Source organism: Pimephales promelas, chromosome 12, assembly GCF_988280905.1.
Source record: "Pimephales promelas chromosome 12, fPimPro1.hap1.1, whole genome shotgun sequence".
Taxonomy (NCBI): Eukaryota; Metazoa; Chordata; class Actinopteri; order Cypriniformes; family Leuciscidae; genus Pimephales; species Pimephales promelas.
In genome coordinates this window covers 2,079,593-2,151,681 of record NC_142780.1, presented here as the reverse complement: position 1 = coordinate 2,151,681, position 72,089 = coordinate 2,079,593, and the positions used below count along the sequence as shown (strand labels likewise).

General features: G+C 39.5%; 1 protein-coding gene and 1 long non-coding RNA gene across 3 annotated transcripts; one reads left to right on the top strand and one right to left on the bottom strand.

Annotated features, from left to right (window-relative positions):
* Positions 1–14,688: 14,688 nt before the first annotated feature.
* On the bottom strand, positions 14,689–15,840 carry LOC148976907 (uncharacterized). The gene is made up of 2 exons (XR_016145844.1): positions 15,383–15,840; positions 14,689–14,849 (listed from the first exon to the last, which is right to left on the bottom strand). It is a non-coding gene; the product is annotated as an uncharacterized LOC148976907 (long non-coding RNA).
* Positions 15,841–49,247: 33,407 nt separating this feature from the next.
* Positions 49,248–67,506, top strand: csf3r (colony stimulating factor 3 receptor). Of its 2 annotated transcripts, none has more exons than XM_089118223.1 (16): positions 49,248–49,436; positions 49,781–49,849; positions 51,454–51,750; positions 53,684–53,813; positions 54,851–55,017; positions 56,375–56,532; positions 56,626–56,779; positions 57,169–57,233; positions 57,942–58,140; positions 58,220–58,408; positions 62,398–62,496; positions 62,666–62,812; positions 62,899–63,033; positions 63,293–63,389; positions 63,624–63,705; positions 65,567–67,506. In XM_089118223.1, exons 2-16 carry the CDS (start codon positions 49,792–49,794, stop codon positions 66,044–66,046), a joined length of 2,457 nt encoding a protein of 818 aa, XP_088974349.1. In that variant the 5' UTR covers positions 49,248–49,436; positions 49,781–49,791; the 3' UTR covers positions 66,047–67,506. The 2 variants fall into 2 exon arrangements, with proteins under 2 accessions (XP_088974349.1, XP_088974348.1); XM_089118222.1 differs by having other exon boundaries at positions 49,761–49,849.
* Positions 67,507–72,089: the final 4,583 nt, after the last annotated feature.

The following is a 72,089-nucleotide window of genomic DNA, read 5'->3' as shown; positions in this document are numbered from 1 at the left end:
AGGGATCTGGGTGTCAGAGTAATCTGATTTCTCATTTTAGTGTGAGCCAGCATTCGTGTATTTGCATTTTGAACTTGTGCTCAATAGCCTGTTTACACTTGGTTTTAGGATGCATTCCGGTTGATTGGATCACAAGTACACGAGTGAGACACACACCCTTTAATCTCTTTATGAACTGGCTTTTAAATTGTATTATATTGTTGTCTGAGGTCAACTTATGCCGTTCGCTTGGTTTTTGCATTCAAAAACATCAAAATGAATAAGTAACAGGCTGTTTTGTACCCTAGTTTTGAGCCTAGCTAAAATACGCTCGGTTTTTTATGGGCGTCTCGCGCTGAAGACTTGAAAGTACACGCCCACTGCTGTGAGTGGATAACAGTTTTGCATATTATAATGAGTTTCGACTCACCCGTCGATGCACTTGGGGGAAATTGTTTTGAAAAAGTACAATGTTGAAAAATGGCAACTGGAATGATTCGCCCATACATGTTCGACCCAGAGTCCGTGTGTTGCACCATTTCTGTCAGATCCAATATAGACGGCACAGCACCGTTCTTTACTCTTATTCGCTCTGCAAATCCAGTCTTGTTCACAAAACAATCCTCAGTGAAATGAAGCGAACAGACGGACGATGTTTTACCTCATCAGCTGGAACGTCATTAAAAATAAAGTTTATCCATGCAGTCCTATTGGAATTAAGAGGAATATGCAGTGACTGTCTTCTTCCACAACCAGGCACTGCACAATATTTATTGCTCGGTAGCTCGATCCGGTTTGTCATCACGAGGTAGGCATCTATGTTATTTGGCTATGCGGGTAATGCACGAATCGGTGGGCGGGGCTAAACCGGCCGTGTTGAAGTAGGCGTCAATCTTCTTCTGCGGGGGTGGGGTTTTATCCTCTTTGACGTCATAATTCCCCACTTTTAAAAACGAGTCGTTTGCTGAGCCTGGTGTCAATAAAAGCTTTTATTAGACTAACAAGGACGTTTTCAGTTCTGAAACTTACAAGATATTCTTATAATATGATGACCTCTTAGATGTCAAAAGCTCAAGGAAAATTTGATTTCTCAGTTCATCACCCCTTTAAAATCTCCTTCGTCCACTTTCAACCACTTCTAATAAAAACAATAATTCATTACATGTATATAGCGATTTCCTCAGCACTCAAAACGTTTTACACAGAAGGGGGAATCTATGGGAAGGGTCTATGGGTCTATTTTTTCCAGATCGTTCGATCTAATGGTCAAAATAAGATTTACAATTAAACTACATTTTAACGTGACCATACATACTGAGATCAGGAGCTTTAGTCTTTGCTCTGACAGCCCAACCCGATCTCATAATATGTGTCTCTAGCAAGCATTGTATTTATACACGAAAATGAGTTTTTACGTGCATATGATACGCACTGTAAACCCCTTGGGTACTTAGTGGTCTGGAATGGTGTTACTTTGTACTTTGTGTCTTTTCTGCCGTGTGTGTGTGTGTTTGTGCTTCCCCTGCAGGAGCTGGGGGGTGATCAGGTGGATTGGATCCTGATTGGTGTCCTTAGTGAGAAAACACTTTCTATATGGGCCAGAAGGCGCATCCTAATGGTCTAACCCTAATCCTACCCCAGACTTAAACCTACCCATAACCAAAGCGTGTTACATTGATGCTAAAGGGTGCCATGTGCATTGGATATATACTGTGGCATCGTGAGAGGGTGGTTACAGCATGGGGACTACAAACCAAGATGGCCACCTCATCCTGGACTACAGTTACCAGGTTCCTCAGTGGTGGGGACACAGCTGCTGTGAGTGAAGGAGAAAAGCTGTTAATGAGCTGAGAACAGAGAGAGACTGTCTGGTTTTGTTTGAGAAGCATTAAGCGAAGCTGGAAGAGTTTTTGGTTATGGAAAAGAATGTTTTGGAGTTTTGAGTTGATCTATTAAAAGAAACCAGGGACTTGATCTCTGCCTGGACTCGATTTGTGAACCAACTCACACTTTGATGGTACCCTACCTCTCACGATGCCACAATACGCATTGTCAAAAGCGTCATATATGATGCCCTAGGATGAGAATGCATTGGGTTATTAGCCATTATGACCCGAACATAAGAATTTTCATCGGAAATTGATCGGATCCTCTGATTCTGTAAATCGCGCTGATTAAGTCTAACAATCGCTTATTAGTTATCATATCACGCAAAACCTTGTAAATTATACTTTGTTCTCAAATTGCTAATGTTAACAACGTGACTGTCCTTACGATATTATCCTTGTTTTCGCATGGGCCGGTTGCAGTCTCTTTTTTTCTGTAGTCGCTCTGAAGTCCGAACGAAGTCTTCTGCATTTTCCAGAGGGTGAATCTGTTGTCACTGGTGATTGTCGTTTGAACCTTTCTGGATCCGTCATCAAATTGATACGTTTAATTATATCAAGTGATGTGAGAAAAGGCTATAAATCTCTACCTCAAACATCCTCACACTCATTACCTACCAACCGAGACTAGTTCTTTATGTGTACCGATGTGTGTGTGCAGATGTGTGCGTACAGATGTGACGTAATGACGCAAAGACATGCTCGAATCTCCCACGGAAATCCACCAGAACCGCTGGAGTTAAAAACATTATGGTTATGTATGTGTATGTATAGCTGGTTATGTATTTTCTCAAATATGTATTTTCTTACCAAGACACATTATTGGGAGATATAGAGTGACAACAAATATTATAAGCATTTTTTCTGAGTAGTCTCATACTGTTATAAAGATCTCATTGCTTTCCATTGGAAGCTATCAGAATGTAATCTTAATTTTTGGCCGTATAAATATCAGCATCTTTTATTCAGTTTGGGCCTCTGAAGTATCAGCTCCATATTTCCTATGACGGTGACCCATGAAAAGACTGATCTATCAAAATAGCACACATGTCGTTTTACTAACATTACTAAACCTCACTCTCAAGCATGATTCCTAAAGTCTAGAGTTTCGTACTGCTGTTTAGTGAAAAAGAGTCAAGTATATGAAGCAATACTTGTTTTTGTGTCTTTACCAATAATGAGCACTTCTGTCTAATCTTTATTTAGCTTTAGAAAGCTCTGTGAATGTCCACACACCCAGTGTGTCACACCATGAGAAATGCATTTAACCCACTGTGCATGTCTGGCCAGAACTTTTAGCAACGCTTCTCAAACACCAATGATTTTTTTTGTTTGTTTGTTTTTTAAAGATTTGTCTGAAAACGGGACAACATTTTTGATTTTGTGGGACTCATGAGGAAGACAGCCTATAAATCATACTAAGTGATTTGTTTTGAAAATTCAAAAATGCAGAAAGTTTTCTGTGATTGGTAGGTTTAGGGCTTGGGGATAGAATATATACTTTATATAGCAATAAAATCCCGCTAAAACATGTAAACACAACATTTATACTCATCACACCATTCATTGAACCTTCGTTGTCCTATCAATGTCATCCTGGAAGAGACCGACCCCATCAGGATAGAAATGTTAAATCTTGGGATTTATAATGTTAGTATCACAGGTTTGTACCTCTTCAGGGATGTCTAGACAATTGGGCTTGACTTTTTCTCCTCGTCAGTGCTGCTGTCTAATCAAATCTCTAGCCTTATTGGACAGCAGCACAGAGAGAATGTTAACCAGCCATCACACAGGATTAGGCCTGTTATTTGTCACGTGGCATAGACAGCACTCTGATCAATACCTTTGATGACAAAACAAAAGTTGACAGGTAAGATCTTGGCTTCTTCTGGCGGAGGTGGTGTAGATTGGAAACTTGTAGGAGACCAGCTCAATGAAGTGTCAAGGGCTTTTCTGTGTGTCAGCACGCTGGCTGAGAAATAGATGAATAATAAACAGGGTGATGGGATGACTGGAGGTTATTTCTCACCTCTAGGTTTATTCGTAGACTCATTGGGTGCTACAGGCGGCAATTCTGCAGTGCATGAGCACCTTATTCCTGCAGGCTCCATCTGAGCAACAGAGACAGAAGGGGTTGATGGGAATGCTGCCCTTATAAACCTGTCAGAGCTCTGAACAGGGAGCATGTTTGCCCTAATAATCCGCCCTTACAATCACATCCAAAAACAGATTCAAATTCAGTGCATGTCACTGGAGTGCATGCTAATAAATGATGCATCTTAATGTCAACATGTCATCAATACACCTGAGATCACCACCAAATCATCATGGAAAAGATTTCATGAGCTCACAGATGCATTGCGTGCAACATTCTCTCTTCGTTGTGCTACAAATCCCTCCTGCACTGTGCAGGATATAGACAGACTGAGGTATCCTCATCATACCGGTGCTCATAAAAGGCTCTTTCAGATCAATTGGACGTCATCCAGATGTACAGCAAGTTGACGAGAAGCAGAAGGGTCAACTCTCATATCGAGCAGTAGATATCTATAATAAAGATTGTCTTTCTTTTAGATGGTTAACCTCCCGGTGGGCTTTCTTCAACTGCAGTTCAGTTTCATTTTGAAAGGCTCAAATATATTCTGGAGGAATATACTTTTGTCTTCTCCCATATCGTATAGTTACTAAGTCAGTCAAAACATTTGAACGTGTATCTTTAACAAACCCGAAAAGGATGTTTATTGTAAAAGATGGTGATTTTACCATTCTCTAGAAAAGCTTGACATTCTGTTAGCTAAGCTCTCAACCAGAGGTGTGTTGGCAGCTGAAACATTCTTGGGAATCATACGATGACAACGCACAGGTGGGCCCATCAATTTTAAGTCTGTTTACATGCTCGCCAGATGCTTAAGTCTATGGCCAAACTGAATGTGCTGAGGGCATACAGATGTTCTTACCTGACTTCTCAAAATCAAACCCTCAGTGATCACATCTGCTCAGTGACTGGTGCCCATGATTGTATGCATATTTTTAATGATTTCATTTTAATGACTCATTTCATTTGTAAACATAAACTGTCTTATAGAGAGATTTGTTTTATTTTAAGAGTTTTTGCCTTATTATTTGCTTGGTAAATTTCCATTTGATTCCAAGATTCCATTTGTTAACATTCATTTACGTGAGCCAATTTTTTCTTTTAAAAATAGTTTAATGTAGACATTATAATTTACTAGACTATTTTTAAATTTAAAAAATAGTATCCGTTAGCATTCGCAAGACTTACCGAAAGAGACAAGTAATTAGCTTCTACCTCTTTGTCCTCACCTGAGGGAAAGTAGTTAGCGTCTACAAGAGCACGTTCAACTCTTGAGGGAGTCGATAGCACTCGCAGTGATGTGTTTGTGACTGTTCTACGCATGATTCTTGACTGATTAGTGATAGAGTCTCTTGAAGGAGTTGAAATTGCTCTTTATGATGCGGCCAATGTGATAAGCTCCTTTATTGTTTGATTCTCTCTGAAACAGAGATAAGAATTGAGAGCCTGTGCCCCGCAGTTCGGATCCAGTGGACGCCATAGCGGCAGTCAGGCTCAATCAGGAGGTGGTTACTGTATATTCCTTTCCGTTCTGCTATTACTAATGTTTGAGGCCGGATTCTGTGATTTTAGATGCAGAGGGAGTGCAGGCAGGTGTTGTTTTTAGATCTTCCACCACAGGGTTGTGGTGATCTCTGGAACTCGTTTTGCGAACCCTTCCCGGTTGTAGGCACCTTCATGAGTGTTGGAGTCTAGAGAGCCCATTTTTCCTCAGGTTTGACCCGACCCGGTTCTGCTCTTCAGTCAAACCCAGTCAAAGCAGGGTCTCGAGTCTTGAGATCCTATGTAGACATTTGTTTCAGAGTGGTCGCAGCTAGCACTCAATTGGCTTCCCTTGATGGCAACGTCTTTATGGTTAAGTGTTAGTGGAACCCTTAATAGTAGGCTTCCCGACTCCCTTTGAGAGAGCTGGGTTTGTTCCTGGAGTCCCAGTTGAGCATTTAGAATTGTACGGCTAGGACTTTGCCTAGCCCCTTATACTATTTTGTGATCTCCTGACCAAGGAAGACTCAGAGCTCTTCTGGTCTCCAACAGGAAGTGGTTTGTTTGCTTTGAGCGAACCCCTCCTATTGTATGGCAACTCTGAGAGTGCTGGAGTCTACAGAACAAATGATATTATGATACAGGTTTTACAATGGTTGTAGTTAGCCTTACCTGTTAGCTCCCATTGAGGATGAGCATGGAATAGTACCTTCCCCATTATGGGCAAGGTCCTCCACTCCCTGAAATGAGCACGTTCTTTCTTCAGTATCATTCCACAATAGACAATGACATAGAATGGTTTGGATCTCTGTGAGCCTCCTTGGTGGAACTGTCTTTAAGGTGGAGTGTTGTCAGGCGTCCTCTCGCTTGAGAGTCGTTCTGCTGAGGTGTCCGCTCCCCAGAGCTCCCCCTGGATAGCAGTCTCGAGTAGTCAGGCTCTTGGTGACCCTCCTTAGTAGAGGGTCCGTTTTAGAGGGTCGTCTTGTTGAGGTCTCTGTTCTTAGAGCTCAGTCTGAATTGGTTGGTCTGTATGGCTCTCTGTGAGCCTACTTGGCAAAACTACCTTTAAGGAAGCATTTCTAGGTTTCCTCTCAATTTAGAGAGTCCTCATCCTGAGACCTCCATTCCCCAGAGCTCAGATTGCGATGCGTGACCAAGTTGTACTGTTCCCTGCGAGCCTTCTTGGCATTATGGTCTTTTAGCGTAGAGTGTAGTTAGCCTTCCTCTCGAACAGAAGGTGTGACGACCCCTGCTGTTGGTCTTGAGCATTGCCGTTGGTACCTGAGCCCACTAATTGCATCAAATTGCCTAATTGCCTCAATACTGGAAACACCTGTGACATTAGACGCTTAAAAGACCACCATCTGAACCAAGGGAGAGGGCTTTTGGTTTCGGACTTTGCATTGGTGTTTGCTTGCGTTGTATTTTGTTGCTTTTTGCATTCACATTTTAAACCTCAACATTGCATTACACTTTCAACCATGCACCGTGCTCAACACACTGATTTTGCTGATAACTACAGAAACACTTTTATTTTCTTGAACTGTTTTCATTTCATTATTTTGTTTTTGTCTTCTCATTCGTAGTTAAATAAACATCATTTTTGAGCCTAGAATTGGTTTTGCGTGTGTCCCTTGTTTTTGTTGCTTCCCTTGAGCCAAGGGTCGTAACAGAAGGTCATCATACTGAGCTCATACTGGTGTTGCTAGGCTTCCTCTCGTTCTAGAGAGTCATCCTTCTGTGGCCTCCACTGCCCAGAGCTCCACTTGGATAGCAGTATCGAGTTGTCAGGCCTCCTTGGTAATCAGAACATTGTTAGGCCTCCTCTCGCTTAGAGAGTCATCCTGCTGAGGCCTCCATTCTTAGAATTCCTCTTAGATTCTATATCAGGTTGTTGAGTCTCTGCGAGTCTTCTTGATGGTTGATAGTGGTTTTCTTGATACCTCCACTCGTCAGTGGTATATTTTCCCCTGAATCGACAGACGGGAAATTCCTTATCCATTGCCATATTCCCTTGAAGGTATTCAGATGAATGCCAGGTCCTGAGTTCTGCCCACGCGGTGTGTAGCCAGGGTTTCTGGTCTGAGTCAGAATAGAGTCACGATAACAGCTGGTGCGTACCCTCTAGGACAGGGAACTGTGACTCCGTCAAGTCATAGACTTTGTGTCAGCTGTTACGATATTCATTCTCTCAGCATGACGGAGTGTGTATTTGTTCCCCATAAGCATCCTAGTAGTTCCCAGCAAGTTCCCATTCAAAAGGGAACTTCTCGGGTTAGGAATGTAACCATGGTTCCCTGAGAAAGGGAACGAGACACTGCGTCTTGCTGCCATGATTTGGGTATACCTGCCTACATCTCCTTCAGACAAAAATAAGTTGTTGATGTGTTCTACGGTTGCCCTTGTATACTCTGTTCGCACCGGTAGTGACGTCATAGGCTGTTGCCGGCCAATGTTGCTGTATTGTTATTTTTGGACACTCCCAATCCCCCCCATCTCTATTTTAGATCCTGACACGAAAGGGGGAATTCGCTAAACAGTTTTGCGTGTGATATGACAGCACAAATACTTGCACTTTATTCACTAACCACCTGCAATCCAGTTTTGTGGACGAGACTTCATATTTAAGTTAAGTCACAAACATATTTTCATCCTTGGTCTACCTGCCATCAGTAATTTGAGAATTCCCTAAGTGCAGTGGTTCTCATATGCCTATGGGAGAGTTTGAAAGTGGGGCATGAACACATATTAAATTTATAGTCTGTCTCGTCATTTAAAACAGACTCTGTGAAATCCAATGCTGAAATCAGTTATATGTTCACTCATTGCTGTTTACTATTTCCAATATAGTAAATAGCACATAGTGCACAATATAGGATATAGTATACTCTCCATTGTGGCGAAGTGAGTGTTTGCAACAGCACAATTTATGGCTTGTGCGGATATCCCTTTGCGAATATAACTTTTTTTGTATAATGACCATTGTGAATGGAGGCTGGATTCATTAAAGTCCAAAGCATTGTTCAAGAAATGTAAATTTAATTTCACTTGTGCTTTTGTTTTGTTTAAAGCTTGTTTTTGTTAGTAAAGTCCCTTTTCACTTTAATTTTATGGTATAAATATGATAAACAGGTCAAATGAACGACTTGGTACGCGAGGGTGGTGATAGAAATGTAATTTTTGTGTGAAAATACTGTCATCACCCTTTAAATTCATTCAAACCTGTGAATCATTACTCATAAATAAATTAATGAACAAATGAAAACCTTGAAGCTGCTTCTCATACATCCAAGAGGAAAACTTTCTTAATCCAATATTTAGCAATGGTGTTACTGGATTTTCTCTCAAAGCATAAATCATGTTTCATGTTTTATGTGTGGACACCCAGTCACTAGGTAGCAGTTGTGAGTAGTTTAATTTAATTAGAGAGGACTTCGCCATGCCAAAACAGTGGTCACACGGTGTGGCACAGCATGCCAGACGGGCACATCCTCTCTGAGGTGTGAGGAATATTAAACACGACAGATGGCTCATGAATCATGTAGGTGCACAAGCAGAAACAATGGAGACCACTTTCCTGTGAAAGAAACAGAGAGAGAGAGAGAACAAGTGCAGCATGTTCTGTGATGTACTACATTAAAGCGAATTGTTATTCACTTTAAACAAAAGTTCCTAAGATATGTTAGTCATCCATTTTACTGTTGTTGTGAAAAGGAAGTGAGACATGATTGTGATACATGCATTTTATAGTAGCGGCCTCATAATAGTAACAACACAAATCATTATTTTCAGAGAATTGTAGCCCATCTTTGACCAATATTAATAAATGTGAGAGAAAAAAACTCACAAAATTACAAGAATGAACACAACGTTTCAAAGCTGAAATATGGTGTTATGTGGCACTGGCATTTTAATGTTATATCTGCATTGGTTTGTCTCCAGGTGTTCACAGCTTGGACACTCAGAGGATCCTGCTGTCTGTACGGTAGTGGTCATGAGGTGCTATTAGCTTCAGGTGTGCTTTATCACACTTCCAGGAGTGCTCCTGTTCCCGGGTGTCTTCCTCTGGGGTGATTATAGGAGGGATGAGCAGGACCTTCGCTTAAATTGTCCACAGTTATTTCCATATTTTAGTACACGCATTATATTTGCTGGTTTGATGTTCATGTCCTTATAACAATTGACAGTTTATAAATCTTATGAATACATAAACTGTCATTGTTTGATTTGCATTTGACTTATTTTTTATCAATTAGAGGAATAATAAAAAAATATAGAAGCCGCACACTCAAACACTGTGCAAGATCAATTTATTAGCAAGCTTCAGTTATCAATTAGAGAAAAAAAAAATTATACATCCTCCACATTCTGAAATCTACAGAGCCTTATGGGGATATACAAAAAAAATATGAGATAGGAGGAAAAATAATAAGTGCATTTGTTTGCATTAGCAGCATTGACAAATATATATATATTTTTCTCCACGGATATGGGCTCTGTAGAAACCTATGACCAAAAAACAGTAAGTTGTGTTTTTACACTGTATATATATATATATATATATATATACAGGGGTTGGACAATGAAACCGAAACACCTGGTTTTACAACACAATAATTTGTTAGTATGGTGAGGGCCTTATTTTGCATCCAAATACAGCACCAATTCATCTTGGGAATGACAGATAGAAGTCCTTCACAGTGACCAGAGGGATTATGAGCCGTTCCTCTTCCAGAACAGTGTCCAGGTCACTATATGATGCTGGTGGACTCGCTCCTCCAAAACACCTCAATAATATTTAGATCTGGTGACTGTGCATGTTCAACGTCACTTTCATCTTCATCAAACCCTTCTGTCACAAGTCTTGCTGTGTGTGTTGGTGCATGATCATGCTGATACACGGTTCATGATCCTCCAGAAGGGTTTGGTAGTCCTCGGCAGTGTCGTGTCCATCAAATACAATCAGGATTGTCATGATATTGGAGCTCAAACCATCACTGATCCACCCGTGCTTCACTCTGAAGATTGGCCGCCAGGCATATAGATGTGAAACCTCCAACATTGGCCAGTGTTTCATTGTCCAACCCCTATATATATAGTACATAGATATAAACTTGGATTTCCAGAAATAAAGTTATTAGTGCATGGTGGAATCAATCTTCCATAGAATACCCACCATCAGTAAGTAAACAATTATTTGTAATCTGGATTATATAATCAAATTCCAAAAATTAAATGCTTCTAATCAGTTTATATTGTGTTTTTAAAATACTTGACTTTTTTTAATCATCAAATTATCACTTAATATTTATTGATTATCATCATAGTTCTTATTTATCTTCTACATTTTCCTTCACAAATAAAGCTATTCTGTGTCTGATTTTATTATTATTATTACACAGGCAGCTATAATTATACTGTACACAGAAAATTGGGAAGCAGCACACCATAAACAAATAAAACATTTCGGTTCCACTATATTCCAATGGTCCACTTTAGACCTTCTACTAACTATAAGTAAATTTGCAACTACGTCAACTAACTCTCATACCTAACTCTCATTAGAGTATTAGTAGACTGTAGTAGACTGTTAGGTTATGGTTAGATGTTATGTTTTTTTTTTTAGTAAAATAATTTGACTTGTATTTGCCAAGTTACTTTTAGACTGCATTTACACTGCAGGTCTTGATGCTCAAATCCGATTTTCTGACTATATCCCTTTTTTTTTTTGACGACCCGCTTACATCATCTTTTAAAAGTGACTCGTATTCGATTTTTGCATGTACACTATACACTATGAACCTACCAAATGTAGACGTTCTGACCCGGAAAAGGAAGCTATAAATACAATGCAGATGCGTATAAAATGATTCAGTGTTTTGCTTTCCGCAATATTTTCAAAAGTCATCAAAACATTGGTCTCGTAAGACGGAAAAAAAGAGGAGAGCCCTTATTGGCACTGTGGCCACAAGTGTTTAAAACCGTGCCTCCCCATATCTCGTGAAATTATTTCTGTTACAACCCTGTCTCTTCGCCCCAAAAACTCAAAAGACATGAAACATGCTCCACTGTGTGTATCCTTCTTCCTCCATCCATCGCACATATAATAAGTCATGTGATCTCAGTTGGTGGTGTCCATCTGAGTTGAGGTCATTTTTTTAATGACGTACGACTCGCGTTTACTGGGGAATATCCGATTTCTCTGCTTAAATGGTACACGCAAATGCACGTATCCCATTCCGATTTATTCCCACATATGAGTGAGGCCTGAATCCGATCTGAGAAAATCGGAATCCATGCGTTTTTTTTTTTCCTGCTTACACCGGTTATATCCGATCTGTGCCACATGAGAGGAAAAAAACGGATTTGGGTCACTTGAACCATGCAGTGTAAATGGGGCAATAGTCAGTAGAATATCTCAAAAGATATTAAGAAGACAATCTACTAATTTTCTACTGACAGTTAGTTGACATGTAGTTGCAAAGTTACTTATAGTTAGTAGAATGTCTAAAGCGGACTACCAAAATAAAGTGTTACCAATATTTCATGTTATAAAGGGTTTTATTAGGGGCATATTATATACTGAATATTTGCATTCAGCAATGAACTATGCAAGTAATCTATCCAGCCCTGTCTCACATATTCTTCAGTTCAGCATGATCTTCAACACGTCCCTCTGCATTTGAATCAACGACTCGCATGTCGCACTTAGGGTTGGGTATCGAGAATCGAGTATCGATTGGAACCGGGACTAACTTTTCGTTTTTCCCGGAATCGTTCAAAAGTTAAACTTTCGATTCCTAGTTTCGATATTCACAGTCCGCCGAGCAGAAGAAGAAACCGCTGAACAACACCAACGAAGAAGCGTCTACCGGAAGTGTTGGCATAACCGCGCGAGTCGAACATTAGTAGCTTACGTCAGCGGTCCAAAGTATGGCTTCACTTTTCTAAAAATAACGAAATCTCGGCAAAATGCTAAATTTGTGACAAAAGGAGTATTTGTGACAGGAGTATTTCCTTCAGAAAGGATTATTTCCTTCAGAAAGACCGTTGGTTAGCAAGGTTAGCTAAACTTTTTTGACCCTGCCTCTTAAAAGAATCGGAATCGAGAATCGTTAGGAACCGGAATCGAAACAAGGAATCGGAATCGGAATCAGAATCGTTCAAATTCAAACGATACCCAACCCTAGTCGCACTGCAGTCAGTTGTTAGCAACACCTCCAGCATCATCTCTCCTAGTTCTAAAGTCACTCAGGTCTACTTACTCATCCCAAATTCATGAAGACACAGACTGATAAATATTGAAAGAAAGTTTGGTCCACTTTGTTGGTAGCATGGTATATCGCTGACAAGACTTTTCCAAGGCATACTGATGAAAACCTTTGCACCCCGAATTCTGGAAGTTGAGTAGAAGTCAAACAATCAAACTGGAACTGGTGATTTCAGTCGGCTAATGTCTGGGACTCACCAGACTATCCCTCTCGTCTGATTACTAAATCACCTCATCAGCAGCACACTCTCACACCCCTGTCTGGCCTATCTCACTGCTAAAAGAGAAAAGCACCGAAATCATCCCGTATATCATCACTGAACTGTCTGAACTGGATTTACTCAGTAATGTAGTAGTGTGTTTTGTTTTAAAATGTAGTTATTTAGGTCATGTTTATTGCATTATGTGTCTTGTCTCACCCTAATGGAGTTTGTGTCAGTCGCTCTGTGCACCATCTATATTTGTGTATTCTACATGTTTTAAGGACAGGCTTGCGATGAACTTTGATAATCATAAGTGGTCAAATATACAGGCACCATGCAGTATGCCATCCTGTAATAGTTGAAACAATGTATGACAACCACAGCTGCTGTTTTTACTGTAAATTTAACAGGACATTTTTAATAGAGCAGAGAAGCTCAATAATATTGATTGAATGGAAAAGAAATATACTCGGTTACCTAATGTTACCTCAGTTCTCTCTAGAAGAGGGAACGAGGATTGCTTAAGTTGCTTACGCTACAGTTAAAGTCATTGGCTGCGTTCCAAACCGCATACTCAATGAGTAGGTACTTAATTTCAATAAGTACTTACTCATCGAGCGCTAAAAGAGTAGGTACTTTATAGCCAAATCTCGTTGAGTATGAATGCGAACCGGACATCTGCCATGTTGACGTTATCATGTGACCTTCTACGCGTTATCAGAAGCGCAACACCTTCATGCAATAAAAAAAATATGAACGATACGTTTAATTAATCTACCTATAAATATCTTGATATTGATGAAACTTGCTCATTTTGTTGTGGTATTGTTGAAGAAACAGCTGCCTATTTATTTTGTGAATACATTTAGGGTTGATTTAAGTTGTTATATTTTAAACCCTACTAATGTGAACAACAGTGTTATTCTAACGATATTTTTTTTTATTAAGAAACCCCAAAATCATCATCTCTTGATTATGTTGTTAATTTCTTTATTTTATACCCAAAAAGTTTCTCCTCTTTTTCTTCATGAATTTACCTCGTTTCATCCCTCAGATATAACAACAACTTTTTTATGTATTATAAAGAACTATAGGCTAATGAAGATATTTAGCCTTTTTTATTGTTCTTATTTCCTGTGTATAAATATAATTTTATGTCATATTATGATGTACACAAACCAATGATCTTTATATTTTCTGTTTTGTCACTATGATTGTTACATAAACTATAGTATCTTTCCATGATCTTGCATATAATAAGTTTAAATTATATGAGCGACAGGTGCTCTAGCACTTCATAACATCAGTAACTTCACAGCACAACCTAGAACAGCGTTTGTAATGTGTGCAAAAAGGAGACGGGCAGCTGCTTGAAGATCTCTTTTGGAGAAAACTGTTGATTTTATACTCAAAAAATGTAAGTATCACTGCTTAAAAAATTAATATTACCTCAGAATGAATTTCATTGTTAGCCCACCCCAAAACTTAAACAAAATAATAATATTAAATGCTGACCAATACTTGTATAACTTTTTATATACTAAAAATATAATTTAATAAAACAAGCAAAATGTAATTTGTTTTGTAATATGACAGTAATGCATGAATTCATTTATATTGCTAAATGCAGTGAAACATCTCAATTGTCAGTCAATCGATGAATTAATGCATAAATTAATTACATTTTATATACTGACAACAATAAGAAACATGAATAAATGAGTAAAAGAACAAATAAAAGTAACCATCACAATAAACAAATGCATATACAAGTCAACACATGAAACAGCTTTATTCAAACTACAAGCATGTATTTACAGGCACTGAACCCCAAACCCTACTGCCGACTCAACACAGCGGTTCCTATTCTTTGATGACAGCATTCAGCATCATGAGCCTCTCTCCACCTGATAAACACGCGTGTTCTCCTGTCCCTGTAACATACAGACAAGATTCACATTACGAGCTCAACACTGCATTTACATGTTGAGGTTGATGTGTTAACTCACTTTTAATCCAACTTAAATGTTCCTCAATATATCAACACCAATAAGGGACAAATTAAATATATATCATGTTTAGTTACTTTATAGATGTTTTTATTGACAGCACATAATTTGTCTAATGTAAGCAGTGTTGACAACAGAATTATCCTACATAATAGCACACACATGTATTTTTCATGTTGGGATGTGCTCACCTGCAATACTTATACAATATTTTCCTTCCTGATCTAAATAGACATTTTAAATAAGCGTATTTAAGATGTATGGTTATGTAGCTAAATACACGTTGGAAACGTAACTTTACGGTTACTGGAGCTCCCCTGTTAGCTATACATAATAAAACATGTGTTCACAGCAAAATCACAACTATACTATACTGTCTAACTCCTTTAGACGTTCAACAGTTAAAACGTTTACTCTATAGTAGTTTAACACATACGATTTAAACCGTATTTACTCACATTTGAAAACCCCCGCGTCGCTTATCTCCGCGATGTTGATATTGACGTATCATCTCTTCTTCTTCTTCTTCTTCTGTGATTTTTATTGGCAGTTTGCAAGCTATGTGCATTGACGTATCCTCTCGCGTGGCCTCCTGGGATAGATGAGTATCATGAGTAGCCGTGGAAAAGCACTCAAAAATCTGGGCGGAAGCAGTAAGCCATCCGGGAACTTCTCGCCTACTCTTTTTATGAAAACTGATGTTTGGAACGTACTGCTTCCTTCACGTACTGTTTTCGCCTACTATATAGTAAGAAAGTAGGCATATTGGAACGCACTTAAGTCCGAATCTCGCGACAATTACTACGTCACCCAGGTAATTCTCGCCTACTCTTTTGGATTCATTCATACTTTTTTGCTCGCCTACTCTTTTTCCCATACTAAATAGTAGGGAAGTATGCGGTTTGGAACGCAGCCATTCTTTCCTTGAGATCTGAAGCCAAAAAATAATCCTTAATTTTGTATTTATAGACCCCTTTTCAGTTGGTAAACATGGTGACGTTTTCATGTGGGCGGAGCTTAGGTGGAGGCAGAGCGATCGCTCTGGCCACTTCACTAACGCTAGTTAGCAAGTATTGTTAGCTTGTTTTTAAACAATGACTGGAGAAAATCCGATTTTATCTTAATGTGTAAGGTCACTCAGTGTCCAGGACCATGATTGTCATTTCCAAAAGTTATTTTTCACAAGCTCACTCAATGCATGGACGACCTGACAGGATTAACGTTACCTCGGGTGAGTGGCCTGACTTCTACACCTACCTTATAGAGAAACCGATCGTAAAGAGAAACTGAGGGCAAATAAATCTTTAGATGAGTACAAGTAAGCGCTGAATGGTCCTGACTCCTGTACAAGAATTATTGGTCAAAGGTGACGCCTTGGGGTGAGAATGCGTTGGCGTTTCAGATCGTTAAAATAGGGCCCCAAGACTCAGACAGAAACACAACTGTGACATTGCATCAATCATTTCAAGTTATTTTCAACCAACAAACTACATGAAGGAACTTATTAATTTTACAGTTTTATAAGTGAATTAAGTTGATTCAACTAATTTGAACATATCTGAGTGGTTTACAAAGATTAATCTGATTAATCTCATATATTTCTGTTCAAATTAGCATGCTAAATGTAACTTTTTTGACATGTAAACTTGCTTTTAACTGAAGCTATTTTGTCACTGACATTAGTGCAGTCATTGAACATATTGGTACATGGGTAAAAACACAAAACTCTTTTACGTAAATTTAAAACATAACAGCATTAAACAGTTTTCTATTTACTAAAAAATACGTAAAATGTGCATTTATTTAAAGTGCCCCTATTAGGCTATTTCTGTATGTAGAGACTCCTACAATATATTTACATGCACCCAAGAAAAAAAAAATAACGTTAATTTACATAATATGCATTGCACATCACCAAATTTTTCAAAGTGTTTTGTTTCAATCAGCTTCTCAAAACCCGCAAGCCCACGCTACTCTGATTGGTCAGACGGCCCAGTCTGTTGTGATTGGTTGACCACTCACAGAGTGTGTCTGAAATGAAACGACTAACATCACATCTGAATTTCAGCTCCGGATCTACCTCAACACTTGTATATACACAGGGATACCAATAGCGTCATTATTTTCCATATCAATTCTAGCCGAGTCCTCATCTTTTGGAAATGCAGCGAAGTGGATTTGCAGCGCTGAAAACAGCTTCTTCTCGACATGTCGACAACAGGAACCAAACTCTTCCGGTCTCAGTTTCTGGGCGGGGAAAAGTAGACGTTGTTTGCGGGAAGCCAAGGAAGATCAAGCTGGCATTATGCAAATGAATTACATTGTAACGTAGGCATGTGTGGAAATGTGTCAGATTTTGACAGTTCAGAATTGATTCTTTATTTTAGAAGACAAGACCTTTTATTTTTGTGCACTTTGATTTTAAAACTTAGCAGACCTTTTACAAACAACTCTACACACGACGTGAAAGTATTAAAAAACATAATAGGTGCACTTTTACATTTCTTTTTAGAGTGTGCAATGTATTTAACTTGCACTTGTCTTGTATTCAATTATACTGCCTAGTGCCCAGTTATATCAGCTGTTTGATTTTGTACCAAGGACAAATGCCATATCTCTCCCATGTAATGACAATAAAGCTTGACAAGAACGACTGAGCAAACAGCCAAAGCGACAGAACATTAGGGTGATGAAGGTCATTCACAGCGTGTCTATGAACATTTAAGAAGACAAGCAGCCAAGTTTAACAGCAAATAAGATGCATCTTTGATCATTATAAATGCGTCTGGCTCTCTGCATAAGACAAATAGAGGACAATGAGGAAAATGAGATGGCTTGTGAAGTATTCTCTAGTCCGTTTACTGACACCATGCCAAATCACGAACCCTCAGCCTGCTGATTGGCCATTGAAAGGGTCCAATTGCACTGGAACAAGGGAGAGTTTAGAGGAAGAGGATATGTCCAAGAAATCTGTCACAATTCAACGTATGCCTGGCTGTTTGATTATACAGAAGTTGGAATAAAAGCTTGGATTGTAGCCGTTTGAAGGTTTTGAAAGTACACTAAGGCCCTTGGCCTCTTTGCAAGCAATTATCGTACCACAATCAGTTATCTTTACAGGAAGGATGAGCACTTCAGCGACACGATGTTGTGAGGGAAGTGAGAGCGACTGAACAACACAGAAAAGGCTGATGTTGACATTTATTAGCTGTGGTCAGTGCTTTGTCATCTTCAAACTATCCAGATTCCAGACACAGGAGCATCATGCCCCATCTTAAAAATAAACTAACCATTACTGAAGGTACTTATTGAGAACTGTCCAGCTTAACTATCAAAAGGTACAAATCAATTTTTGGAAGCCATATTAAAATATCGACACACGATTAAGCGCTGTTTTTTCTTCTTTTTTTATGATGATGATGATTCATACTTAGGGTTGAACATGTCATCAATATAATAATAATAATAGATTTTATTTATAATGCACTTTTCATTCCAAAGAATCCCAAAGTGCTACATAAAAAGTACAATAATAATAGCTACAGGATACTAAAAACAATAAAACAATAAGACAATCAGCATATAAAAGCCTTTCTAAATAAAAAAGTCTTCAGTTCTGCCTTAAAGGCGTCCAGGCTCTGTACTTCTCTCAGATCACTCGGGAGGTGGTTCCAAAGCCGGGGTGCAGCTGAGCAGAAAGCTCGGTCCCCCATGGTACGGAGTCTGGTAGTCGGGGACTGAAGAAGCAGGTGACCTGATGATCTGAGAGTGCGGGAGGAGGATTTCAGGGTGGTGAGTTCTTGTAAGTATGGTGGTGCATGTCCAGTGATACATTTGTGTGTGTATAGCAGAATTTTGAAATCGATCCGGAATGCAACAGGGAGCCAGTGGAGTGAGTGTAGGATGGGAGTTATGTGGTCATATTTTCTGACTCTCATGAGGACTCTGGCAGCGCTATTTTGGATGTATTGTAGCTTCTGCATGTTTCTGGCAGAGATTCCAGTGAAGAGCCCGTTACACTAATCCAACCTGGTGGAAATAAAAGCATGGACAAGTTTCTCTGCATCCGAAAAGGTTAAAAGAGGACGTAGCTTGGAGATATTGCGAAGATGGTTGAAGGAGGTTTTGCAAATATATTTTATGTGTTCGTTGAAGGTCAGCTGGGGGTCAAACCTAACCCCAAGGTTTGTAACTGTGGAGGAGAAATTGATGGCTTGGTTGTCCAGAATGAGTTGAGATACGGGAGAGGAGTGAATCTGGTGTGGGGTTCCAACAAGTAATGCCTCTGTTTTACCGGAGTTTAGCTGGAGGAAGTTGCTTGCCAGCCATTCCTTTATCTCCAGTAGACAAGTGTTGAGTTGCGACAGAATTGCGGAGGAGCTTGGAGGAGTTTTAATATAAAGTTGCAAATCATCTGCATAACAATGAAAGGATAGACCATGTCTGCTGATGACAGAACCAAGGGGAAGCAGGTATAGGATAAAAAGGATAGGGCCAAGAACCGACCCTTGCGGAACACCACACGTAACAGGGAACGGTCTGGACTCACATTCTCCCAAAATGACTCGTTCAGTCCTGCCAGAGAGGTACGACTTAAACCACTGCAATGCTGTTCCTGATAGTCCAACTATATTATGGAGGCGGTCCTGAAGGATGGTATGATCGACCGTGTCGAATGCCGCTGTTAGGTCGAGTAAGATGAGCAGTGATGGTGATCCTGAGTCAGCTGCCATGAGAAGGTCATTTGTCACCCTTAGCAGAGCTGTTTCGGTGCTCTGGGCCGAACGAAAACCTGATTGAAAAACCTCATATAAGTTATTGTGTTCTAGATGGTTGTGAAGCTGAAAGGCAACTTCCTTCTCAAGAACCTTTGACAGGAAGGTGAGGTTGGAGATTGGTCTGTAGTTTCCCAGGACCTCTGGGTCAAGGGTTGGTTTCTTCAGTATCGGACGAATGACAGCAGCTTTAAGGGCAGGTGGAACAACGCCTGTTTTTAGTGAAAGGTTAATAAAGTCAGTGATGATTGGGCTGACAGTGGGAATGAGTGACTTGAGCAGGACAGTCGGGATGGGATCCAAGATGCAGGCGGACGGCTTCATTTTATTGATGATTTCCTCAACATGGCTCTGCTGGACCTCAGTGAAGTACGGAAGTGTCATCAATCCATCAGACAAGGGGTTGGAGGAGGATGGAAACAGTGATGAAGAGCCGGATAATGAAGTGCGGATGTTATTGACTTTGGATCTAAAGAAGTCCATGAAGCTGTTGCATCGCTCCACTGTGGCCTCAGTGGATATAGATGATTTCGGGTTCAGGAGATTTCTTACTGTAGAAAAGAGCTGTTTTGAATTTCCAGTGTTCTTATTGATGAGGTTGGAATAAAATTTTGCACGTGCACCCTTCAAGGACTTAAGATAAGCCTTTTGATGGTCACGGAATGCAAGATTGTGAACAGTTAGACCAGTCTGTTTACAGCGTCGTTCCAGGATTCGGCCCTTAGTTTTCATTTCCCGTAGTTCCTGAGTGAACCAGGGTGCGGAGCGTTCGAAGTTGACTTCCCGTGTCCTGACAGGGGCATGGCGGTCAAAAATACTGCTCAATGATGTATTGTAGTGATCCACTAGTCCGTCCACTGTCGTAGAGACTGGGCAGTTTATATTAGACTGAAGGTCTACAGTAAAGGAAGTAGGGTTTTCCCAGATCTTTCACCACCAGGTTGTTTATAGGGGCCGTGTCAGTAATGACAAGATCTAAGGTGTGGCCCTTGGTGTGAGTAGGAACCTTTACATGTTGATGGAGACCAAGACAATCGATCAGACTCATGAACTCTGTTGCAAGATGACAGGAGGGTTTGTCAATATGAATATTAAAATCACCAAGAATAACAATCCTGCTTGACATGGAACAAAATGATGTAAGTAGGTCATGTATTTCAGGGAGAAATGAGGAGTGTGGTTTGGGGGGACGGTATACAAGAAGCACTGTCATGGAATATGGAGGTTTGCATTTGAAGGCTAAACATTCCATTGAGGTCAGATCGGGGAGTGGCAAGGGAGGGAGTTTCAGTTCATCCCGATAGATTACGGCCAAACCACCCCCACGTCCAGAGCTGCGTGATTTTTCCATATAGACACAACCCTGAGGGCAAGCTTCATTGAGTACTGAGTGATCGCCTGTTTTATGCCAAGTTTCCACTAGGCATATGTCTGGCTCTCTCTGATATTTCACCAAAATGAGTAATTATCTCCTTGGGAATGTCTGACACCGGTGCATACACACTGTAATAGACGTGCCAAGCGTGAAAGCTTGACAGGCGTAGCAACAGTAACTTGGGAGGGCGGGGCTTAGCGAAGGGTCAGTTAGATTTGTTTGCATTTTTTGGGAAACTTGGGAAAGTCATTGTATATTGCACCAACAGTCTGACTCATCTGTTGCATTATGTGTTTGCTTTTGAGAACGTTTCAGAGTTAAAGGAAGGTTTATTAACTCTTTAATAAAGAGTTAACTTTATTAAAAATGTTCTTATTTACTCATCATAAAACCTTTCAGTCAGACTTTACTTTGATTGTCCACTCTAGACAATCTACTAAACAAGTCACTTTGGAACTACATGTCAACTAAGGAGTAGTTCACTTTTAAAAAAAGCTTTTGCTGATAATTTACTCATCCCCATGTCATTCAAGATGTCCATGTCTATTCTTCTTCAGTCGAAAAGGAAATTAAGGTTTTTGAGGAAAACATTCCAGGATTTTTGCGCGTTCGTGACTCTCCTATATTCGAACTCGTTCATCAAAATGAACGAATCTTTTCCCGAGTCAACTCGTTCATTTTATTCGTTGAATGAACCAAATGACACGGAAAAAATTTTTTCATTTTGATGAACGAGTTCGAACAAGAGAGTCACAAATGTGCATCACAGAACAGAGCAAGGTGAGCATTTGAGCTTATAAAACTTAAACTTATTTATTTATTTTTGGAATGAGTTTGCACTGAAACTGTCTTTTGGACCTTGAACCGTTTGGTTCATTGAAGTCCATTATATGGAGAAAATTCTGAAGAAAGAAAGACATTGATACCTTGGATGACATGGGGATGAGTAAATTATCAGCAAAAGTGTTTTTTTTTTAATGTGAACTACTTTAATTTGCAACTACATGTCTACTAACTCTCAGAGTATTAGTATACACTATAGGGTTAGTGTTAGAATAAGTTGACATGTAGTATCAAAGTAAAGGCAGTAGAATATCTGTTGGGTTAATCAGATATTAGACAGTCTACTAATACTCTAATGACTGCTAGTTGACATGTAGTTGCAAAGTTACGGTAACACTTTAGAATACGGTTCCTTCGTTAATGATTAACTACAAAAGAACTAATGAGTAACACAATATTAACAATCTAGTAACTATTATTAACTAACAAGAAACTCTGATTAATGAACTAGTAAGTAATAGCGCACAGATGAAAGTGGTAGTTCCAACCCGATCTCACGACCAAGTCGTACGAATTCGACGAATGATTAAAAAGTGGCTAATTCGTAACAATTCATACGACCTCACTCGTACAAATTAATATGATTTTGCTAAATCGTACATACTTTACGAATTGGCCAATTCGTATGAATTCGTACAAATGACCTACCCCTGACCTCGCCCCTAAACCTAACCATCACGTGGGTTTAGACAAATCGTACGAATTAGTACGAGTGAGGTCGTACGAATTAGTACGAATTAGACACTTTTTAATCATGCGTCGAATTTATACGAATTGGTCGTGAGATAGTGTTGGTAGTTCACTATTAACTAATCAATAACTACTATTTTTTTAATACTTCCCAGAGAACTACTGAAAAATTTTATTAATAATAACTACTTGTAACTATTAATTAAAAGAAATTCTTATTAACGAATTTGTAAGTAATAGCTCACAGATGAAAGTGCTACTAGGTTCTTTCTGTAATGACTCGAGTGTTACTAAAGACATTTTCTAAAAGTATACTAAAGTTCACCAAAAAACGGTTGCACAAATAATGACTAGATCATGTAGTAACACTTGAGTCATTACTAGTTCCAATGATCTTCACTTTATAATACGGATCCAAATAATTAGTAATTCCCACAGAAGTATCTAGTAACACGTTCATCTGTGAGCTATTACTTACTAATTCGTTAATGAGAGTTTCTTTTAGTTAATAGTAGTTACTAGATTGTTAATAAACTTTTTCACTAGTTCTCTGGGAAGTATTAAAAAAAATAGTAGTTATTGATTACTTAATAGTGAACTACCACTTTCGTCTGTGCGCTATTACTTACTAGTTCATTAATCAGAGTTTCTTGTTAGTTAATTATAGTTACTAGATTGTTAATATTGTGTTACTCATTGGTTCTTGTGTAGTTATTCATTAACGAAGGAACCGTATTCTAAAGTGTTACCAAAGTTACATATAGGATGTCTAAAGTGGACCATCGAAATAAAGTCATCAACTTTTGTGAAGCCATACGATTGCTTTGCATGCAAGAACCATTGGTGTCGGCTACAGTAACAATAACGGTAAACCTGACATTTTTATGGTGTTTGTGAAAGAAAGAAAGATGTTTTGTTGTGTGTCCACCTTTGTCCTTTCTTCTCTGTTTGTGGAGCCATTACGGCAAGAAATGTTCAATATAGGATGCTTTGCACTTTCATTCAGTTGTTGTAATCAGCAAGACTATATTCCTGAGCTTCTGAAATAATATGTTCTCTTAGAGGTTGGCATGACAGCTGTATAAGTGCTACAACTACAAGAAGAGCTGAATGCCAATTATTATCACACTGAATGAGATGTTATGTCAGCATAGTTTGACAATAATCTGGACAATTTTTATTTTGGAGAAAAAGCAGTTGTCAACAACCGTTTTTAATTGGATTTTTATTCCAAAACTGGTGAAATGCTATATCTTATTCTTAAGACATGTGTCAAATCAATGTAAAAATAAAGTGAAGTTTGTGTTATTTATAATTGACCCAAACTCCTGGAGCACCTGGAAAGTGTTTACTGTGAACTGAGATGGGTGAAGAACAGACAGATGATGTTCACTGCCCTTCATAATCACTCTTGTCCTGCCATCACAAAAAAAATAATGTTGTCATTGCTGCCATTGTGGGCATTAAACGACACACAAAGTCAGTCAAACAAGCTGTGAACCTGAGCATTCTCCAAAGCGTGATGCTAATTTTGCTCTCTCAATGAAAATTGTGCATACTTTATTGTTTCAGGTGAATCACAAGTCTTCATAAATTCCAGTCATTAGAAAGACAAAGAATCTAAAGATGTTAAGCCTTGTGCTTGTCTTTCATCAGCCATGCATTGTTTTTGCCCAGGATTCAGAAATGGGATGTAGAAAGTAGAGAAAATCACAGTGTTTATTCCCTCTGGAACATTTCCTTTTCAAAAAAGCTTTTGTTATTTCTCATTTCGTCGAACCAAACCACGGGTCCGAAAAGAACACAACCATTTGCAAAGCATTGCCTGAAGACAAAGGAAATCAAAACTCACACCCTCTCCACGGTGAGGTAATTATGGATATTTCATAATGGCAGGCTGCAATTGTGGCTCGCATGATTATGCACCACTTTCAAGCTTTTTATGTAAGGAGAACTTCGCAGCAATCAATGTCTGTTTGTGACTATTCACCCAAGCTGCAGTTAAACTCTTCTCTGGAAAGCATGTCGTGTAACTTTGGAATCAGAAAGGCTTTATTGGAACTGCTTTTGGTAAGGATGCGTCCAGTGCACACGTATATAAATACAACAACAAAAATGTATAAAGGTTAAATCAGACATGCAGCATTATGAATAAATAGAAGTAAATGAATAGTAGTAGCACCATTTTATGTCAAACCCAACATTTATTTAAACAAATGCATTAAACTGACTAGTAAAGTGATAAATGTATTGCACTTGTTGTACTTTTACACGTCTTTATGTAACAATTCAAATATTTGGCCAACAAATATTAAAAACAACTTTCATGAATCTTCAACCAGCGTGAGTTAACTCTTAGCATGCACATCGATCTGTCCTTGCGTTGCACATTGCACTGTAATGTAGATTCACCTTTAATTTAGCGGATCAGTGAGCATGCCTGGAATAGGTTTTGAAATCTTGTACGTAAAATGCAAGGCATGTCAGACATTTTGTAATTAAACACAAAATAATTGCATTGCTGCGGAAGAACAAAAAATGAGACAAACCAGGAAATTATTTAACATACAAATGTGACTCGAACAAACACATTAACACATTCTCATTATAAATAAATAAAAATGATGTTTTGAGCTGCACATGCTTGAAGTAGATAGAGTCAGTCAGCTTTGAGGAAACGTTGCATGAATTTTCACCAAGACAAATATTTCGAAATACTGTAATTCTGTCGGGATGAGTTTGAAAATCACATTTCATTAGTTAAGACTCTTGTCATTGAGAGTTTGCTGTGAATATTTTTAGTAGCAAGCAGAGAAAAACAGCAATTTTCAATTTGCTCCTCTCACAAAATGTATAAATAACTAGGGCTGGGTATCGATTCACATTTCAATTTCGATTCGATTTCGATTCACAAGCTCTCAGTTCGATTCGATTTCGATTCTCGATTCAATTTTCGATTTCGATTCTCGATTCCTGATTTGATTCTCGATTCGACTATAATGTTAAATATGTAATACAAATCCTATATTTATAAAAAAAGAACAGTGGACATAAGTTTACTAGTGGTTAATTAATACAAAGAAATTAAGAGCCATAAACCTGTATATAAAACTCTTTTTATTTTAGGTACACTAAATGCATACAGAGAATAAACAGGATTTTGATGCAATATGCAAAAAAAGTCAGAACAGTCGCACAGCTTGATCAAACAGTATCATGTTATTTTATGTTTAAGATAGATATAGATAAATAAATATATAAATATTTAGACATTTTTTTTACATTGATCTTACCTAAATGGTAATGTAATTTTTTTGTTTATTTTTGTTTTTTGTTTTAAGAGTTTATGTATGGAAGCTTGATTTCAATCTTTGAATTAAATTGAAAAAAGTAGCACAAATAAATACAATAGAATAAAGACACAAATTAATTTGGGGTAGTTTTTTTGTTATGTCAGAAATACTACAGAAACTGAATAAAGTAATCCAATGTAAAATAACACTGGATAGTCTTTGTAGTCCAGACTGAATTAAATACAAAGGCTTTTAATTCTGATTGCTTACAATTAATACTATATTCTGTTGTTATGACAACAGAATTAATGACTGACACAAATGGCTGCGTTCACTTTAAGAACTAGTGCGCGAATCCATACTTCATTAACTTTCTGTCACACGCGTTTAATGCTAATTTAAGACATTACCGACGAGTTTTGACATAATGTTGCGTGTTTTAACTGTTAAAGTGATATAATCCAGGGACAAAAATTTTGTTTCTGGCGAGCTGTTTGTGAGGCAGTGAAAGACATCTCTGAGAGTGCGCGAGCATGGGATGGTTAACATTGCTTGTAAAACACAAAAAGACGTGAAAATGATAAACGTTAGTTACGATCATAGGTTACGATGCAATGCTGGCCCGATTGTTAAGTGAATATTCCGTCATGTCCCGACTCCTGAACGCGTGTGTGTATCGACAGCTGCAGCGCTTGGCGCTTGCCAAGTGCAGAGAGACGAGAAGATGCAGCACCGCGTCTGTGAGCCCTTTATATGGAAAAAATCGATTCGTGGCCGTTAAGAATCGATTTTGAATCGAACACATTTTAAAAAACGATTAATCGAAAAATCGATTTTTTTTGCCCAGCCCTATAAATAACGATACTTTTAGGTGTTTAATTGATATTTGGAGGATTGGGATTGCTAGATTTGGGATCACTCATTTTTGTGAAAACATAAGCATTTTTCACATTTAGCTCTTTGCCAGCATGGGTCACAAATGTTAAAATGACATTTCAATGATATCAATAGACAAAAGACATTGACCATGGGGTGGTAAACGTTACTCATTGTATTGCATTTCTTTTAACGTACAGTATGCGATTTTTGACCACCAGGGGTCACTCATTTAAAATAATAACAAAAGACGTACTTTGATGACGTCGGGAAAGAGCGTGGGCTCACGGGAGTTGTTGTCGCTGTCAATGACAACCAGCTCAGCTCATGGCATGACATCATCGTTTCACAAAATATACGTATATACGGCATCTCTCTGTAGATTTAGTTTGTCAAGAAGCTTTAAATGCAACCCCAATGTTTACCTGTGTCATGCTTTTTCTCCTGTCCCAAACCCTTCTGGGGTCATATTTTTCACCCGTACGTTTGAGCTTTACTGAGCTGGCTGTAGCAGTAGAACGTGCAGGCAAAGCGTAATCGTGGTCCATAACTATAATACAGACGAATATAAATATTTTTATCACGCTCCTTCAATGAATTAGCTATTTTAGAAAATTTTTCATATATAGGGCGCACCAGATTATAAAGCACATAAGATTGCACAAACGTTTGACTGGGTTTGCGCTATGCATCCACTATGTGCTAAAGGCTAAAGGGAATGACTGTAGTGAGTGCGCGGCGCCGGAGGTGAGGCGTTTATTTAGTAAGCATGAGCGCGCTGAAGAGGGCACGTACAGTTGCAGCCTGACTCATATGAGTATTCAATGTGCGCGGCTCGCTAACAGCAACAGTTGGCTGATTTGAATCAGTTTTGAATGAGACGACCCGGTTACTGTGAATGGGGAGCGCTTTATGCGCGAGCAGCACTGTGTCTGTTAAGAGTGAGCGCTCATGTGATTTACACACATAAAAATACGTACTACTTTTTTTTCTTCGTCATTTTCTTTTCTTTATTGGCGGTAGTCCAGTGTTCCCCTTTGTGTTTGGCGGTTTCGCCGGGTTCCGCAAGGAAGTTAGAGAAAATAGAGGATTCAAAGGTTATATGACGCCATAGACGGGCGACGAAACGGAAATAAAGACGGATATGCATCCTGATAAAGTTCCCTTGGCCTTTGGAATTAAAATATCCCCACATCATCACACACCTTCCACCACACCTAGAGATTGGCATGGGGTTATTTCCTTAAGATCAACTTTCAATGCAAATCAAACCAGCTATTAGGCTAACTGAAATAACCCCATGCCAATCTCTAGGTTTGGTGGAAGGTGTGTGATGATGTGGGGATATTTTAATCCCAAAGGCCAAGGGAACTTTATCAGGATGCATATTATCCTGGATCCATGAAATAACTTGCTTTTAAAAATAAAAATCTGCCTGACTCTATGGGAATTTAACATAGGGGGGCAATGACTTGGGTTGGGTATCGAGAATCGAGTATCGATTGGAACCGAGACTAACTTTTCGTTTTTCCCGGAATCGTTCAAAAGTTAAAATTTCGATTCCTAGTTTCGATATTCACAGTCCGCCGAGCGGAAGAAGAAACCGCTGAACAACACCAACGAAGAAGCGTCTACCGGAAGTGTTGGCATAACCACGAGAGTCGAACATGAGTACCTTACGTCGGCGATCCAAAGTGTGGCTTCACTTTTCTAAAAATAACGAAATCTCGGCAAAATGCAAAATTTGTGACAAAAGGAGTATTTTTACAGAAGGAGTATTTAGCAAGGTTAGCTAAACTTTTTTGACCCTGCCTCTTAAAAGAATCAGAATCGAGAATCGTTAGGAACCGGAATCGAAACAAGGAATCGGAATCGGAATCAGAATCGTTCAAATTCAAATGATACCCAACCCTAGCCATGACTTATGCACCCTGTATTTTAAGGAAAAACATTTATTTATTTATGATACATTATTCATTCAGAAAGAAAATTGGTGTCCTTAAAGGTTGGAGTTTTCCTCATTTTTCTAATTAAGGCATTAAGATCAATATCCAAAAGATGATTTTTTATTCCTCTTTTTAGGCAACTTTAGCATGAGTGCCAACACTTATTCACACCACTGTACATGGCGTTACCCGTAGTTTTCTGTGCTTCAAGGGGCAAAAAAAACAATAATACATTATGGGTAAATGCATCCATTCTCCACAGGCTTGTCCGGTGTAGGTTTACTGGGTTTGATTGGCTTAGAATACGGTCACCTGACACCTAAAAGCCAGGTCCATTTTATCACTGCCAGGGCATCCAACTCATGACAGCATGGTGCATGTGAATGAAAGCTTGTGTGTGTCTTTGTTGATCCAATCAATAATCACAATGGTGTTCCTGGCACCAGCTGTCTGTGTTTCGTTAAAGCAGGGCAAGTGTCCTCCTCACTGCAGTGCACACTGTGCCCTGAGAAGGGGGCTAAAATATGAAAAGAGCAAGTGAAAGTCAAAGAATCGGTGTGGCGTCTCTAAACTCCTTCAAGGATGCTGGGACCAAAAGATCCATGAGATTTAGCAGAGTGACACCAACAATAAACTGGCCTTACAATTAGAGTTCACTGAAGCTTGGCGCATCACATCACAAAGGAAGGACGTTTCTGAAGATCTTCACAAAAACAGTCATTGAAGCCGAGATGAGACAGATCTACAGGGAGGAGTGGGCCGACATTGGAGGAGTGAAACACTCATATATACTGTGTGGATCCTGGGGTGGGTTGAGGCTTGATCCCCCTGAAGGACATCACAACGAGAATCAAAGAAAGTAATCTATGAAGCTTTACCTTTAGATATGATGATACGTTTCTAGCTCTGACTGATTTTAAATTTTCATTTTGGCCACCCCTGAAATGGGCCATACCATTAATATGATCCGAGAGTTGAATTAAATACACTAGAAAACTGTTCTCATTCAGGGACGGGCATGGACATCAAACATGATGTGATTAAAATGCATATACACAGCTCCGTTGAATGATAACGTTTGTCCTTTAGTTAAACTCAATGTACGTGTGTGTCTGTGTATGTGTCTGTGTGTGCCTAAGGATCTTTGTGTAATTCACACCCTGACTGTAAGTAGTTCTTGTTATGAAGTTCTTGTTTCTATGGCAGTGTTACTAGTTTTTGAGTCTAAATCTCTCTCTCTCTCTATATATATATATATATATATATATATATATATATATATATATATATATATATATTATTAACTAACAAGAAACTCTGATTAATGAACTAGTAAGTAATAGCGCACAGACGAAAGTGGTAGTTCACTATTAAGTAATCAATAACTACTATTTTTTTTAATACTTCCCAGAGAACTACTGAAAAGTTTATTAACAATCTAGTAACTACTATTAACTAAAAGAAACTCGTATTAACGAATTAGTAAGTAATAGCTCACAGATGAAAGTGTTACTAGATACTTCTGTGGGAATTACAAATTATTTGGATTCGTATTATAAAGTGAAGATCATTGGAACTAACTAGTAATGACTCAAGTGTTACTAAAGACATTTTCTAAAAGTATACTAAAGTTCACCAAAAATCTCAAACGTTTGCGCAAATCATGACTAGATCATGTAGTAACACTTGAGTAATTACTAGTTAGTTCCAATGATCTTCACTTTATAATACAGATCCAAATAATTAGTAACTCCCACAGAAGTATCTAGTAACACTTTCGTCTGTGCGCTATTACTTACTAATTCGTTAATCAGAGTTTCTTGTTAGTTAATAATAGTTACTAGACTGTTAATATTGTGTTACTCATTGGTTCTTGTGTAGTTATTCATTAACGAAGGAACCGTATTTTAAAGTGTTACCGATATTTTTGATTAAATTTGAGAGCTGGATCACTGCTACATAGGCTGCCTAAGTAGCAACTCAACTACTTCAGTTCAGTCTCGCGCATGCGTCGTGGAACTCTTGTCACAGGCCTTCAAGGAAGAAAAGGAATAGTCGAATAAAGTCATTTTTGTTTGTTTTTTCGCACAAAAAGTATTCTCGTTGCTTGATAAACTTATAGTTGAGCCAATAGAATTTTTAAACATTTTCTCCATTGACTTTCTGGGCCGTCAAGTTTCAATCCCTTAGGCAGCCTATGTAGCAGTGATCCACCTCTCAGATTTAATCAAAAATATCATTTGTGTTCTGAAGATGAACGAAGGTCTTAATGGGTTGGTACAGCATGAGGGTGAGTAATTAATGACTTAATTTTCATTTTTGGGTGAACTAACCCTTTAATATTTCATTCGTTTTTTAGCATGTGTTCATGATTTGTATGAAAGCCTGGGCAAAAATTATGTCGCCACAATCTGGCATGTTTCATAATTTTATCATAAATAAAAATATCGACTCGCATAGCTACAATATGCTTACAAAATATTTTTAATTATATTGAATAAAGGGTGAAGATGTCAATTTTTAAAATATAGAAGGTTTTGTTTTTCACTGAGCAATGGTGAAGACAGTAATGATAACATCTTTATCTTCTATATTTCGTTTGTTGTCGCGCATACTAACGCTGTTAATGAGCGCTCAGTGTGCAGTGCTGTATACCTTCAGAAGCCTCACAGCTGAACCTTTGCTTCTGTAACTTTCCTTTGTTGGAAATCGCAGAGAGGACACGAGACCTGATTAATTAGTCCCCAGATGACGGCTGATACTCAGGGGCCGGTGTTGTGGTGCCACACTGATCCACAGACTCAAATGAGCCTTCGTATAACGCACCATCCTCACGCTTGCTGACACAAATTGCTGCTTAGGCCATGTGGCCTTATCAATTTGAGAGAAAATGTTTGCATTCTCTGCTGAAAGGAGTTTACCTAATTAGAACTGAACGTAAAGGTGGTTGTTTGTTGGTTTTTGAGGTTTTGCATTTCAGAGACAAATTGCTCTTATATAAATGTAACAAGAAAACTTTTTGAATTGTGTACTTATTTTTTGTAGGAAAGGAAGTTCTGAATGCCTTGAATTAAAGCTAAAGAGAATAGAAATGTTTAATAAAGCTGGGCAGTATGTTTTCCATGTGATGTTAAAAATGTGCCAACCGCTAAAGATGTTGCTATTTTTAAATGTACACCATTTTTAAGTATTCGAACAACAAAGAGTTCCAAAGATGTCAAGGAGAGAAAAAAAAGCTTACTTTAAGAGTTGAGTCCTTGCAGAGCATAATTGCTGCATGCTTCTATAATATAAAATTCCAATGATGTCTGTATATGTGTAATTTATCATTCATTGTTATGACTAATCTTTTCTTTTGTGATGATCTAAAAACGAAGAGAATCTAACTGTAACGGAGGCCAGCTAGTAGTTGCTGTGCGAGTAAACCTCACTCCCCGATCTCAATAGGCGCTCTAGCGACAGATGCTAGGGGCTGCAGTCTTTAGCCTCCTTGTTAGCGCGCCCGACTCTCAAGCCGGAGACCCGAGTTCGAGGCCCACTCGGAGCGGGTCGAGTTTGACCCGGGTGTGAGGGGTTACATTGGTGCCGTGACCCGGATGAGAGTGAGGTTTAGGGGGGGTGAGTGTAACGGAGGCCAGCTAGTAGTTGCTGTGCGAGTAAACCTCACTCCCCGATCTCAATAGGCGCTCTAGCGACAGACGCTAGAGGCTGCAGTCTTTAGCCTCCTTGCTAGAGCGCCCGACTTTCACGCCGGAGACCCGGGTTCCGCAAAAAAAATAATAATAAATAACAGCAAAGAAAGAAGAAACAGCATACCAGCATCATGATTTGGGGCTGCTTTTCTTCAGCTGGAAGCGGGCTTTGGTGCATGTGGAGAGAATCGATCAAGAAATAAAAGTTCAACAAAAATACGGCTTATGCAAAGAAAGTTGAATGTTTTAGAATGGCCCAGCCAGAGCTCTGACACCAATCCTATAGAAAATGTGTAGGGGGAACAGATGCCGTCGCGACGTAACAGATCTGGAACTCTTATGCAAAGAAAAGTGGGAAAATAATCTCAAGTAATATTCATCAAATCAAAGAGTGATTCAGCTAATTATTAGTTTAGTAACATTTTTCTCTAAAACTAATTCACAGCTTGAAGAACAGCATGTGAGACACACTCAACACTACTATGACAAAGCTGTCTTGAGACAGGCACTGATGATGAGAAAATCGGATTGGTTTGAATGGCGAACAAGCGTGTTGCTCTTATCCGCTTCAGAGCTAAAGAGAAAGAAAAATTGTTAGGCCTAATCCAGCTACATTCACCATATGCTGCAGCTGCACCAGAAGAAAAAGAAGACAAATAAACGTAAAAGGGAGAGTTCCAACAACATGTGTTAAGCTTCATTGCATTAAGTCTATTTATAATCTACACCCTCTGGATACTTTACGAATTTTCGCTATTATAGTGCTTTTCAGTTAAATCCAATTATATAGCGCTTATCATAATGCATGTTATTACAAAGCAGCTTTACAGCGATCAGTGTCTTAATACTCCCAGTGAGCAAACCAAAGATGACAATGCCAAAGAAAAACCTAAGCTGGTAAGGGAAGAAGGCAGAAACTTCGGGAGTAGGGATGTAGACGAATAACAATATATTGGACCAATGCTATAAGTAAAACAAAAGTGTTATTTTTTACAATCAGCATCTAAAGAGAGTCAAACTGATGGGTTTACCAAGAACAGCAAGTCACATGGGTCACTATAACACATAAATCAGTTTCTTTTGGAAAATCTCTAGATCTGAAAAAATAAAGGATGTTCTGTTTCTAGTTCAAAAGATGTGTCCAAGCCTCTGCAAAGTTACTAATAAAAATAATAAATAATAATAAAAAAAAACCTTTAGAGCTATTAATAATGGATGGAGACATTTCATGGACAACGGATGGGTCTGGTGGATGACGAAGAGTGCCACAATATTGAAGATACATAGATTTGACTTTTCGTGGTTAAACAGCTTGCAAAGTCTTAGCAACATGTAGGGAAATTGGATAATACACATCCTTTCCATTCTTTCCATTTGCACTGATTTTTTAATACACCAAACAATGCTTCAAGATAAAACTTCGGTAAATCTTTTGTTTGTAATCTATGGTTGGGAGCATGCATCAAACTTTGCAAATCTAAATTTGTTAAAATGGTTCCATTTACACCTGGCCACATAAATGTGTCTCCGCAAAATGAATTTAAATCCGCTCTTCAATTCCCTCGCTATATGAAAATTGAACGTTCACGTCAATGAGAGCAACAGATAACAGCTGCATGTTATTTATCATCAGCTAATTTTAAGATTAAAGACTGTGATAGGAGAGGGAGCAGCATCAACACTGGTAAGATCATTTAGTCTCCCTACTTTTAGTAAAAATGATTGTGTTTTTAGCGTCACTGACTCAAAGTTCAGTTTCAGCACGTCAGCTTTCTGAAGAGATCTGTGGTGATGCGTCTAGTTATAGCCAGATATGACAGGACTACTGCATGTCATATAGCCTACAGTATAATGCTTTAACACCTTTATTTTATTTTGGGATGAGTTAGATTTACATACGTAGTTTCAACCCCCAGATGCATTCACACTTGTCCAGTTTCGTCTGAGTCTCAAACCATCTTTATTAGTTTAAGTAATCAGATTTTACTAATCAAGCGTTTACTCCTGATCTTTTCACATTCAGAAAAAGTGACCAGGTGTAAACAGACCCTTTGTTATGTCTTAGGCTGTTTTGAACCCACGAGCCAATAGGGTTTTAAAGGAGAACTCCAGTCAATTTTAACATAGAGCTCATTTTTTGTATATTTGGAGTGCTGTAAGTACAGACAAAAACAACAAAAATCGGTGTTGCCTACATACGTCAACATCCGCCTTTTTGGGGTACCCTTGTAAACATCGGTTACATGATGATCCCGGGCCGTCATACAACTGACGCTTTACCTTTAATGTCGGTTAGGTTACGGGATAGGTTTAGGGGTAGGTTTAGGTCTGGGGTAGGGTTAGGATCCGACAACGTCATCTTGATATTAAACGTCAAAAGGCGGATGTTGACGTATGGTCAAAAGACGTCCCAAGACGTCAGTTATATGACGTCTTGGGATGAGACTGCGCTGAAATAGAGCTGTGGTTTCAAAGCATTGGGTAAATTTTGGTGCACTAATGACATTGGCTTATAAAAAAAATAAATAAATAAAAAAAAAAACATTTTGCTATGGTACTGACCACTACTACACTACTAGTCAGGCCTCTGAACTGGTTTAAGGAACGGAAACCCAATGAGCCAAATGAACGAAATTATAATGAAACAAAGTAAATTATAACAGGAATATAAACAAAAACAAAATTAAGTTTAATCATTCTGAACAGACCTTTTTACATAACTTAGCATGGCAGAGGAGCGCTCATTTATATTTATAAGTGCTACCTGATTGATAAGTGGTACATTCTGGTGGGGACATTCATGTGAGCCTTCCCCTTGCCAATTCAACACTTGTGATCTTGAACATTAGCCTGTTTAATAATAATATATAAAAATATTGATTAACAAAAGCTTTTTACAGAAAAATCGTCTTGTGTGTGTCAAGTTTGTATTTATAGCATTTTAAACTCCTTTTTGCAGCTTACTTTCTAACTACTGTCCTTTTGAGAATTGTGAAGGTGTCTCTGGAGATTTTACTTTCTCGTAATGCTCAGTCCTTAAATAGGTGACTGCCTTGGTCTGGCGGTTCATCCTCAGTTTCCCAACACCTTCAATTTTAAATCCATTATTCTGTGTGCCATTTTTTCAAATAATGGAAGGCCACATTAATTGCTAAAGTATGGGAACAGGATAAAGGTGAGTGTCCAATTACAGAATGAAATCAAGTTGCTGTTTGGCTTGTCAGTGCTGACAGAAATAATTCTGGTGAATTATTAAATGGTTCCACTGCTTCCCAAAATGGAAGTACAAGGTGTCTCTTTATGTTGAACACATTGGTTCTGTCCACCAGTCACATATAACCATTGCATTACAGAAAGTTTCAAACAGTAATTGTATTTTTCCAAGTGTCAAGAAACCTATGCATATTTATACACTTTTTTTTAGTATTCCCCAATAATTTAAGATTTTGTCTTTTTGGTAGATATTGTAACTACACTGTCAACGTATTATATCTTTCCCCATTGGATGGATATTTAAAAAAGTTAGATACTAATTCTTATAGTTTGTGTATTTTATTCAGGATTTTTCAGAACACTTTTTACTCCACTACATTTCATTCAAACATGTTGTTCCTCATTAGTCTGAACTGATGAAACCATCACTCGCTCCAAGATGTGCTAGACACTGATAAAAGCAATTCTATCAGACACAAAAGTCAAGTTCCAACAAACCTCTTAATTTATGAAAACACTTAATACATTTACATGTATGACTTAAAGGTTTTGTTTCAACTAGACACTGATATTTTGGAGTATTTCCAATGTCAAAACACCAGTTACCAACCTCACCAGTGCTTCTTTCCCGCACATCCACAATGACTGAAACATCTCAATCAACAGCATGGTGGGATGGTGGGATGACAACATATGGGACCCACTGCTGGACCATAACATCAGAGAGACAATAAAAGTCCCTATTGTCATTGCTTATGCCAGTGGAGGGTAAGCTGGATGCAGGTACATGGTATATCAGTAGAACAAATGGTGATCTGGAACATTGCGCCACTACACTTATCATTTCCATTTGGGATTCCAATCGATATACTGTATATAAAGCAAAGGGCTAATGTAGTAAACTGGATCAATGCAGATCTGAATCTCCAGATGCCTGTCAATCACGTTTCCTTAACAGAGGACGCAATCCAGCTATAGCGTGGATTACATCAGATCTGACAGGTCGATTCACGTTTGTTAGTAAACCCTAGAAATGGTTATATAACACTGACCATAACGTAGCTGACGGTTCCCTGTATAGCATACCACATTAGACAAAAAAAGTACTATATGTCTGTCATGGGTGGCTGTCTAAGTAAGCATACGAAGATGAATGAAGGGAAGCAGTCTTTAATCCAATGAAGCACTAAACAAGCAGGAGAAATTCAGGAGAAACAACCATTACACTTAGACAGGACTGCCATTGAGCCAAAGCGAAGCTCCATGGGTCGGAGGATCAAGGTGGAGTCTGGGACTTGAGGCAGAGGGAAGCTAACAACTAATAGTATTACTATTAGTTGTTTGAAATACAACTCTTGTATTTGATTTCCTTTAATCTGTTTAGCTACATATATCTAGATCTTTAGATTAGTTTGCTAACACAGAGTTTATCCATAAACAAATTGCTTTTCCATCTCATTTTCACAGCCAAGACATTCGGGGAAAAAACCTGATTGTGTGTTGCAGAAGGCTATATTGTGCTAAACCTGACCATGACTATCCAGACCTAATAAAACATATGCTTATATGTCTGATTGATGTACTCAACTTTCACTCCATTAGTGATTATGGTCGCCTGTCCTAAAGTGTAAAGTAAAACAATCACAGTCAATATGATGTTCAGCAGGGCTCTGGATTTGCTACCTTTTTGACAGTACAATAAGGTTCTCAGAAGGTATTGTATCTTTTCACACAAACAAGCCAAATTAAGACATTTGTTAGGCCAAACTAAATATAGCTCTAAGTGTTTTACTATTTTATAGAACCTTTGCATTCATTTAGTTGTACATTGTGTCCTTAACCTATAAATGTTTGGCATATTCTCTGTGACCGTTGCTAAAATTTTCGGACTTTCGTAGTTAAAATTTGAAATATTCCAATAAAAAAGAGGATTCTTAAACTAGTTTATCTCACTGAGACAATGAGGCAAGCACTCACTCCTTTCATTAACTATCACAGCCAAATAAAACACCAAGCTTGCTGATAATAATAATTCCCACCACTTTCCATGCTTTCTCACAGAACCGTCAGTCCGACATATGGTGATGAATGGCCATTCTGTTCCATATTCACTCCTTTAAGAAAACAGTTAATTGCCTCACTTTGTTCTGTCAATTACTGTTTCATTTGCGCTCAGGAGAAAGGCTTAAAACCAGCTCCCTTTTCAAGGAAATTGATTTATGAACTGCTCAGCATAACCTTTTTCATTCACCAAATGTATCGTTTTTTCTTTCTTTCTTTATTCTGAAAGGGCCAGATGTACATGTCTGGAGGGGTGTAAGGCACAGGAAAAAACTGCTTTAATTAATCAAAAACACAAAACCCAATTGTGAACTTTGTGATCTTGGACAGTAAGCATATATTGGACTGTCTGACAGTTTTTGTTCCACGTGAGATTATGACTCGTCATGGATCGCAAAGGTAAGTCTCATTGTTACTTACATCACCATAATATGGAACAATGCGGGGGAAAGGACGGCTAGAAAATGAGAGATTATCATAACATGAAACTGCATGCTACTTTTAATAGAATAGTGCAACCTCCGTGCTGAATTGCAGTAGTACCAAACTTTGAGACATAAAATGAGTTATTCTGCTGGGAAAAGATTACAAGGACCACACATCTGTAAAACAGTGTTTGTTCAAAACTGTTGTTGTTTTTGATTTTAAACATATGAAAGCTGCATCATTTTTATATACTTTTCAAATGTCTTTTATGTATAGATTCTACCCAGACAGAAACATATGTCGGCCCAGATCCGGCTCACATCTGGTACGCATGTGGCCCATGTGGACAACAAAAGGGAAGTACATAAATCTCTTTATTTACTATAAAACATCGGAGGTAGGGGTGGGAATATTTTTATTTACATACATTATGGGTGTTTATTAATCAAACAACATACTGATGTATGCTTGGTGAAATCCCAGAATATTACAAATTTTCACCCCATACAGAAACATAGTGTCGGCCCAGATCCGGCCCACATCTGGTACGATCTGGGCCGACACTGTGTTGCTGTCTAGGCAGTTTGGGCTTTTTTAGTAACACTTTATTTGAAGGGGTGTGCATAAGACTGACATGACAGTGTCATAAACATGACATACTGTAACACCTTTCATGAACATGAAGGAGTCTTTGTTTCAAGTAACAAGTAAAACATTCATGTCACAGTTATAATGGTGTCATGACAACCAAAGTTAAAACCAAGCATAACATATGACAGGGTAATGTAATGTTAACACAAAGCTAAATAACTTCTTTAAGTTTGATAATTAAACCAGTTTGTGACAGGTTATAATTTTTCGGTTAATGTCAAGTTGTCATAACAAAGACATTTTAAACAATGTCAACTTTGCATTAAAAGTGCCATAATTTACCGAATGACACTTAATGACAACAGTCACAAACATTCATAAAGACTCCTTCATGTTTATGACAGGTGTTACAGTATGTCATGTTTATGACAGTGTCATGTCAGTCTTATGCACACCCCTTCAAATAAAGCGTTACCCTTTTTTTTTAGCATAATTTCTTCTTTTTCTTTTTCTAAATCATGGCTAGATTGGGCATCTTTAGGCATTTCCCCCCCTGAAATAAATCATCTCCATGTAGCAAAACTCCAAGCCATCTTTTCTGAGACTCTCTTCTGATGTCCCTCATCCCCTCTCTCTCTCTCTACTACAGTGCTTTTCAGTTCTGCCATGGTTAATAAAACTCTATTATTTCCTCACTCTCACTCCTCTGTGTTCACCGCCGCCTGTCCCCCTTCCCAGCATGCACCCCTACCATCGCCACTGACCTGTGCTAAGCAGGAGATCAATAGTCAATTCCATTTGGTGGCCTGCCTCTGACAGCTATTAGATAGGAGTGGATTGGATGCTTGTAAGTAGCAAGAGCGTGAGTCTGAGCTTATCTGACCCTCCTCCTCCACTGTCTCGGTCTGTTCTCATCAAGACCCCCGTCAAGCGCACAGAGACGCTTTACAGTTTCTCAGCCTAACTGTTCACTCACAGATATGAGATGGTTTAAAGATGATGTCCAGTGTGAAAAATCTCACATTTTGACTTTGAAATGATGCGTTTTGATATAAAATCAATATATACTCTGACATTTATACGGTTTTATTTAAGTGGTGAGCGTTGCAGTTGTTATTTTATTATTTATTTGACACCTACAGAGCCATGGACATGGTGATGGGGGGACAAAATGAGATTTGAGATTTTGCGTTTTGACACAAAAGTGTGGCGTTCCCTTGCAAAAGTATGTTCCCCGGCAAAACGTTTCATTCACTCACAAAACCTTTGCATTCCCTGGAAAAATAAGCAGTGAAATAAAATAAAAAATGTCTTCCTACTTCATATTATTTCCATTTCACAAAAGTTTTGCAAGCAAATGCAAAGTTTCTCAGGAGAATTCAAGTTTTACGAGGGAAAGCAAAATCATCACTTTCTTTCCCTTCTTTTTTTCCCTTTAGGACTCCATGCACACCCTTCAGGGGAACAGTTGTCCATTGTGTCCTGGACTGGGAACCAATGGCAGAATTGATCAGAAGCTGCTCTTTCATGAAACAACAAGACTTCAAAGCTTCTGGCTAAAGCACTCATTTCTATTTTGAGAAATTGCTTCATTACTTTGAATTTGATTTAATTCAGATTCTCCCTTAATCAGATCTCATACTTGACTGATATTTCTTAAGTACATTTAATGAAAGTAAGCATGCTGACCAAAAGTGCTGTACAATACAAAATAAAAGACCATACGATAACAGATAAAAGGAAACAGAGAAGAACAAAACATGACATTACAATGTATTAAAGAGTTAGTTCAACCAAAAATGAAAATCCTCTCTAGCGCTCTCGTGAACTCGCGTCAGAGGCCCACACGGAAGACAATTTGAATCAAGTCGTTATTTGTGTCTTAAAGGGTACATATCATGCTTTTAAATCATTCATTGTTACTAATAAATCATACATTTGTGGTCTATATAAAGCATAACTGCAATGCTTGGGTCTGAATTCCTCATTATTACATTATCCTCATTATTACATTATTCCTCATTATCCACAGGCCCCTTTTCTACCCTTTTCTGATGCGCGTCTGTGAGCGACCCGTTTCAAAGCGGCCCCTTTAAATAAAATGGAGTTGCGTCTTTCCCTGCCCGCTCTCCAGGTCGCTGAGTTTACACTCTGTTCAACTCCCCGCGTTCGGCCATTATTGTAGTTTGATTAGAGATATACGATTATATACGATACATTCAAAGAACATTTTTATTCACACGTTAATAAAATGTCAACAACGGAAGACTTGTCCATCAAGCCTTACATATTCGAGCCAAAGCGAGCGAGTTGATAAAGACGACGACGAACCTGCAGAACAACCTGTTCATATGGATGCAGGGGTATGTAACGTTAAGTTAACTGTATTGTGTTATTAGTGAAAGTCGACTATTTCTCTTATTAAAACAAGCACACTGACAAGATAAATGACTACGGTCCAATCTTACCACTAAAAATCTGTATTAATAATAATATAATAACTTACGTGTAGAAAAGCATCAGAAAAAACACAGCAGCTAAATGATAGAAGGAATTTACCCCTCATTGAGAAGAAGTCGATCGGCAAACCCTTCTTTATACTGGCGGAGGCTGTTGAAGTGGGAATCCTTGAAGTGTTTCAGGTAACGTACATCCAACAAACGAACATTTTGACTTGCCCTCTCGTAACTTCTGCATCATTGAGCTCGGACTACAAAATCGGAGCGAGAAATAATAATGGCGGATTAGTATTATCAGGTAGTCAATGTCCTTATTTGGCAGTTCCGCTGCAAATACGGTGACGTTATAATTCAAAAAAACGTCATAGAAAACAGAAAAATATGAACAGGTTGAGAAATATGACCAAAACAGAATATAAAGATATAAACGAAGCACCTGAAGAGAATAATTTCATCTTTTCTGTACTTATAAACACTCCAAATATACAACAAAATGCGTTTAAGGGCTAAAAAAAGTGGATTTTGCATGATTTGTCCCCTTTAAGGAGCCACTGTCGTCACATGGAGTATTTTAACAATGTCTCTACTAACTGTACGTTTACACCGCCGCCAGAAGCTCTGGCCGCCCTGTCAAGGACGCTTGTCAAAAAGTATGGGGAAGCTTGTGGATGCCTTGAACGCTCTGATGTTGCAGGGAGAATAGAAGTGTCACAACATGAAATGCAATAAACAGAAAAAAAACAAGCAATACATTGAATAAACCTTTCATAATGACAGCATTTTTAAAACCGTTTTGGTCACATTTGGTCGGGAGAAAAAATAGTTAGCTATTTAGCTAAATCAGTGTCACCGTGAGCAAATTAATTGCATTCCCGCTTTAAAACGAGCGTTCGTAAATATTTCAAATAAAAGTTGCGCTCATGCGGTCCCTATAAGCAAACAACGTCATGTCATAAATGATACGAAACCAATAGGAAACACAGCAACTGCGATGATTAGCTTCTCTTCCATTTTAGCTAATGTTTTGGTAGGAACGAAAGTTTACATTCATGTTTCTCAGGAATCAGCGTGAAGGACGTCTATATTCCGACTGGTTGCTGGCGTTTTGCCGCTGAACCGCGTCACAGCTCATTACCATAAAGTTGAGCTTCTTTCAACTTTCCAATTGACGCTCAAAACGCGACGCCAATGGATTTGACGCTCCTTGCAGCTGAGAAAAACCAGCTTCCATTGAAAATGAATGACTTCCGGCCGCTTTGGAAGCTCAAGTCGGCGGTGGTGTAAACGTACAGCAACTTTTCTAGACCTTGTCCGGATCCAATTACCAGAGACAATTTATATAGAGACATGCCCCTTCCTCGATCCTCAATACAACTATATAGGGAAAACCCGTAACACCAAAGATGGCGGTTGTATGAACATGTCCCGCCCCTCCCACTGGAAAGCCAATCGTCTGCTTTTAACAGTCAAGCCGGGAAACACTTAAGCCTATCGTCTGGTTCTACCGACACATGGGCACAGTTGAGGTTTGCGACGGGAAAATACATTACTGTTTGAAAAGGCGGCAGATTTGATATGCAGTGTAAGTGTGGGTTGTGCAAATATCAGACATCCCAAGTCTCCCGGAAGTTCTGGGAGTCTCCCGCATATTGATAGCGGCTCTAATCTCCCAGAATCTAGAGCAAGCGAACAAGAGCGCGCACATACTGTGCTTCAAACTGTGCAGCGTACACACATCAGAGCGGGAGAGAACCCTTGCGCATGCGTTTTAAACCTTATTTTAGGGCAAAATCATCAAACTTTTTCAGCGATTTTTATCATATTTTACTGCTGTTTCTATACATGCAGTTTTTATGTCCCGGTGACCAGAGAAAGTGCAGTTCTTACTCTCTGCCCATTCATTTAGATAGGAGCCTGGTTTTGTTAGTCCGAAATAGCTGTCCGAAAGCGTTGCCAAGATGGCGGCTGAGTGGCACAACTTGCCTAAAAGGACTTTGCTAGAAGTCTATGGACGAGTGAGACAGCTCTCAGATTTCATCAAAAATATCTTAAAAATTTTATCGCAAAAATTTCATGTGTTTCGAAGATGAACGAAAGTCTTAAGGCATTGGAACAACATGAGGGAGAACAACATTTTTGGGTGAACTAACCCTTTAAAAGCCAACGAAAAGAGATATGGTTTAAGAATCGACGTGATTGTTAAATATCACAATCACTATTAGGCCACAGTTTTCTTTAAGATTTGTCTTTTGTAAAATAAAATAGTTGTCTTTATTTATGTGACGTGACCTGAGCTCATTGTGGTGCCACTATTGGCATAGAAAAGACACACTTCACCTCTAAGACAACAGGAAGTCAACACAAAATCACACACCCATGTTCTGTTTTAGCACGCATGGACCCCTGCTCTTACAACACTTCCTGTTTCATACCCACATCTGTGTCCAGCTTCCTTTCCCAACAATGTACAGAAAATACTTCATGTTCAAGGAATGGAAGCTATCTTTATCCATCTGAGAGATTATTGGTGTTCAGCGTGATTATTTGGACCATTTTAACTGATTTTACACTACAGTAAAAATATATATGTATATATTGCAGAAAAGGTTTGTCCACAATAGTTGTTGTGTCACATTTCACAGACTGAGACCACATCACTCATATGATCATTTTGGTTAATTGTGTTTGTTTGTTGTCGTCGCCAGAATTATGATGATCTAACCAGAACAAACAATGGTTTCCCACAAAAGATTTACAAGAATGTGATCATTAGCTCTTTACCAAAGAAATCCACAGTAAAACAAAGCTGAAATTCTAAATAGGATTTTTTTTTTCAACATTGTATTTACTGATTTTAGAAACATTTACATTAAAACAAGCACAGAAAAAAAAAGTTTAAAAAATAAAAAATAAATAAAAAAATAATAATAAAAACAACAACGACAACATCTATACTATACAAATATCAAGACAATGGTACATTAATAACAAAATTTGTTATTCCTGGTCAGTGTTGGGTAAGTTACTCTAAAAAAGTAATTAATTACTAGTTACTAATGACCTCTTCAACAGTGTAATTAGATTACTGCACTAATTACTCTCTCTAAAAAGTATTTAATTACTTTTAATTACTAATTACTTTCAAAATCCCATATCAATCTCAACCAGCTGAATAATACAAGGATAGACATGAATCTGTTTTAAGTCTTTCAAATAAATAGTATAAAATTGCATGAATTATCCTTAAACTGACCACAATGGAGAAGGTTACATTATAAAAACATACACTCTAAAAAATGCTGGGTTGTTTTAACCCAATTTTGGGTAAAATATGGACAAACCCAGCCATTGGGTTAAAAATGTAATTTTAAAATGTAACCCAATGGCTGGGTTTGTCCATATTTTACCCAAAATTGGGTTAAAACAACCCAGCATTTTTTTAAAGTGTACTTTTCAACATCAGACAATACATTTTGATTTTAAACCCACTATTGTTTTATGTCTGATCTCATGACATTTCACACTTTTTTCATACATATTTTACAATAATTCATATGAATTTGTACGAGTGCGGTCGTACGATTTAGACACCTCATAAAATGCATACGAATCGCTGTGAGATCGGATTAATCCATACACAGTATTTACCTCAATTACATCAAAAGTAACTGTAATTAAATTACAGATAAATGAAGAGTAATCCCTTACTTTACATTTTCAAGGGAAAAGTAAGTAAATTACAGTAACTAATTACTTAGTAATTAGTTACACCCAATACTGTTCCTGGTTACACTGAAAATAAACTATTTGGTTCAGCTTCCTTTAAAAGTTCTATGAAGGGATTCCATACTTTGAAAAACTTTCCAAATTTTCCTTTAACAATATATGTGAGTTTATCTAAAGCCAAACAACCTGACAATTTATTTATTTTACAAACGGGACAAAATTAGTGAGTCTGTCACTGTGAAATTAAAAATGAAGAACACAATTTGTTCTGTTTGTTTTGAAGGTTTCTTAGATGGCTGATGTCTCGTAAAGAGGACATGAAAGATTGAGGAAATCTGCCCCTTCCTCTTTTGTCATTGTGCAACAGCTCTACCAGATTTCACAACAAGAGATGATTTTGGGGCTGTTTATTTCAATTTTTCAACATTTCTAATGTTGAACGAAGTTATTTAATATTCAAAGAACACAGCTAAAGATAAATAACAAGCATATATGCTTTGGGGAAAGGAAGAATGACAATACTGACACGTCTGAGAGGCCAAAACCTCACTGTTTTACTGGTACATATGAGTTAGAAGGATGCCATAAGGTATTTTCAACACAGTCTCATGAAGATGCGTATCTATACCACGAGTGTCATTTCTCGTGGCATTTATACGCCAAAAGTGTTTTTTTCGTGTATATGGTACGCACTAAAAAACCCTGGGTTAGGTTTAGGGGGGAGGGGGGTGGGGAGTTCGTGCGTATTATACGCAAAAAAGTGCGTATCATATGTACGCGAAAATCGCGTGCCAAATACACGCAAAAACTGTTTTTGGCGTATAAATGCCACGAGAAATGACATTCGTGCCATAGACACGAACTTTCATGAGATCGGGCTGGTATTTTCATATCCATTTGTAGACACAAATCAAGATGAAAAAAATGACACCAACAACGCTGTAAAAGAAAAAAAAAACAATATGGTAACACTTGTCATGTCATTAGAGTGCTAACACTTTATTTTGATGCTAACTTGGCAACTACTATTCAACTCATTCTCCGAACCCGATATTACAGTTTAGTACAGTCTACTAATTCTCTAATGAGAGTTAGTTGACATGTAGAATGTCTAAAGTGGACTATCGAAATAAAGTGTAACCAAAAACGTCAGCTACTGCGTCCAATCCCTGGAAGAGATTTGAGAGATGGGCAAAAACACAAGAAAAATACACAGGCGTACATAAATGAAAAAGGAGAAATTGGCAAGCTGTGTTCACAGGCATATTAAATCATGCAGCTAAAGCAACATGCCAGAGAGTGACAAAAGAAATCAGTATAAATATGATAACTGCTCTCTAGCAGGCGGGCTGTAAAGAACCACAGGCAATTATCCTCAGCGAGAGCAGGAATACTGGGCGGCCGTCGCTCTGAAGTGAAGGCTTTATGTGCACCGCTGATAAGCAGAGAATGAGCAGAACTTTAATGCGTTCGGCTTTCTTGTGTTCGCTGTGCACTCGGAGATTGGCAGAAGTCTACACCTCTGAGCTTGATTGCATTGGTTTGACCCAATTGTGTGTTATAATAAGTATTAGATTTAAACTGGACAACAGCCGAATTAGCTCGCCAGCACTGTAGAAATCATATATAAGCCTCTTTCCATATCTCTGTGATCAAATTGAACATATACAGTGACATTACAGTTCATTTGCACAAAATGATTAGATTCCTTCGGACAATTATAAAATGCGTTTAATTGAAAAACCGTAAATTGACATTCCCACAATTCCCTGTGTGACACTTCACATTTGATGTACTTTTGTTGAAATAACTATGGTTCCTCATAGTTTTATAGTTTTTTTTTTTCTAATCAGTTATGTACATTAGGGTTAAATGTTACATTTAATGTTGTTAAATTAATGTTTATTGAATTTTTTAAATTTCATTTGTGTTACCATGGTGGTGCTTAATGTTTGTGTGAATGACATTGTGCAGCTTCTTTAATTAAGTATTGCCTTCAAACAACTATTCACTTGTGTGAACTCAGCTGTGATTGCTCATGTAACTCTCATCACTGTTGTGATGATTGTCAGTGTATTACAATGGTCTAAAACAGATATCAATACATCAATAAGTTGGTAAATCCACATTTTATCAGAAAATAAATTACGGTTTATTACTGTAAATTTTAAGTTAAGTCTGTAAAACCATTAACGTTCCTACTGTATTTTTAACGGTAAAGTTCTGGCAACCACAGCTGCCGTTTTTTTTTACCGTAAAATTTACGGTTTATTTTTTACAGTGTACCAGTAACAGAGCGCAGTAGTTAAAGGGGGGGTTGACTGCGATTTCACTTTTTTTCATTTTAAATAGTGTGTAATGTTGCTGTTGGTGCATGAACAGTATCTGCAAAGTTGCAGCGCTGAAAGTTTTTGTAAGCAGAGATATCGTCTTTTAAAAATCAGGAAGTTATTGCCTACAAAAACGACTGGATTGGGACTACAGCTGGGTTATGGTACGTCACTAACCCACACATTTGCATCAACCCCTCCCTCAGAATATGCAGAAAATGGCATGCGCATATTTCTGAGGCACGTCGACTCGTCGAGTGTGTTGTTCACGCAGCTGTCAGGTCTTCTGTGTTCGAGCTTCCCACAGACGCTGTACTTCCTCAACAATGGATACAATTTATGTTTGATTATGTTCCTGAAAATGACGATCGTAATCTAGCTCTCTGTGCTGCGCATTTACGGAAGACAGCTTCCAGAATCTCCAACACCGGATTCAACACCGGATTCAACAACTAAAACATGAAGCAGTTCCGACTTTAAAACCAGAGGCAGCAGTTGTTGGGCCACAACCTGTAAGTAGGCGAAGACTTCATCATTTTGCATAATGTATAATTCCAGACGTAGCCTTGTGTTTTATTTTTTTCAAATGCCAGCGCTGGCTTTATAGCCCATATAGGCTACTAGTTATGCCATTTTGTGTCTACGACAAACGCGTACAAACATTATGGACCTGAATTTTGTATAAGTACCAATGTTGTAAATGTATTTTTCATGTATATATGTTTTATGACGTTATTTTCGATTTGATCAAGAACGTAAACTAATGCCAACGCTGTTTGTGTTTAACATTAGTAGCCAGTCAGTTGCTATTGTTGCCAGTCAGATGCTATTGTGTCAAACAAACGTGTATAAAGTTAAAAAATGTAGCAAATTATCATTCGGAAACGTTTAGTAAGAGCCGTGTGTGGTGAGGTTCTGTTTGACTCTCTTTATCGCCGCTTTCTGGGTCTGATTCTGCCTCAAACTGATACTGCAGTTCGACACATATTTCAACGCATTCTCATCCTTTAACGTCATATAGAACGCTATATGACAAAACGGCGCTATACTACGCACATGGCACTCGTTAACGTTAATATAACACGTTCTGTGAGGGCTAAGTTTAGGTGTGGGGTAGGGTGTGCGTGTCATATTCACGCTAAAGGATTTATAACGTCTTGGGTTCGCGTGTTATATCAACGATAAAGGGTGCCATGTGCGTAGTATAGCGCCGTTTTGTCATATAGCGTTCTATATGACGTTAAAGGATGAGAACGGCCTGCATATTTACATCTGGACCGGAGCTCAGGCACGTTTCGCCCGTAAAGGTAATGGGTGTTAACTTTCTGGACAACGTGAGCGACAGTTTAGCCAATCACAACACACCGGCCCAAACTAACCAATCTGAGCCCACTGCCTGTTTCTGAGGGAGTGGTTTCATAGAATCAGGAAGTCATGTTTACTGTGGCAGGACGAGTTAGCCGGACATGTCCGGGGCTCAGCTTTCTCCACAGAACAAGAGCCTGCTAGCTTAGCTTCCAAAAAAAGATGGCTGACACTATGTGTTCATTCTGTGAGTGAGATCGCCCTCTATGGGCGGGTTGAGAACATGCGGGACAGACCCGACTACTGAGTGTAGTCTTTAGCCTTTGGACAAAACATCCTCCATCCTATTTTTTCCAAACAAAAAATATAGAAATCTCTCATCTCAGGGGGATATGAGGGAGGAAAGCACCGTAATTTGAAAATACTACAGGTTTTCTACTAATACAAAGCTTAATGCTAAATCCTTTTGTTGTCCCATATCATGCGTGCCATCATTTTATGGTTTTGTTTCAAGTTGAAAGGGGGGAAAATTGTGTGCTTTTGACTTCTGAGTCCATGATTAATGCAGTTTTTCTACATAATGAATTGTACTAAATTGACTTCAATGGTTAAAGTTTCCACATAATTAGGAGTATAAAGCAGGAGCAGAAAGGGACACGTGTGTGGGGTTTCACAAGAGCCCGACACTTCCTCTTCGGTTTGCTCTTGTGGTTCAGGATGGAAAGAACGGTGTGACAGCGGTGACTCTTTACTCAGAGCACAGGAGTCTTTCTCAGAAGCTGGATAGGCTCATTTCAAAACCTCTTTGTTATATTATTATTGTTTTTTTTTTACAGTGAACATCGCGCAGTAACTTCACCGGAGTTTAAATGTGACCTTCACCACATACAGATGCTTTTAAACTATGTAAAGTATGTATTGCATTTATGTTTATATTACTCTCCTAATTAGAATAACCGGTAATGCTTTAGCGAATAATAAGTCATTTATGAACATTATACAATGCTCAAGTACATTTAAATAAGAATACATAAAAAAAGTACATTTTCAACTATAATTCTTTATTAGTGCATCATATTATTATGTTATCGTTATAGGCTATTTTAAGATTTATTTTGTTTTTGAAAGCAAATGATTTTATGTATTTATCATTTTCTCTCATTTATCTTTTGTATCCCTTTCCCCCTTTTTCTTTCTTTTTTAACGTTTTCTATGTTGTCTGTTTGAAACTGAAGGTTTTCACGTTTTCTTTCAGACATCATAAATATGGCATCAGTCTGGTTTGTGCTTGTGCTGGGGATATATTTTAATGCCTGGATAAAAGGTGAATCGACATTTTTTTTTTACCCATTACATTTAGATTACAAGAATATTATGTTATTTTTCTATCTCTTTAAACCTTTTTAATATATTTAAAATGTTTTGTCCATTAAACAGGAAAAAAAACGTTTCATCATATCCTTATAAAATTGGGCAACACTTTTACAATAAGGCTTTATTGGTTAACATTAGTTAAGAACATTTCTTAACATGAACTAACAATAAACTTCTACTGCATGTATTAGTTAATGTTAATTTCAACATTTCCTAATACATTAAAATCCAAAGATGTATTTGTTAACATGAACACTGTAAAAATGAATATGCTTTATCCAATCAAAAAAATTTTGGCAACAGATTACAAGCAATATTATTCATTAAATTTAACAAATTAGAATTGAGTAATGATTAATCAAATTAATTCCTTAAAAGTTAATCATTTAAAATGAGTAAACTTACAACAACCAAAAAAAAACATAAATTTAAGTCACCATTATGGTGATCGGTGTTTGTTTTAAAATGACGGTTTTCTCCTTCAGTGGTTCTGCTTGTTAACATCAGGTGTCTTCAATGTTGGCAATATAAAATATAGAGTTCTTAATTCATCTTTGATGTCTGTCTGTTAGTGAGATATTTTTGCTGATTTTTTTGCTGTAAACTTTACTCATTTTAAATGGTTAACTTTTGAAGAATAATTTGATTAATTATTACTCAATTCTAATTTGTTAAATTTAATCAATAATATTACTTGGAATCTGTTGCCACAATTCTATTGATTAGATAAAGCATATTCATTTTTACAGAGTAACATGAACAAACAATGAATTTTTATTAGCTGTATCAAAGGTTAATAAATGGTGTAAAAATGTATTACGCAGCAACAACATTGGGTATGCAGTACATTACTTTATTACAATCTCAAATACTGCAATCAAATGCATAATGCAATAATTTGCCATTTGTTTAGACACACCAAGGTAAAGTTTCTCTGATGTCGTGCAACAACCCACACATTTTGAAACGGCTTTGTTGTCGGGAATGTTTCACGCAATGCAAAGTCACAAGACTAGTGAAGTGGATCGGTGTGTTAGTTCATTCATTATTAGAGCCCAACTTCTCTTCCTGAATTCATGGAGTGTCCAAAAGTGATATCAGGAGCGGATTTCTGTTTTTATTGACCCTACAAGTTTGATTAAACCAAAAATATTTTAGATCCAGGGAAGAACCAATCACTAATCTTAGTTAAAGTGTTAATCTCACAAAATTATTTGGCAAAAAAAAAAAAGACAAACTACAGCAACAGATTATATTTTACAACATATAGAAAAAAACAAAAGCTGATGGGAAAAAGCATACATTCACTACAAAATCATTCAAATTGTGTTGGTTCTCTTTTGTTTTTGCATGTGCAGTTTTATGACAGCCTGGTCAAAAGTGATGTTCTCTCAATTTGCCATGTTTCATTGCGTCATTACAAATCGACGCCAAACACAAATGCCCTACGAAATCATTAACACATTTTTTATAATAGTGGAATAAAGGATAAAGATCATCACGTTTGGCCACTACTGTATGATTTAAAACACTAATATATATTTTCATCTGCAGTGATTCAGGCATCGTGTGCTGGGATACACACTCCAGCCAAAGTGGTGCTCGCTGGCTCACCCGTGTCGGTGTCCTGCTCCATCGAAGACGACTGCTTGCTGACCAAAGGCAAAGACTTTCGTGTGGCGTGGAAGATTAATGATGATTTTGCACCCAGCAATCTCTCTTACCAGGAGAATAACAGGACATATGGCCTACGCATCCCCAGCCTAACACACACAGCATACATGATTTGTCTCGTGTGTGTTTCGGAAGACAACTGCCAAATAGTCAATGGAGTGAAAGTAAAAGTGGATTGTGAGGATCTTTTTTTATTATAATAGGCCCTTTTCATATTTTCAAGGTTTCTCAGAAGCTGAATTAGTCATTGTTGGTTAAACCTATGCAGTGGTGAAGGGGACAGCAAAAATAATGTTTACATTCCCATTTTCTCTAATAGCAAAAGCAAAACATATATAACAGCATTTCAACAGCTTTCCAAAAAAAAAAGGAAAAATATCGAGAAATTCTGTGCATCCAAAATTATACTGTCAGAGTAGGTCCTGCAAACTCATCAATGGTGGGGTAAGCGTTGTGACATAAATGATGGAAAATACTAATTATAATATTTGAAAAACTTCACTGGATTTGCGATGTTGATAACTGTGAATATGCATCATCAAAGTCTAAAGGGTCTACGATTAAGTACTATGATGCTAATTATTAATCTGCAATTAATCAGGGTCCATTCCATATCTATACGGTAAAAATGAATATGCTTTATCTAATAAAAAAAATTGTGGCAACAGATTACAAGCAATATTATTAATTAAATTTAACAAATTAGAATTGAGTAATAATTAATCAAATGAATTCCTTAAAATTTAACCATTTAAAATTAGTAAAACTTACAACAACAACCAAAAAAACATAAATTGAAGTCACCATTATGGTGATCAGTGTTTGTTTTAAAATGACGGTTTTCTCCTTCAGTGATTCTGCTTGTTAACGTCAGCTGTCTTCAATGTTGGCAATATAAAATATAGAGTTCTTAATTCATCTTTGACGTCTGTCTGTTTACGGAGGCGTATTGCATTCACTTGAAGAAATTAACTCGTTAATTCAGAAAAACAGAGCAAAAAAAAAAAAATCCATGAAAAATTAACTTGTTAATTCAGAAAAACAGAGCAAAATATTTTTTTCTCATGAAAAATTAACTCATTAATTCAGAAAAAAAGAGCAAAATATTTTTTTCTCATGAAAAATTAACTCATTAATTCAGATAAACAGAGCAAAAAAACTTTTTTTCTCATGAAATATTAACTCATTAATTCAGAAAAAAAGAGCAAAAACTTTTTTTCTCATGAAAAATTAACTCAAATTAATTCAGAAAAACACAGCAAAAAAAAAAAAAAAAAAAATTCCATGAAAAATTAACTCGTTAATTCAGAAAAACAGAGCAAAAACTTTTTTTCTCATGAAAAATTAACTCGTTAATTCAGAAAAACAGAGCAAAATATTTTTTTCTCATGAAAAATTAACTCATTAATTCAGAAAAAAAGAGCAAAATATTTTTTTTCTCATGAAAAATTAACTCATTAATTCAGATAAACAGAGCAAAAACTTTTTTTCTCATGAAATATTAACTCATTAATTCAGAAAAAAAGAGCAAAAACTTTTTTCTAAGGAAAAATTAACTCAAAATAATTCAGAAAAACACAGCAAAAAAAAAAAAAAATTCCATGAAAAATTAACTCGTTAATTCAGAAAAACAGAGTAGATTTTTTTTTCTTCAAGTGAAAGCAATACGCCTCCGTAGTCTGTTAGTGAGATATTTTTGTCATTTTTTTTTTTGTAAACTTTACTCATTTTAAATGGTTAACTTTTAAGGAATAATTTGATTAATTATTACTCAATTGTAATTTGTTAAATTTAATTAATAATATTGCTTGTAATCTGTTGCCACAATTCTATTGATTAGATAAAGCATATTCATTTTTACAGTGCAATCTGGCATGAATGAAAACGAGGCTTTGATGTTGGTTCTGATCGTTCAACCAGCAAAGCTTATCTTATAGAGAAGGTGTTTCCATCCTTCACAGCCTTGTTTCCATTCACACCAAATTAAATATGGTGTCTGTGACGTGTAATGTTTAATGTTAATGTCTGAAATGTAATCATCAAGACTATTTCTCAGTGTCATTCCAGGCCAAAGTTCACCAGACTTACAATCTGCCTTATATCTTTAAAGATCTTCCACCCATTCCTCGAAACCTGAGCTGTGTTTTGAATATAACGCAGTCATCCAAACTCCTGTGTCAATGGGATCCTGGTGAGAAAACAACCAGCCTTCCTACAAACTATACTCTTCATGCATTGAGGTAACTTCTGTTGACATTTTCAAAACTGTAGCTTGTTTATGGATCAATCCAATTTGGCATGTCCAATCCACCTAACCAGGGGTGCATTTCCCGATAGCATCGTCGCAATTTCCATTGAACTCTATTGGTAACGACCATAATTGGCTAACGATGCTTTCGGGAAACGCACCCCTGGTTAGGTGGATTGGATATGCCAAATTGGCCATAGGTGTGAATTTGTGTATGTGTGAGTACCAAGCCATAGGTAATGGGTAGAATTAGATTAAGACCTGGCAACCTACCTCGGAAATAACATTGCTAAGAAAAATCATGACAGTCTTCCGCTTCACACACCAGACACGCAAATTCTGCAGTTTCTTGGTCAACAATATTGTTATATTTAAGGACATGGTCCTTAAAATGTCTGTACTGTACTCTAAGTGTAATTTTATTTGGTGGAGGGGGGCGTCTTCTCGGTGGGGGTGGGGTTTTTGTGGGCATTTATCACGCGGGAATTCATTAGGCACGATCCCCGCAGTGCATTATGGGTATTCTCTGGCCGTTGATGGTACATCCGTTTTACCCTTGTTATGCATTAAGGGATTTAATGAGTGCACTTTATAACATCCACTAGGGTTTTGGACACCACTACAAATGGCTGTCCCCTCAAATAGCAAGAGAATAGAACTGGCTGTGTTTCCCAAAAGCATGGTGAGCTAAGTTCATCATAGAGACCATTGGTGGCAATGGTTCTACAATCTTCTTAGGCTTTTGATGCTTTTTGAGAAATGCAGCCCTGATGGATTACGTACAGGAGTTCATTGGCATCAGCCATCTTGCCCAATGTGACAACGTACCACTCAGGGGTTTTGGATCGAATCGGATAATGAGGAGGGCTGAGGAGCCAGTAAAATACACATTTACTATTTCCAATGACTTTTGTAGTTAAATATGATTTGGATATTGTAATTTAGTGAGATTCACACTTATGGTTTAGAGTGAATTCAATTTTATTTATAGTTGTGGTGATAGGTTTTATAAATTGTTCATTTCTACAGGGACAAATCAGAAAAGACTCAATATGAGATCCCGTCTGGACAGCATTTCTTCTTGATTCAGCGGGATTCTTATAGTGAATATTTAGAGTTGGAGGTTTATGTGACAGCAGTGAATGTCCTTGGAAATGTCTCTTCTGCTCCTCTGGAACTGATCCCTATGGATACAGGTAAAAAAAAAGCAATTAGCTTTATTTCTCTGTCAAGAATTAAGAATAAATGTGGAATTGTGTGTTTATACTAGGATGTGCTCTTTACTGATCCCTAACCCCACCCCTAATCCTACCCATCTCCGCCCCCTGATCCCTAACCCCACCCCTAATCCTACCAATCTCCGCCCCCTGATCCCTAACCCCACCCCTAATCCTACCAATCTCCGCCCCCTGATCCCTAACCCCACCCCTAATCCTACCAATCTCCGCCCCCTGATTGCTAACACCACCCCTAATCCTGCCCATTTCCCCCCGATCCCTAACCCCACCCCTAATCCTACCAATCTCCGCCCCCTGATCCCTAACCCCACCCCTAATCCAACCCATTTCCACCCCCTGATCCCTAACCCCACCCCTAATCCTACCCATCTCTGCCCCCTGATCCCTAACACCACCCCTAATCCTACCAATCTCCACCCCCTGATCCCTAACCCCACCCCTAATCCTGCCCATTTCCCCCCGATCCCTAACCCCACCCCTAATCCTACCAATCTCCACCCCCTGATCCCTAACCCCACCCCTAATCCTACCCATCTCCACCCCTGATCCCTAACCCCACCCCTAATCCTACCCATCTCCGCCCCTGATGCCTAACCTTAGCCCTAATCCTACCCATCTTCGCCCCCTGATCCCTAACTCCACCCCTAATCCAACCCATTTCCACCCCTGATCTCTAACACCACCCCTAAACCTACCAATCTCCACCCCCTGATCACTAACCCCACCCCTAATCCTACCCATCTCTGCCCCCTTATACCTAACCCCACCCCTAATCCTACCCATCTCCACCCCTGATCCCTAACCTTACCCCTAATCCTACCCATCTCCGCCCCCTGATCCCTAACCCCACCCCTAATCCTACCCATCTCCACCCCCTGATACCTAACCCGTCCCCTAATCCTACCCATCTCCACCCCTGATCCCTAACCTTACCCCTAATCCTACCCATCTCCGCCCCCTGATCCCTAACCCCACCCCTAATCCTACCCATCTCCACCCCCTGATACCTAACCCGTACCCCTAATCCTACCCATCTCCGCCCCCTGATCCCTAACCCCACCCCAAACCCTACCCATCTCCACCCCTGATCCCTAACCCCACCCCTAATCCTACCCATCTCCGCCCCCTGATCCCTAACCCCACCCCAAACCCTACCCATCTCCACCCCCTGATCCCTAACCCCACCCCTAATCCTACCCATCTCCACCCCTTTGGATCAGGATCCAACTCCGCCCCCTGGATCTTGTGTACTGCAATGAGGAGCTACCGGTTATACGAGTAATTTTATACATATATGCCATGTATTTTATTACAGCAAAGTTCAGCACTCCAGAGATTAAGAGGGTTGAAGCGGATACTCCTGGCTGCTTACAGTACAGCTGGAGTCTTTCACAGTCTCAGACATGGGTGGAGTTCACCCTCATTGTAGAGCTGAAACTGACAACATTGAACAACCAGCTTGACAAAGAGTTGGTCAGTGATTGCTTTTCATGACAATATTGCTTGATCTTTTGAAACAGTTTGCAAGTTATCTGAACAGTGTTTTAAACAATCCTTCTATTTTAGATTTCCACCTTCAGTGAACGACAAAGAAACAAAGTAAAAAAATGTGGCCTCCTTCATGGGACAAATTACACCAGCACAATGCGAGTGAAGTACCGTCCATCGAGTGAATGGAGTGAATGGAGTAATCCGAAAACAACCAACACACTTATGAGGGGTAACAAGTTATAGTCTTCGCTACTTTACAATTAAAGGCTGTACAAATAATGACAATAATTATAATAACCTAATTGTACTGCATTGTGGAATAATAGTGATTAGTGTTGACTGCATGATTAGTTCATGTCACAGTGCATCCTGGGAACCTATGATGATCAAAATGTACTGAGATTATACAAAAACTGTCCAGACAATGTTTCAATCAGTCAAAAAAAAAAAAAAAATCTCAACTCTAAGCACAACTATGCTAACATTTTTTGATAATATTTGAATAAAGAGTGAAGATGTCAATTTCCCTCAGCCGGGCATGACATTTGGCCACTATTGTATATTTACTTCTTTGTTGTATGATTTGTCGACACTCAGAACTAGTTGTTGTATTTTCAGCTCCGGCTGGAAGTTTGGACACATGGCTTAAAGTGAATGATCAGGTCGCACAGCTCTACTGGAAGGTGAGAGTCTTTGCCAGGGAACAACATATATGTCCAAAAATGTAGTCCTAAACCTACCCGTACCCCTAAACCCAACCCTACCCGTAAACTTTCCCTAAAATCAGAGGGAAAGTATTCTGAATGACACTGATGTAGAAGCACACGACCTTGGTTGAAAGTCTAAAATGTTGCACTTGATGAAATCAGGTTCATCCTCTTGGACAGTCCTGACACAGCTTGGAAAATCTCATTTTATATTATATAGGGTGTATAGTGTGTCTATAACATTGTATCACACACACACAAATGACCAGTCAATAAGTAATTGAAAGATCTCTGATGTTCATTCACATTCGTGAAGGTCTTACTATTGAATGTTCAAAGTTAAACTCTATTGACAGAATCTTCAACATCCTGTGAACATTTTTATATAAACATACATCATACACTAGCAATGTAAGTTATGGGACAAGGCACTGCAACAAGATAAATATTTAGTTATAAATATAAGTTACATCCAGTTTTTCAACATTGCATTGCATGCAATGATCATGCAATGATGGTAAACTCGTAACTTTCACATGCAAGGACTCGAAGAGGGGACATGAAGCAAAACTTTAACTTGTTTTTACAAATAAAATAAAATAATAATTCTGTGATAACTGACAGCATGTCACAGATGTATTGAACCTGAAACTTCCCATTAACCAATGCCTTGTCTCATTTTAGCCCTCAAAAAATTTCCGTGCCAATGGCTGGGATTTGTCATACACTGTCGAATCAAAGGAGACTAAAACGACTTTGTGTGTAACTAAAGAAAGCCACTGCTCTTTTAATCTCAACAATTGGATTAAAAAGGTCTACCTGAGAGCCATGAATGCAATGGGGAGCTCCAATCATACCCAAGTACCAGTGCATCGTAAGAAAGGTATTCAATTCCCACCGTAGACTATATTTCTGACGGATGTCCTCTCAATGTTTGATGAGTTGTTCTTGTCTGGTTTTAGGGCTGGACTCTGTGTCTAATGGCAATGTGCGTCCCCAGTCGAACACGTCTGTGCTTATCACGTGGGAAAGCCCTGAGTCCTCCGGTGTCACGGGATACACGCTCGAGTGGAGATCTCTGAGTGAGACACCGGCAGAACCCCTGTCCTTCATTCTGATGGACAAAAACAGCTCCAGTACCTTAGTAACAGGTATTTACTATTATTGCATATAATAATATCAACCATATGAGCAACCGTTTGGTTGTTCCATATGATCTATATTGTCCATATGATCAACTGGTTTAATTACGATTTTTCTTATATTTGAACAAAAAATGTAAAAGTTGTGAAATATTACAATTATAAATTGTTTTCTATGTGATTATTTAGTAAAGTGTCATTTATTCACTGTGATCAAAGCTGAATGTTTAGTCTTCAGGGTAACATGATACTTCAGAAATCACTCTAATATGATGATTTGATCCTCACTTATTACCAATTGCCATTGGTGCTCAATTACTTATATTTTGAAAACAGTGTTTACTGCTTAATAATTTTGTGGAAGAAATTAGTAGTACGGTATGCGGTAGTACGCGGATGCGCGGTATCAGCTGCTCCTGCTCATCACTTCTCTCAGCAGTGGCACCAACATGTCTCGGTTCAGTGAACTGTTGGAGTTACTGGAGTAAAATATAATTCGGGATATTGGTTTATTTCGATTCGTAGGCGACTGTCAGGCATGTCTGAAACTAAATAACTTTAGTAACGCAAGACGCGAACTGTTTCGAACGATTCAGTTCGATTTAGTGGTTCGACCGGTTCAAAAGAACGATTCGTTCACGAACCGGCCATGTCTATGATCACTACAGTCTGCAGAGAGATGGAGGCGGCAAGAGTAAAGGTGAAGACTGGGGAGTGGAAGCTCAGCAAATACACAAATAGAAAGAGTAAAAGTGTGGGAGACATTTGCCGAAATAATGAAAGATGATGACCAAAGTGCTGGCTTTGTCTTCTTGCGATGCTGTGTTGTTACACGTCCATGGCCCAATGACGCTACGATGAACCTTTTACTACTTTTTAAAAAATGCGGTCAGGAAACGGGTCGGGTACAATATTTTCGTACTTTTTTGCGGTCCGAGTTGCGGGCGGGTTGTTGAAAACGTCGGTCGGGTGCGGGTTGTTATACATTGACCCGCGCATCACTGGTGTTGACCACTCCCCCTCGGGCGTCAGGAACTATTCCCCGCAGCCTTCTTAGAAATAATGACAGTCCTCAGAACCGTCTTCCCCTTTGAACACTGTGGCTGAGAGCGCCCTCTGTGTCCCCAGCCTTTCTTGTGGGGGAGCACGGGAGGAAACTCACTGTTTTTGGGTGGCACATGTGAAAAGCTGGCTTTTGATGCTTGGGGCTGCTCCCGCTCAGCAGCAATGAGACATGAGAGTGACGGGGAATGAGCTTCTGGAAAGCGGCCGTCTGTTTGGCTGCCTCCGGAAACCTCTCAACGACTGAATTTACAGCGTCGCCAAAGAGGCCAGAAGGTGACAGGGCCGCATCCATGTGGACGTTCTTGTCCTTTCCTTTATATTACTGAGCCACAGATGCCTCTCAGTGGCCACCTGGGCGGCCATAGAGCGGCCGATGTATTTAGCCGTCTCCTGGATTCAGCCGTCTTCGCAAACTACGTCAAGGCCATTTCCCCACCCTCATCCATGTCTCCTAACACCTCACCTGGGTAGGCTTGCAGCAGGTGTGGAGGTGTGGAGGCATGCTGCAGCCTGACCAGCGGCTGAGTAAGGGCCAATCCCAATTCTACCCCTGACCCCTTCACTTTCCCCTTCCCCTCCGTTTTGCGCGTCCACGTGAAGGGGTAGGGTTGTCCCAATTCTCTTTTGGTTGGAGGGGGAGGGCTAGGGTGAAGGGCCAGATAGCCAAACGAAGGGGTATGAGAAGTGTCACTGCTAACCCAGGCTACAGACGCAAAATGACTGCCCAAGCGACAAAGTAGACCCATAAATTTAAGTATTTGTGGCTTTAATAAGTATTGTAACGACAAATAATGATTTGCTTTATGTTACATTCAATATTGTGTTCATATTTACGGTCAGTTTCTTCACAGAAACGTTTGTAAAAAAATCGCTAAAATTACTGTAGTTTGCTAACGATAGTCCCGCAACATATTTTCGTCGTCTCCATTGTTTCCTGCGAACTTCACAAGATGCAAGAAAATAGCTGTAACCCACGCAACTGAGATAACTGCAGCTGTCGACGGGATCTTGGAAGTTGTGATAAAAATTAGCGCATCTCCTGTGACGTAGGCGCTAGCGACGACTTATAATGACGTTTAACGGAGGCGTAGTGGTGTCCCATTTCTTAGGGGAATATTTTCACCCCTACGCATTGCCACTCTGTTTCAAGGGTCAAGGGGAAGGCGAAGGGGTAGGGCTAGGGGAAAGTGAAGGGGTAAGGGGTAGAATTGGGATTGGCCCTAAGCTTTACCCACTAGAGAAAATGTAGTTCTGACTGGCTTAGTGCGTAATGCCCAACCCGATCTCACGGGAATTCGTACGAATTTTTTACGAGGTGGTTAATTCGTAACAATTCGTACGACCTCACTCGTACGAATTAGTACGATTTTGCTAAATCGTACATATTTTACGAATTAGCCAATTCGTATGAATTCGTACGAATGACCTACCCCTGACCCAGCCCCTAAACATAACCGTCACGTGGGTTTAGACAAATCGTACAAATTCGTATGAGTGAGGTCGTATGAATTAGTACGAATAAGCCACTATTGAATCACTTCGAAATTAGACTAATTTGAATTAGTCGTGAGATAGCGTAGTAATGCCGGGACCTTTAGGGAAGATGCCGCTTCGGGGGAGAGATAGTTTGCAAGTGTCTCTTCCACTGCTCTCTTTATAGTTAGATATAGAGGAGTAGTTCGATGTTTGTGCACTATACACTCTATATGAAAACGGTTTATCTTTTCACGTTATCGACACCTCAGTCCGCAGGAAAAGTCTGTGTAGCTTACTTTTAGAATGAACTTCCTGTTTATTCAACGCAGTCTCATCCCAACGTCATAACTGGCGTTTTGGGACGTCTTTTGACCATACGTCAACATCTGCCTTTTTAGGGCCCCCTTAAATGTCGGTCAGATGACGTTATTGGATCCTAACCCTACCCTAAACCCACCCCGTCACCTAACCGACATTAAAGGTAAAACGTCAGTTGTATGACGGCCCGGTATCGTCATGTAACTGATGTTTAAGGGTACCCTAAAAAGGCGGATATTGACGTATGGTCAAAAGGCGTCCCAAGACGTCAGTTATATGACTTCTTGGGATGAGACTGTTAGTTTATTAGCTGTCCAGTCAATGCTCAGTCGTTCAACCGCTCGTCACAACCTCAACCAGCTCTTCGAATGCATGAGACTGAGGTGGAAAATTCTCAGTATCTCTTGCATCAACACTGACAACGTCCAGTTCCTCAGAACTAGTTGCAGCGTCGGTGCCTCCACCTGGGCGGAAGGAAGCGCAACGCCTGCTTCCAAACCCTGAGAGAAGGCACTGGATCGATCAGGTGAAGGCAGAGATAAGGCTGGGACCGTCTCCAACCCTGCTGATAAATCCATTTGCGAACCCCATGACTGGGATCGCCGCTGTGCCTCGGTAGCAGCGGGACCAGAACCCTGGGGAACGCAAGCCTCGCAAAAGAACGGCAGGCGGTATCGGAGCGTCCGCATAGGAAGCACATCACAGTGTTCACAGCCAGCACCCTCGAGCACTGGCTGTGCATGCTCCTCAACCAAACAAGCCACACAAATAATGTGTGTGTCCCCACCCGTTAAATAACGTAGGCAGGCGGACACACATCCTAAACTGCTGCCTGCTCGCCATGACTTATGTTTACATAGTAGATATAAAGACAAAAAAGCACCAAATATGACAGGAACAGTTTCACAGAGCACTACTGAAGACACAGCTGGACTGATTTTACATGTGCTTCAAGACATCATCACACAAAGCGTTCCCATAGCGTCAATCTCGACGCAACGCGAGGGAACTTAATTATTCCAAAAATGTACATTAAAGCCAATAAAATAACCTTTAAGTCATTTGGCATTTCATCTTTTCTGTTCTTATTTGTTGCTGACAAAGTGCATGCAAATTTAATCTTGGCTGTTTTATTTCAGGGTTAAGGCCTTACAAGCCCTATGAGATCTCCGTTTTTCCCAAATATGCTGATGGAGTTGGTCGTCCTTTTACCGTACTGGCATATAGCAGTGAGAGAGGTGTGTAGTGCATGAAAGTAGTGGACATCTCAGGGCTTTCTATAAACTGGGGAAACAATGTGAAATAGAGCAAAGCCAGAGAATGATACAACACTTCCATCTAGTGGGCTCACGTTTCCCTAGATGTATAATTCTAGCATGCTGACAAATGTTTCATATATTCTCACAGCACCTTCTGAGGCACCAAAGTTGGAAGTTGTGGAAATCCGTCATTCACGGGTCAAACTTCACTGGGATGAAATTCCCCTTGAACAGAGAAATGGGATCATTCAAGGATATACTATTTACTTTTGGGATGATAGTAATGAAACCCAAGGTATTCAAGGATTCAAATAAGTTCATGACAGATTTTCAGATTGCTTAACTATTTTATTAACCATACTGTTTCTATTCATTTTCAAGTTATTTACACTGAGGAGACCAATGTTGTGGTGGAAAATCTTCATCCGCTTACCAAATATCATGCCTTAGTATCAGTTCATACAATGGGTGGAAGTTTAAATGGATCAGTTGAGAACCTGACAACTGGACATATTGGTGATTATTTATGACCATACTGGTCAATTATTAATAGTACATACATATTATAAGGCCTATACTATTCAAATATATGTGTGTTTGTGTGTAATATTTCAATAATAACTTTTACAAACCATAATCCCTAAGTGCATTATATCATGCATTTGTGAAATATGAATGCACTCCTTAACATTCTACACCATATATATATATATATATATATATATATATATATATATATAAAATAATAAAAATTAAAATGTTTTTTTTTTTCCAGATGGATTTGATATGGTGCTCTTTGTTATCCCAGCATGCATTGGGATATCACTTCTTATCATCATTGTTGTGTTTACCTGTTTGGGGAAACATGAACGGTGAGCATCCACAAGCTTGTTAAGTACATTGGAAAAATTTTAGAATTTTTTTTTTTTTTAAATTGCTTGTAAATTTTAAAATGCATTACAGAAAAAAAAAAACGGCAAGTAACAGATTTAATTAAATGTGGCATTTTGAGTATTTTCTTGTAAAACATTTTTTATTTGCAACTTATAGGAAACTTTTTCACTGTGTTTTAGTACTATAACTTAGTTTGTGTGTGGTTGTCACAGGGTGAAGATGTGTTTGTGGCCTATAATTCCGGACCCCGCCAACAGCAGCATTAAGAGGTGGACCACCAGCGACTCACTGCAGGTACTGTCTGACCCGACGAACTGTTGTAGAAGCGCTAGTTTGACTGATTAATCCGATAACTCTATGAGCACTGACTTAGAAATGCACATCTAAACTTGGTTATGGTTATAATTCAGGAATGCTTTGGGATACAGACCTAAGGTCTCTTTTTAAAGAAGACATTGCAGATAATTGCATTAAAAAAAAATGAAGTTTACCGTAAGTTTACCGTAAAGCAAATGTTCTGTACTGGAGTAAATAATATTTGTTATGCAATTTACATATATATATATATTACTAGATTATTTGGAATCTATATTTGTTATTTATATATCCGCCACGGAATAAAACAATTTAAACGATTTTTTACTTTTTTTCTGACATTATTTTGCATGTTTATTTCTCATAATTGGCTTTATGCACAGCTGCACTACTTCCTGAACTTCAGCCAGCTCCTTGTTTTCTGTCTGCCATTATTGGGCAAACTTGATTAATTCAGGTTTGTGTGTTTATTGTTGCCGTGACTACTGAGGTCAGACACACCAACCAATTTGTCCAATAATGCCAGACAGGAAACAAGGAGCTGGCTGAAGTTCAGGAAGTAGTGCAGCTGTGCAAGCCAATTCTTACTTTCTAACTTGCAAGTCTGTGAAAAAAAAAGTAAGAATTGCAAGATAAAAAGTCGTAATTACTCTTTATTCTGTGGCGGATACAAGCTCCCATAAAAAAGCGACATCCATATTCCACTGATTTTTTGGGGGTTTTTTTTGTATGCATTATCCTGTCACAAATTAAAGGAGTGGTAAAGTATGATTTCACTATTCTAACTTTAGTTAGTGTGTTGCTGTTTGAGCATAAACCACATTATCAAAGTTACAACGCTCAAAGTTCAAAGCAAAGGAAGGTATTTGCTTTTAAAGAAAAGGACTACAACAAACGGCTAGTAGGGACTACACAAGCTTCCTCCCAGGTTCTTAAAATGTGCATAAGCCCCGCCCCCGGGAACACGTGGTCCATGTTGAGAAGAGGAAGAGTGGTTGTATAAGAGTCAGCTCAAACTTTAGCATCCATCTTTTCACATGCAATAGAAAGTCACTCTGTGTGCGTCTCACAACAGTTCCTATACAAGCGATTTAAAGATTACATGACAGAATATCCTAATAGAAGATAACTAAATAAATTCATCAACTAAACATTCAGAGACATGTTGTCACTTCTTCTTGAGTCTCTCTATCTTTGACTGACTCTGTTTTAACATTAAAGGGAGAAAGGTTTGTGTAATTTTATTGTGTCTGCGTGAGAAAATTGCAACTGCTAACCCACAGAGCTTTTGAAACCCCGCCCCCTGCAGCAGCTTATTTGCATTTAAAGGGCCAGACACTAAACAGTGGTTTTTGCAAACCCTTGAAAAGTGACAAATTTAACATGCTGTATAAAAATATATGTGGGGTATTTTGTGCTAACACACACACACACACTGGGGACATCAGAGATTTATTTTGCATCTTGTGAAAATGGCATTTTACCACCCCTTTAACACTGTCAAAGCATCACCTCTACAACAAAACAGTGGCCAAATATGGAGCATTGAGTCTCAGACCTTCCCAATGATACTTTTTTGTCAAGAATAGAAAAATATGTGACTATAAAATAATGCAGTAAATTTAGCAAAGTTTTAAACATGAGAAAGCCCACTAGGGGGAGGAGCCCTAGTACCGATTCCATGGTAACGCCAAAATGTTTAAGCTCATTCCAATGATACCCGAGTTATGATGATTACTAAAATATGTTATAGAGAAAAGGCAATGAAAAGTGTGTCATCTATTACTGAATATGAAAAAGTGTTGAGTAATTACATATGTCAACATGTTTTTTGTCCAAGGGCACGCCTCCCTTTAAAGAAGACAAGGACCCTGTGTTGGTGTTTCTGTCCCGCTTCAGTCTCCTCGATCTGTCAGAGAACGAGCCGTTCAAGGGGGACTACGTCAGGGAGAGTCAGTGGTCACGTGACATGGACAGTCGTGATGGGGGTCACGGCTCTTTCCAGGCCTGCCGTTACGACTCGGAGCAGGACAGGGACTCGGTCCCTTACGCCACTGTGGTTTTCGGTGGTTCGTATCAAAGCCATTCGACCCCTGTGCCACCCTACGTGCGCTCTGAGTCCACACAGCCCCTGTTAGGAGGGGACGAGCCCGCCAGCCCTCCGCCGTACGAGAACGTGCCTCGAGGCAGCCGTGTTTCTCAAGCGAAGCACTTCACTGCATTTCCAACCAATTCCACTGGAAGTGAGGAGAACGAAGAACTCTGGGAAGAATTTCCCATGCTCAAATCCTTAGAGCTCAGGAATACTGATCATAACTAAACTGAATTTGAGTCTACTGTATATAGAAACATGCAGGAGCCCCAAAAAACAGCTCAGGCTCATTGGAAAAACGTGCCTCTACCTATATTGCGCAACCCAGAAAATGTGCTGTACATACAAAAGCTTAAGTTAACAGTGAAGCAGAAAAACACCAACAACTTTAATCATTTTCACACAAAATAATTGCAGATTATTGAATAATAGACTTCTTTTCATGCAGTTCCTTGCTAAATATTATGTAATGACTTACCGTGCAAGATTTGTAAACTAACACGTTGACGATTGCATCACATGACCAGCTCATGCGTGTGTTTTCTGTGCTCAGTCTCTCGATAAAAAAGACCCGGAGAAGCAGCTAAAATGGCAGCAAATGTGTTGTTTGCTTTTGTTAACACTATCAGGTGTGTTTAAGGTTTAGTGTATAGGTTCATTATTAAAAAAACATGGCAGAGTATTGACCTTTAGTGCCACTCACCAGACGATTCAGATTCAGAACTGCTGCGATACGCAAAATAGCCTTGCCAGATTCACGTTCATCGTTTTTGGAAGAAAAAAGAGGAATGGGCTTTTAGAGCCACTCACTGGACATTTCACTTTGAAAGTGTTGCGAGATATGTAAGAAGTAATGTAATATCATTGTGTAAAACTGTTTCCACAGGCCGGTTTTCCCAATTAGCCGTAGTTGACAAGAGTCTGTGTGTGGTCGTAACATGACGATGTCCTAAACATATTACATGTTTTATGAATGACAATCTGAACTACTGTCACTCAGTCACTATCTGAACGGTCTTTAATAATGTATATCCATTAAACACAGCGCTGGTATTTCAAAAAGTTGAACTTTTAATATGGCAGGCAGATTTAATTGTTTCATTATTTTCAATCTAGACAAGAATTTACCTGTGTTCTCGCCATTGAGAAACTGCAGCAAATTTCAGTGTCATTTAAAAAAAAAAAATATTAAGAATAATTCTATTCATGATATCCAGTTTAATGAGTTAAAAGAAGCAGACTGCTGTTGTCAATGAAGAGATGATGAGTCTTATGGCAATGTGGTAGCCTAGAAATCTAGAAAAATTATTTTGCAGCAAAGTGTGGTCTAGCAACTCTCCATAGACGTTTGAGCTTGAAAACCCCAACTCTGGTAGGGCCAATCACATCGTGTATAGAGTCGGAGGGCGGGCTTAACATAATGATGACAGAGTTGCGACGGTCAGAGCCAGACATATTCGGTTTGAAGTCGTTCATCTGAAGTCGTTCATCGGTGCGCTGATACAAAAAAGCTGTGGCGAAACGATCAACTTGGCACATTTGCCGCGCTCGCCTCGTGCTGTTACATCGAGTATAAAGGCTTTACTCCGTGTCAGCGCGCGCTCTGATCGGTATAGGTGCACGGACCTCTCCCGAATATAAACTCTTTAGACTTTTAATGATTAGTGTTTTATTTTTAAAGTTTGTGGGTCGTATATAAAAAAAATCCCTTATTTTGGGGATGGATCACCCTTATTTTCAATGTTCAATGTTGACAGCTGGACTGGATATGGTAAAAGTTTAATGTATCAACTTGCTCCGCTGAGTATGTCACCGGGGTCAAGACCAAGGGTAATCTACCACACTCCGGAGGAGCAGTCACCAAAGGACACCAAGAGACAGACGACAGAAGTGGGTTCAAGAGTAACTTTTTTTTATTAAGTTTAAAAAAAGAATAAAAGTAGGGACAGGCAGTGACTCTTCTCGTTGGCAGGCTCGTTGCATAGGCTCGTAGGACTGACAGTGACTTCTCTCGTCGTCAGGCTCGTTGCATAGGCTCGTGGGACTGACCGTGACTTCTCTCGTCGTCAGACTCGTTGAATAGGCTCGTAGGACTGACAGTGACTTCTCTCGTCGTCAGGCTCGTTGCATAGGCTCGTAGGACTGACAGTGACTTCTCTTGTCGTCAGGCTCGTTGCATAGGCTCGTAGGACTGACAGTGACTTCTCTCGTCGTCAGGCTCGTTGCATAGGCTCGTGGGACTGACAGTGACTTCCCTCGTCGTCAGGCTCGCTGCATAGGATGACTGGATGACAGCAGGAGGAGATACTCGATTCAGCAGCTCTGTTTTACTTTAATACAGACAGGAGGACAGATGAGGATGTCACTATTAACTCTGTGTGCCGTACTCACACGACTGGATGCCAGCAGGAGGAGATACTCAGTTCAGCAGCTCTGTTTTACTTCAACACAGGCAGGAGAGCAGATGAGGATGTCACTATTAACTCTGTGTGTTGTACTCACACGACTGGATGCCAGCGGGAGGAGATACTCAGTTCAGCAGCTCTGTTTTACTTAACACCGGCAGGAGGACAGATGAAGAGGTCACTATTAACTCTGTGTGTTGTACTCACACGACTGGATGCCAGCAGGAGGAGATACTCAGTTCAGCAGCTCTGTTTTACTTCAACACAGACAGGAGGACAGATGAGGATGTCACTATTAACTCGGTGTGTTGTACTCACACGACTGGATGACAGCGGGAGGGAATACTCAGTTCAGCAGCTCTGTTTTACTTAACACCGGCAGGAGGACAGATGAAGAGGTCACTATTAACTCTGTGTGTTGTACTCACACGACTGGATGCCAGCAGGAGGAGATACTCAGTTCAGCAGCTCTGTTTTACTTCAACACAGACAGGAGGACAGATGAGGATGTCACTATTAACTCGGTGTGTTGTACTCACACGACTGGATGACAGCGGGAGGGAATACTCAGTTCAGCAGCTCTGTTTTACTTAACACCGGCAGGAGGACAGATGAAGAGGTCACTATTAACTCTGTGTGTTGTACTCACACGACTGGATGCCAGCAGGAGGAGATACTCAGTTCAGCAGCTCTGTTTTACTTCAACACAGGCAGGAGAGCAGATGGGGGTGTCACTATTAACTCTGTGTGTTGTACTCACACGACTGGATGACAGCAGGAGGAGATACTCAGTTCAGCAGCTCTGTTTTACTTCAACACAGGCAGGAGAGCAAATGAGGATGTCACTATTAACTCTGTGTGTTGTACTCACACGACTGGATGACAGCAGGAGGAGATACTCAGTTCAGCAGCTCTGTTTTACTTCAACACAGGCAGGAGAGCAAATGAGGATGTCACTATTAACTCTGTGTGTTGTACTCACACGACTGGATGACAGCAGGAGGAGATACTCAGTTCAGCAGCTCTGTTTTACTTCAACACAGACAGGAGGACAGATGAAGAGGTCACTATTAACTCTGTGTGTTGTACTCACACGACTGGATGCCAGCAGGAGGAGATACTCAGTTCAGCAGCTCTGTTTTACTTCAACACAGGCAGGAGAGCAGATGGGGATGTCACTATTAACTCTGTGTGTTGTACTCACACGACTGGATGACAGCGGGAGGGGATACTCGATTCAGCAGCTCTGTTTTACTTTAACACAGACAGGAGGACAGATGAGGATGTCACTATTAACTCGGTGTGTTGTACTCACACGACTGGATGACAGCGGGAGGGAATACTCAGTTCAGCAGCTCTGTTTTACTTAACACCGGCAGGAGGACAGATGAAGAGGTCACTATTAACTCTGTGTGTTGTACTCACACAACTGGATGCCAGCAGGAGGAGATACTCAGTTCAGCAGCTCTGTTTTACTTCAACACAGGCAGGAGAGCAGATGGGGATGTCACTATTAACTCTGTGTGTTGTACTCACACGACTGGATGCCAGCAGGAGGAGATACTCAGTTCAGCAGCTCTGTTTTACTTCAACACAGGCAGGAGAGCAAATGAGGATGTCACTATTAACTCTGTGTGTTGTACTCACACGACTGGATGACAGCGGGAGGGGATACTCGATTCAGCAGCTCTGTTTTACTTTAACACAGACAGGAGGACAGATGAGGATGTCACTATTAACTCGGTGTGTTGTACTCACACGACTGGATGACAGCAGGAGGAAATACTCGGTTCAGCAGCTCTGTTTTACTTCAACACAAGCAGGAAGACAGATGAAGATGTCACTATTAACTCGGGGTGTTGTACTCACACGACTGGATGACAGCTGGGGGAAATACTCGATTCAGCAGTTCTGTTTTACTTCAACACAGGCAGGAGAGCAGATCAGAAAAAAACTCTTAAAGTTATGGGTCGATCTCATCCATCAGAGACTCAGAGAGAACACAGTTGTTTGATCTCACCACACTCGTGCATAAATCACTCTTGGAAATCTTCACACGTGTTTGTTTCACTCTTTCAGACACTGCAACTCACTCTACCATCACAGTGATTAAAACAACTCGCCTCTCTTCTCTTCATAGGATGGATGATCCAAAGACAAATGATCTCACTGAGATGAACAAGGAACCAGCCTTATCCTGCCGCCCGCTGTCACTGCTCTAATCCCCTCGAGCACTTGTGTGAAGTTCTCCCAATGCAAAAGCTCCCTCCTATGCTTCAAGCCTCTCTCTTTATATTCTTCCTTCCCGTCATGAGATTCAATGAAGCGCTGCTCATTGGCTTCAGCTGGCGCTCATTATAGTCAGATATGTTTACCAAAAGCCGGCCCGGTGTTACACCGGCACTTCTTCCCCCTGGAAACGAGTCAATATTTTTTTGGTTCCTAGTTGGTTCACCTGGTGACACCCTCCCCCACCGGATCCGTTCTAGTCCCGAGAACGGGGTCCAGACACCCAGTCTCCATACCTAGTAGGAGGTACTCCTCGGGTCTCCCTTTGGGAATGTCGAATTGGTTGTACGGGCTCTTCCTCCCTTGGTTCAGGAGTGGGGGCTCTAGGGACCACAACCCAACCCATCAAAGGTGGTACAGGGGCCACAGGTGCCGGTGGCGCCTCAGTCTCTTGCCGCGGATAGTTGGGGCAAGGGCGAAGCAGGTTTCGGTGCAAGATTCTCACGGGGCCAGTCTTCCCCTCTGGCCGAATGGCATAGACAGGCTGGTCCGGCCTCTGTCGTTTCTCCACCACATACGGCACGATTTCCCACCGGTCGCTGAGCTTCCCCTTCCCCTGGCGCCGGTTATCTCGCACCAGCACCCGTTCTCCAGGTAACAAAGGGGCCTCTCGAGCAGTGCGGTCATACAGACGTTTGTTCTTCTGGGCGGCCACGTCGAGGTGCTTGGACACTTTCTCATACGCAGAGTGTAGTTGGCGATGGTGTCGGTGTACCCATTCGGTGGTGGTAGCGGGGGCCTCAGCCGTTGCTGCCCCTAGTAGCAGATCTGTGGGCAGACGCACATGTCTCCCAAACATCAGGTAAGCAGGGGCATAACCCGTAGTGCTATGGACACTGTTGTTGTAGGCCTGCACCAGGGCCGGGAGGCTATCCGTCCAGTAACCCTGATGGTCCGCATCCAGAGTCCCCAGTAAACTTAGAAGCGTCTGATTGAAACGCTCGCACCCCCCGTTTCCCTGTGGATGGTATGGGGTGGTGTGGGTCTTCTTGCATCCGTACAATTGGCATAATTCTTGGATGACACGGGACTCGAAATTCGGCCCTTGGTCCGAGTGGAGTGTTTCGGGACATCCAAAGGGCTGGAAGACGTGTCTCCACAGAGCACCGGCAGTGGTGGTGGCGGTCTGATCCAAAGTCGGTATTGCCCAGGCATACTTGGTGAACAAGTCAGTGACTACTAAGATGTTCTGGTAGCGATCCATTGGGCGGCTCAAGGTCAGGAAGTCCATAGCCAACATATGCAACGGGGCTCTGGGCCTCACCGGGACCATGGGGGCCCTCACGTCTCGTCGGGTTTTGAACAGCGTACAGCGGGGGCATCCCTGCACATACGTCCCCACTGATTCTTCCATCCCGCTCCAGAAGAAGTGCCGGCGCAGCAGTGACACTGTTCGTTCTTGGCCCTGATGCCCTAGTTGATCGTGGTAGGCCTGAAGCAACGGCCGGATTTGGGCTCTAGGCACCACCACCTGATAGACCATCTCATGGGTCTTCGAGTCCAAGACAGACCTACAGATTACTCCCTCCCGCAACTTCAATCTCTTCCAGTGTCCCAGAAGCTTCTTCAATCCCACG

What these genes read in the sequence shown, in the direction of transcription:
- csf3r (XM_089118222.1), top strand. Translation starts at nt 49,417, where the DNA reads ATGCTTTTAAACTATGTAAA. An exon ending in ACCAGTGCATCGTAAGAAAG is followed by an intron (nt 58,141 to 58,219) that starts GTATTCAATTCC and finishes GTCTGGTTTTAG; the next exon opens with GGCTGGACTCTGTGTCTAAT. An exon ending in CCTGACAACTGGACATATTG is followed by an intron (nt 63,034 to 63,292) that starts GTGATTATTTAT and finishes TTTTTTTTCCAG; the next exon opens with ATGGATTTGATATGGTGCTC.